Genomic DNA, 60,948 nt, shown 5'->3' with positions numbered 1-60,948 from the left:
TGACAGCAGAGTGTGTCCTCAGCTCTCTGATGCTGGGATAAGGGCAGAGGAGGTGAGCATGGTAACAAGCAGGTCAGAAGAGACTCTCACCTGTTGCCTGTCTGGGAACCATTTACCTCCACCTGAGAACAGGGTTCCCCGAGCAGCCACAGCCATGGCCTAAGCATCCCCACTGACCCACAGCCCCAGGGCATTAGCTGAGGTAGCCCCTGGAGTCTTAGGCAGAGATACCGCAGGTGACTGTGGGTGATTCAGGAATGAAGTAAATGCCAACTGTCCCACCATGAGACATTGTGGCTGGTTGTTATGTAGCAGGAGCTGACAGATACACTTCCCAACACACCTCAAACTTCTGTTGCATCTGAGGGTGACTGTCTTGTTATATTAACGATGCATTTCCTTTTCTGCGGTCTGTTCACATGTATAGCCTGTTTATCTAGTCCGTCCAGTCCTAAATATCCATCACCCTCCAGCTCCTTCCCAGGGGCGGGGTCTCCCCACCTCAGCTGCTCCTACTATGGCAGCCTCTGGCTTCCAGGACATTCCCATTAAAAGTAATTTCAAAACATCACCACACCCTGAAATTCCTTCCAGACGGGCTATGCACATGGGAAAACCAAAAAGCATGCGCGCACTTGTTAGGTAACCACGCAGAATATTGAGAGAAAATGATGTAGAGGGTCTGTCCTCCTGGAGCAAGGCAGAGAGCCCAGTACTTTATAGGGAAATTAAAAACCTGTTTTGGTAAAAGACATGATAACCAGAGCAAATGTCAGGAACCTATTTGAAGTTACTATCGACCAACAGAAAAGCTCCTACGAGTCAAACCAGCAAGGGCAGTGTGGGAGCAGGCTGTGGTGGGTGTGCTTGTCTGTGTGTGGATGCACATATGCGTGTTTGTGTGCAAATGCAAAGAACGTTCCGGGAAGGTCCCCAAGGGGTGAACTCAGGAAAGAAGGTGAGCTGGGATGCAGTGTGGAGTGTGGGGACCAGAAAGGGGCCAGTGCCCAGCGGCCTCAGAGGCTCACCTGGGGCCTGCCTGCACAGGGCAGCGCAGCGGGTGGGGAGGGGTCCTGCAGGCCGAATGGGGTGGGACTGGGTTCCTTTCAAGCGGCATTCAGAAGAACTGCAAGTGGGTTTTTAAAGCCACTCTGCAACGGCACATCCGAGGCTCCCCGAGTCGCCGTGGCTCCCTCAGAACCCCTTCATCTGCTCCTGTTTGCTTCTCTGAGGCAGTGGTATTAGTAGATGCTCACAACCGTTCCTTTTGTCAGCCCTCCTGGAGATGTAGGCGCTTTCATCTGCTGGTGCACCAGCCTCTGCCCCTAACTACCCCCAGCCCGCTGGTCCTGATTCTCTGTGTCTCTGGGGGTCACCCCTTGGCTGCCTTTGCCATTTCCTCCCATGTTGAGGGGCTGGGAGGTGAGGCATGAGGTGTCTCTCCAGGTGGTGGGGGCTGTGAGGGTGAGGTCAGCTTAGAAACACAGGGCCTCCCCCTCCTTTCCCACAGCCTTGGCTCAGCTGACCCCACTGCATGGTGGGCACCCAGCAGGGGCTCAGGTGGCACCTAACCCTCAAGCCCGAGTGGCTGCCATTGAGCTGTGGGACTGAGGGGACAGCAGTGCAGAGGCTGAGGGAGCTTGTGAGCAGCGGTGGACATGCGGCCGTCACAGAGGCTTGTTGTGAGGAAGCATCAGGGAGAGGACAAAGGTGTAGTCGCTGGTGAAGTTATGGTAGTGAGGGGGTGTTCCTGAGGGGACTCTGGGGAAGAAAGTGGCTGAGGGACATTAGTAAGGGGAACTTAGTGATGAGATGTCGGGGCCTTTATTGCGGGGATGTTGGAGACGTGACTTTGGGAAGAGAGGTTAGTGAGAATGTTCATGTGGGGTGTCCCTGAGGGCACATGGTGAAGTGTGTGAGGGCTGTTAGTGTAGGGATCTGCTGAGGACACCTTAGTGAGGGACATTGGTGATGGGTGGTTTGTGAGGGATGAATGTGAGAGGGTGTTACTGAGGAGACATTAGCGGGAGGTGTTCTTGTGGGGATGTTGGTGAAAGGATGTTGGTTTGTAGACTTAAGTGAAGGATGCTCCTGAGAGACACTGTGAGGAGGTGTTGGTGGGGAGGCTTGGCTGAGGGGACATCAGTGTGTGGATGTGGGTGACGCGATATGAGACAGAGCCAGATGTTAGTGTGGGGTCACTGGTGAGGAAACCCTTGAAGGAACGTCTGTGAGGGATGGAACTGGAAGCATATTCAGTTCAGTTCAGTTCAGTTGCTCAGTTGTGTCTGATTCTTTGTGATCCCCATGGACTGCAGCACACCAAGCTTCCCTGTCCATCACCAATTCCCGGAGCTTGCTCAAACTCATGCCCATTGAGTTGGTGATGCCATCCAACCATCTCATCCTCTGTCCTCCCTTTCTCCTCCTGCCTTCAGTCTTTGCCAGCATCAGGGTCTTTTCTAATGAGTCAGTTCTTTGCATCAGGTAGCCAAAGTATTGGAGCTTCAGCTTCAGCATCAGTCCTTCCAATGAATATTCAGGACTGATTTCCTTTAGGATGGACTGGTTGGATCTCCTTGCAGTCCAAGGGACTCTCAAGAATCTTCCAACACCACAGTTCAAAAACATCAATTCTTTGGCACTCAGAATTCTTTATGGTTCAACTCTCACATTCATACATAACTACTGGAAAAACTGTAGCTTTGACTAGATAAAACTTTGTCGGCAATGTGATATCTCTGCTTTTTAATATGCTGTCTAGGTTGGTTGTAGCTTTTCTTCCAAGGAGCAAGTGTCTTTTAATTTCATGGCTGCAATCACCATCTGCAGTGATTTTGGAGCCCCCCAAAAAGAAAGCCTGTCATGTTTCCATTGTTTCCCCATCTATTTGCCATGAAGTGATGGGACCGGATGCCATGATCTTTGTTTTTTGAATGTTGAGTTTCAAGCCAGGTTTTTCACTCTCCTCTTTCACTTTCCTCAAGAGGCTCTTCAGTTCCTCCTAGCTTTCTACCATAAGGGTGGTGCCATCTGCTTATCTGAGGTTGCTGATATTTTCCCTGGCAATCTTCATTCCAGCTTGTGCTTCATCCAGTCTGGCATTTTGCATGATGTACACTGCATAGAAGCTAAATAAGCAGGGTGACAATATACAGCTTTGATGTTACTCCTTTCCCAATTTGGAACTAGTCTGTTGTTCCATGTCCAGTTCTAACTGTTGCTTCTTGACCTGAATACAGATTTCTCAGGAGGCACACAAGATGGTCTGGTATTCCCATCTCTTGAAGAATTTTCCACAGTTTGTTGTGATTCACACAAAGGCTTTGGCGTAGTCAATAAAGAAGAAGTAGATGTTTTTCTTTTTGAGAAATTCTCTTGCTTTTTCTATGATCCAACAGATGTTGGCAATTTGATCTCTGGTTCCTCTGCCTTTCTAAATCCAACTTGAATATCTGGAAATTCTCGGTTCATGTAATGTTGAAGCCTAGCTTGGAGAATTTTGAGCATTACTTTGCTAGCGTTTGAGATGAGTGCAATTGTGCAGTAGTTTGAACATTCTTTGGCCTTATCTTTCTTTGGGATTGGGATGAAAACTGACCTTTTCCAGTCCTGTGGCCACTGCTGAATTTTCCAAGTTTGTTGGCATATTGAGTGCAGCACTTTCACAGCATCATCTTTTAGGATTTGAAATAGTGCAACTGAAATTCCATCTCCTCCACTAGCTTTGTTTGTAGTGATGCTTCTTCCTAAGGCCCATTTGACTTCACATTCCAGGATATCTGGCTCTAAGTGAGTGATCACACCATAGTGGTTATTGGGGTCATTAAGATCCTTTTTGTATAGTTCTTCTATGTATTCTTGGCACCTCTTCTTAGTATCTTCTGGTTTTGATAGGTCCACACTGTTTCTGTTCTTTATTGTGCCCATCTTTGCATGAAATGTTCCCTTGGTATCTCTAATTTTCTTGAAGCGATCTCTAGTCTTTCCCGTTCTGTTGTTTTCCTCTATTTCTTTGCATTGATCACTGAGGAAGGCTTTCTTATCTCTCCTTGCTATTCTTTGGAACTCTGCACTCAGATGGATTTATTTTTCCTTTTCTCCTTTGCCTTTCTTTTCTCTTGTTTTCTCAGCTATTTGTAAGGCCTTCTCAGACAACCTTTTTGCCTTTTTGCTTTTTTTTCTTGGTGATGGTTTTGATCATGGCCTCCTGTACAGTGTTCCAAACCTTCATCCATAGTTCTTCAGGCACTTGTCTGTCAGATCTAATCCCTTGCATCTATTTCGCACTTCTACTGTATAATCATAAGGGATTTGATTTAGGGCATACCTGAATGGTCTAGTGGTTTTCCCTACTTTCTTCAACTTAAGCCTGAATTTTGCAATAAGGAGTTCATGATCTGAGCCACAGTCAGCTCCCAGTCTTGTTTTTGCTGACTGTATAGAGCTTCCCCATCTTTAGATGCAAAGAATACAGTCAATCTGATTTCAGTATTGACCATCTGGTGATGTCCATGTGTAAAGTTGTCTCTTGTGTTGTTGGAAGAGGGTGTTTGCTATGACCAGTGTGTTCTCTTGGCAAAACTCTTTTAGCTTTTGCCCTGCTTCATTTTGTACTCCAAGGCCAAATTTGCCTGTTACTCCAGGTGTCTCTTGAAGTGTATTAGTGAGATGACATTAGTGAGAAATGGTGGTGAGGGAATGTTACTGAGGGGACGTTTTTGAGGGAACACTAGGAACTGTTAGTATGGGAAACTACTGAGGGGATGTTACTGAGGGGACATTACTGAGGAGACATTAGTGAGGGGTTGTTACTGAGGGGACGTTAGTGAGGGGACATTACTGAGGGGGCATTACTGAGAGGATGTTAGTGAGGGGTTATTACTGAGGGGACATTAGTGAGGGGACATTACTGAGGGGGCATTACTGAGAGGATGTTAGTGAGGGGTTATTACTGAGGGGACGTTAGTGAGGGGTTGTTACTTGAGGGGACATTACTGAGGGGATATTAGTGAGTGGACATTCATGTGGGACATTGGTGTGGGGACGTTAGAATGGTGACATTGGTGAGGGTCCTTGGTGAGGGGATGTTTGTGCTGGGCTGTTGCTGAGGGGTACTGGTGGGGGGCCTTAGTGTGGGGTTATTCACGAGGGATGTCTGTGTGGGGACACCAGTGAGGCGATGTGCCTTCTAGAGACAGGAGAGTGGCTGGTCAGGCCCCTCATGGACACTTCGAGGGTCTAGACTCTCTGGGTCGACTGTCCTTCCTGTGGGAAGTGGAGTTGACAGGTGTGACATCCACTCAGGCTGAGGGTCCTCCTCGAACACTGTGTTTTGGTCCTGGAATAAGGACGCCATTTCTAGGTAGGTGGACCCATGCCTTTGTGCAGACTTTTGTCGCCTGGGAGTCACTGGGCTCCCATGAGGACCTGGAGTCCCAGCTCGTGGACAGTTCATGCTGGTGATGCCTGCCTGGAGGTTGGAGGGGTAGCTGGCGCCCCTCTGTCCTGTGGGTCCTGTGGCCACTCTGCAGGCTTCCTTTTGTGACCTTTGCCCCAAGTGAGCCCATTTGGGTTCATCTTTGCTGGGTCTCCTTCACTCATGTCCACTGCTTTCAAGGGAGAGGATCCACACTGAGTAGGGTTGGGTGGGGGTGAGCAGGCAGAGCGGGAAGGCCCTGCAAACCCGGCCTTGCTAGAGGTCTGAGGGTGTCCCGTGTGTATGGAGTAAAGGGCCTTGTAGGAAACCATCATTTCAGCACATGTATGTGGCAGAGAGTGAGTCTGGGGGTCCCCCAAGGGCTGAGAGCTGGGCACGTGGGGGCTCAGAGAACAGCCCTGAGAGGGAGCTGTGCCCTTGGCCTCTGGGGAGGTTGGGGCCCTCAGGGGAGAACCTGGAGGATGCCAGTGTGGTGAGCACACTGCAGCTCTCTAGGGTGGCCTGTGCCCTGGAAGGAACCTGGCCCCCCACTCACCAGCATCACAGAGAGAGAGAGAGTGAGAGAGAGAGAGAGAGAGAGTCCTTCCCTCTGCAGAGGGGACCTGTGCAGGCCCAGTGGGCAGAACTCTGGAGACCTGCCTGGAGGGAGGGACCCCTGCCATCCCCTCCCCTCCACCCTGCCATGACCCCTGGAAGTTCACAGGCACCAGCACTGCACTCTGAGACCTGGGGCGCTCTTCTCTGTCCCCTGCTGGCATTTTGTCGAGTTCTCTAGGGGGAGAGAGGGGCGAAGGAAGGGAAGATACTTGGTGGGATATCCTGCCCTCTAGCTGCAGGCTGCACAGGCAGATGAGGAGAGGCGGAGTGAGTCAGTCTCACTCCCCCTCCCCATGTCCTGAGCCGAACTGTGTCTCCCTTCCCCAAACTCCCACGTCCAAGTCCTAGCCCCCACCTCAGAATTTGACCTTATTTGGAAGTAGAGTCATGGCATCTGTGATTAGCTGAGATGAGGTCATCCTGGATGGAATGGGCTCTAATCCAACATGACTGTGTCCGTGTGCGAAAGGGAATCGTGGACACAGACGAGCCAGGAGAACATGCGTGAAGGTCTAAGGGATGCTGCAGGTGGAGGGGCGACAGGAGCTGGAGGACCTGGAAGGATCCCTCCCAAGAGCCTTGGGGGGATGGTGGCCCTGCAGACACCTGGACACCTGGTCAACCGCTGGCCTCCAGACTGTGTTTAAGACCCCATGTTGGAGACCTTTGCTAGGCTAGGCCCTGCAGATGATAAACAGCCCAGGTTTAAGAGGGCACTTCCCAGAGGGTGAACTTAAAATACCTGGGTATCTGAACACAAAGTCACCGAGGCTGCCAGAAAAAACCCGCCTCTGTCTCATTTCTCCTATCTGTATCTATCGTCTATCACTCTGTTAAAATCATTAATATACCCATCAATCAATCAACCTACCTACCCATCATGTTTTTCTATCACTTATCTATCTACCCTCTATCTCTATCACCTCTTCATCATCTCTCCACCATCTATCTCTATCCACAAATATCGTCGTGCAAACACCAACAAGTGTCCCTAAAGCACTCTGGCCCTGGTCCGGGGACAGAGTGAGATTTCATCAACCAAGTACGTTGTTTTCAGCCCAGAGTCAACTAGAGAGGTGAATTCCATGGCTGAGGCCATCCTGTCCCTTGGGAGTGCGGTGTCTGGAAGGACTTGAACGTTGGGAGTTCGAGGAAGAGACACACTTCAGCCCAGAACATGGAAGGACATGGGGCCAGGCCCAGCAACATCTCGGTGCACAGAACAATCCAGGGGCCCCAGTGATATGATCAGTCCTGGGGGTTATGTGAATCCCTATTGGTACAGTCACTTGGAAGCTGGGGAGCAAGAGGGGTCAAAGCCTTTATTGGACTGGGGTGTGTGCACACAGGGAGGTATGGGGCCTGCTATCACAGCTCAGTCTGATGGGGAAGGTGACCCCTAGAGACCCAAAAGCGGCAGGGGGTCTGCTGGGGCTGGCAGAGAGCCTTTGCGGGGGAGGGGTTGGGGGGAAGGATGAGTCTGTGAATGAGGCTGGGCTGAGGGAGGTCCACTGGAGAAGTGCACCCCAGGAAGCCTCTGGGGTCCTGGGAGGGCATAGAGGGTGGGGCCAGGGCAGATGATGAAGAGGGGAGGAGGGCTGGGGTGCCCAAAGCTATGGGATTCCCAGCAGGAGCTGGGTGGGCCAGGGTCCTTCACTCCTGACTTTATACCCATACGTGGAGACTCAGTCCTCAGCGGCTGGACCTCTCAGTGGGGTCAGAGTAGCACCATGGACAAGAGGACAGAGCCCGTGGGGCAGGAGTCATGGGGCTGGGGCCCGGGGCCTGGTGGGGGTGCGGGCTGGGGGAGGGGGGCGCTAGCAGATCCAGCGGATGAACCTGTCGAAGAAGCCGGGCTGGGCCAGGCTGTCATAGTCTTTCTCGCGGAAGACGGCGGCCGGGTCGCCCAGGCTGATCTTGGAGAGCACATCCGTGTCCACGTCGCTACCCACGGCCACCACGGTGGGCACCACGTTCTGCTTGCGCATGGAGTGTACCGCCTCGTCCAGGCTGTCGTTGCCTGTGACTCCGTCGGTGAGGAACACGAAGGACAGCTCCGCGTGGCGGCGTGCCCCAGCCCGAGCGCCTTGCACCACCTGGTTGATGGCCTGCACGATGCCCGCGCCCACGTGAGAGAAGGAGTTGAGGTAGCGCGCGCTCGCCAGCGCCTCCTGAATGACGGTCAGGTTGGAGGTCAGCGGAAAGGCCACTTGCTGCTCACGCGGGCCCCCGAACTGCAGCAATGCCACACGCGCGTTGAGCGGGTCGTCGTCCCTGCGTGCCAGGGTCAGCCGTCGGGACACCTCCTCCACGAAGCGCCGCACCTTGTGGAAGTTCTGCTCGCCCAGCCGCTCAGAGCCGTCCAGCAAGAAGACGATGTCCACCGGCCGCTGTGTGCACTGGGCCACGTACAGCTCTAGGATCGAGAAGGGGTGGTGCGCGGGCGACCCACGTGAGGCCCGGCGGCCGGGCCCTGGAGCGCCTGCCGGGCCACGCCCCGCGCTCGCCTCTTTAGGCTCACCCCGCCCACAGGAGCACTGAGACCCAAGGCCGCTCCGTTGGGAACTCCCCAACCTGACAGCGCCCAGGACGTTGGTGCAGACTCCCATCCCGTCTCCCTGAGACCGACACCGTCTCTTTTGGTTGTGCTGCCACCAGGCAATGTCCCCAACCCTGAGACTGAGGGGCCCCTTTTCACTCTACCAGCACCATCTCTGCCCAGCAGCCTCCAGGCCCTCATGGGAGGGGTCCATAAAGCCCCCTTTTTTGACCCAAGAATTGGATACACCCCTGAAGGATCACAGTCCATGGGGAATGAGGCTTTGACTGTGTAAAAAGAGCTCAAGAAGATCCTCAGACTCAATGACCCGCCTCTGGCCAGATCTTTCCAGCCTTGGGAACGTTAGAGAGAGGAGCCCCTCAACTAGACGAGGCTTTGATAGGCCAGTGGGCACAGGTGTGGCCAGGACACCCTTGCCCTCATCTGGGCAGTCACCAGCCTGGACATGCTGGACAGTGTGCAGGCAAGATTGCTGCCAGGTTGAGGCTTGACCTAGGGGGCATGCCACTACACAGGCTGAAAACCCGCTGCACACACAGGAGGGACCACAGGCTCAGTCCCTGTCCATAGGCCGGGAATGTGCAGCCAAGCCCCTCCCCTAAGCCACTGCTGAGATCGCAACTCTAACTGCCATGGGGGCTCAGCATGGACCAGGCTGGTCCTCCCCAATTGGGTCTAGCTCCTCAGCCCTTGATCACCTCTCCTGACCTGGGCAGGAAAGGACTCTGGTCATAGCCCAGGTGTGCTGACCCATGCCTGGGCACACCGGGGCGTCTGACCCTTGGCAGCAACCATGAGGGGGGCAAGGTCCTCTTTGGGTCCTGTAGGCACCAGGTGACCCCCGCCCTCCTGTGCCACATGGGTCACCCTCAAAGTCCAGCGAGCAACCAATTCACCCCAGCAAGCCGCTGACCACAGCACACACTCAGGTACCTTGCTTTTCAGCTTTTATAGAATGTCTGAGATGAGCTCACAGCACCTGAAGGACATGCTTGGGTGTGTCCTTGGAGTGCTGCTCCCCGAAGAGGAGCGAGGGTTTCAGTAGATTTTTTTTTTCTTTTTTTTTAAGGAGCTTATTAATGATGCAGCTTATCTTGGTGGTGGTGCAGATGAAGAGCAGCTTCGAACTGGACTGAAAGTGCCCAGCAAGCTCCCTCTGTGTCCCTGGCAGGCAGAGTCTGAGATGTAGGGACTGGTGGTGTGGGCAGGGGGTTTCCTCCGTGTCTCAGCCAGGGGACAAGAGCCCAGGGGCCCTGGGCAGAGGCCAGCGGTGGAGCCGGGGGCTGGGTCGTCTGTGAGGCTCTGCTGGTCTCTCTTTCTGGCCAGATAATGGCCCCCGAGAGGTCCTAATCCTGGATTCTGTGACCGTGACCTTATATGGCAAAAAAGGACTTTGCAGATGGAATTCAATGAACAATTCCCTTGAAATGGCGGGGGGTGGGTTGGGGTGGGGGGGACTATCCTGGGTTATCTAGCCCTAAGTGCGACCGTAAGAGTCCTTGTAGGAGGAGGCGGAGGGGAAGGGGAGAAGTCTCATGACCACAGAGGCAGAGAGGGGAACTGGAGAGGCAGGAAGGACCCTCTCTTAGAGGCCGAGGGGGTGTGTGGCCCAGGACAGCTTGACTTTGGACTTCTGGCCTCCAGACTGAGAGAACAGCTTCTTGCTGTCTCAAGCCTGGCAGTGTAAGGCAGGCAGCCCCCAGGAGCTCATGCAGCCAGGTGGGGCTGCACCCTGTGGCTTTAGCACAGCGCCAGCGCGGTCTCGGGGTCCCCCACGATGTCCCTGTGCACCAGTTTAAAGGTGTCAATGAACAGGTCCATCCAGTCCTGCCGCTCGTTTCCTGTGGCGAACTTGGCCCGCTCCGCGGTGTAGACCAGCACAGCCACCAGCTTGGAGTAGGCAGCTGGGTCCTGCGTGAGCTCCGTGGCGTTTAGCAACTGTTGGATCAGGGGGATGGTCCTGGGGAAGGAGACATCCGGGCCCTCTTCCGTGCGGAGGAAGGTGACCGGGGGCTCGCCGCCAGGCCACGGTCCATCTGCGGGGGATTCCAGAGAGGCCTTTCAGGGATGCGGTGGGTATGAGCACGCCTCCGGCCGCTTCTCTCCTCGGAGACGAGGAGGGGCCAAAGGCTCAGCCAGGGGTTAGATGAGGAGCCAGGGAGGCTGCAGCTCCCCCTCTGTTGGCCCTGAGGGCCAAGGCCAAGTAAGTGGGGCTTTAGGGAGCCCCGAGGAGATGGAGCAAGAGCTTGAGAACCACGAGACTCAGCACCGATGGCTTCTGAAATGGACCTGGCCTGGTGGCTGCTGACAACTCAGGGCCTGCCCTGGGATGGCCTCAGCACCACCAGAATTTCCTGCCTATTTCAGCCCCACCGGGTGCTAGGCAGGTGACCCCTGGAGCCCCTCTGGAGCAATTTCCTTAGACAAATCTGCCCCACCCTTTAGATGTAAATCTCTAGGCCCAGAGCCAGAGCTCAGTCCCCTATTCCTCCAAGGACTGAGGAATAATTGCTTGGTGAGCCTCTCGCTCTCTACCCACCCTGTCCCTGGGGAGGTCAGGGCCTACTCTCTGGGCCCAATGGGCCCAAAGCCTCCTGTCCTTGGGGGGCCTCGGTATGTCCAATTAGCTCGTCCAGGTGGCCCGGCCCATGGCCTCACCCCTGCTCTGTGCCCTTCCTTCGGGCCTCAGCCTTCCAGAGCCCTGGCCTTGGTGTGGGGAGCAAGGCTCAGGCCTCCTGGCTCTCCTCCCTCCTACAGCAGCTGTCGTGGAGGAAAACCTGCCTTTGCTGCCTTTGACTGGTGTCCAGTGTTGTTTCTCTTTGATGGCGGCTTCGTGGTTCCACCCCAGCTGAGTTGCCACCCAGGTCAGTCCAAGCCCAGAAGGGGCTGAGTCTCTGGGTGGACAGGGCCACTTGGCCCAGAAGGTCCAGGCTGCACTAGCGTGGGCAGCATCCCCCTGCACCTTGTCTGCTCAGCCCTCAGCATGCTGGATGGAGTCCACTCGTGTCAAGGAGCACATTCTGTAGTTACATCTGCTCTCTTCCTCTCTGGGCACAGTATCTAATTTACTTGGAAATTTCAAATCATTTTAAAGGAAATGAGGGACTTCCCTGGTGGTGGCTAAGATGCCACAGTCCCAATGAAAGGGGCCCAGATTCACTCCCTGGTCAGGGAACTAGATCACACATGCACAATGAAGAGTTCAAATGCTGTAACAAAGACCTAGCATGCCACAACCAAGACCCAATGCAGCCAAATAAATATTAAAAAAAAAAAAGAGGACAAGGTGGAAATTAAAAAAAAAAAGGAGAATGAGGTTGTGAGTTTAGTAAAAAGAAGAGTTAGGAGAAGGGAGAAGGGGTCTCTCAGGGGTCTGTTCCCTTTCACTGTCAGGTCCTGGAGGCTCAGGAGAAGTGAGATCACCAAGACGGAGACCAGTATCCCTCTAATATCAAAACCAAAGACAACACAAGAAAGGTCACACAGCTCTGTTCATCTCTCATGAGCACAGATGCAAAGATCTTCAACAAAACACTAGCAACTGAATCCAACAGTGTATATCTATGTGTGTTCAGTTGTTCAGTCATGTCCAACTCTTTTCTTTGGATTGTAGCCTGCCAGGCTCCTCTGTCTATGGGATTTTTTTCAGGTAAGAATACTGGAGTGGGTTGCCATGCCCTCCTCCAGGGGATCTTCCCAACCCAGGGGTTAAACCTGTGTCTCCTGTATTCGAAGTGGATTCTTTACTCGCTGAGCCACCAGGGAAGCCCAACAGTGTGTGTATATATATATACACACGTATATATATTACACATCATGACAAAGTGGGATTTATGTCAGGTCTGTAAGGCTGGGTCAACATTCAAAATGCAAAGACTGTAACCCATGATGTTGACAAGCTAAAGAAAAAACACCACCCAATCATATCATAGGTGCAGAAAAAGCATCTGACAAAATCCCACACATGTTCATGACAGACTCTTAGTAACTAGGAACAGGGGAACCAGCCTCCGCTTGTGAGAAGCAGCTACAGAGACCCTGCCCGTGGTGAGACTCGAAACTTCCCCAGCAAGATGACCACTGGGCCCTGGCACCAGGGCTGGGCTCAGGTTTCTGCTCTCAAGAGGCCACCTGACCACAGGGCTCCTACCCTGGGAGGACTTGGGCATCCTGAGGGCGGCAGGGGCACAGACCATGGGTTGTGTGGGTCTCTGTGGGGACACCAGCCCCTTTAGCCCCAGAAGAGATGGGGTTTGGCGCTACTGGGTCAGCCTCTGGGGGTTGGGTGGCTCTGGGCACCACACACCACTCTCTCCAGCTGACTCTGGGGCCCTCAGGCCCAGGCTGTCTTTGAGATGCCCCCACTGCTCGCCATCAGCCATGGCGTGGTCACTGGTACAACCTCAGGAGCACTTCCTTGGAAGTTCTCTGTCAGAATAAGAGCAGGGACCCTTGTCCCCAAGTCAACGCACTCCTTCCCCTCAGGCTGCCTTGGAGCCTTTGAACCTACCCAGGGGTCCATCTGACACCTGGAAGGAGCCTGCCCCAGCGCCAACTTCATGGCAGACATGGATGTGGACGCAGGCCCCATGTTCCCATCAACACTGGACCCGCCAGCAGCCCAGCCCAATCTGGCCCCTGCCTGCTGTGGCAGCCCCTACCTCCCAGAGTCAGCCCTGGAGGCCCCAATTCTAGGACAGGCCCAGCACCCACAACTCAGCACAAGGATCCAGCTGGCTCTACGACCTGGCTGGCGAGGGCAGGGCAAGCCGTGGGGGCTCAGCTCCTGGTGTCCCTGGGCACCTCCGTGGCCCAGTCACTGCAGTATAGACCTGTAGGCAGCAGCTCGATGTCCAGCGGGGCTGGACGATGCCATCCTGGCCCCATCCCCCGCCTGAGGGACCCCCTGGAGCAGCCTCTGTGGGTCCCCAGCCTCTCACACTAGTGCAAACACGTCGGGCGGGGAGCATGGCCCCCTAAACGTCTGCTTCTGGACGGAAGATCAGACCGGCGATGCCGGGCAGCAGCAGCATGGGGCTGTCAGGGGAGAGGCCCCTCTGCCTCGCCCAGCTGCCCCTGGGCTGTGGATGTGTTCACCTCCTGGAGGGTTTAAGACCAGCCATTTCATGTATGGGGCTTCAGCCCCAGGCAGCCCTGGGGTTTCTGTCCTTCTGGGCACCTGTGGGTTTGAGACCAGTAGCTGGAGAGCCCAGCACAGTGCCCAGTGGGCAGCTCCCCTTCCCCACATGCATGAGGTGGAGGGTGGCTGAGCACCCCCAGCCCCCTCCTTGGAAGTGCTGGGATCCTGGAGGCTGGGCTACCACAGGTCTGGAACCTGAGGCTTCTCCTGGGGGTGGCCGCATCAGCATTTCTTGAGGTCCCTGAACAGCCCTCCCTACGGCCCTGGCTGCTGACTTGTCTGGGGGTCAGCGGCGCTCACGTTACCTGTTTGGCAGGGAAGATCTGGGCACACGATCTGGGGATCTAGGAGAGAGGAAAAGAAGCAGGGGTCCTGGTGACTCCTTCAGGTCCTACAGGGCCAGGAGCCCCTCCTCTCTCCCCGCCTCCTCTCTTCTCCCCTCCCCCTCTCCTTCTCTCTGCCCGCCTGGCCCCTCCTTCCCCGTGCAGCCCCACCTCTCCCTCCCCTCTCCCCGCACCCCCCGCCCCCGCCACCCCGGACTCACCCGGGCACAGCACGTCCTCCATGTCATCGATGAACTTCTCGGCCACCAGGTCGGAGAAGAGCGTCATGTTGCGCACCTGCTGCGGCTTGTCGCAGGCAATGGAATACAGGTTCTCGCTCTCGTGCTTCTCGTGGAACATGTCCCCGATGCCGATGGCCGTCACCGTTACTTCGTGGTTACACAGCGCCCGCAGGTTGAGGTCGTCGTCCCGGGGGTCGTGGCGGCCGTCTGTAATGACCACCGCGAACACGCGGGTCTTCTGGCGCCGGCTCTCCTTGATAAGCTTATTATAGGCGAACTTGAGGGCCGAGGGTGTCCAGGTGCCGCCAGCGATCCACTCAAGGTTCTTGACGGCCTCCTTGAAGCTGGACAGCGAGTCGATGCGCTCGTCGTCCAGCTGGATAGCTTCGAAGGTGCCCTCGTGGCTGTACTGCACGACGCCCACGCGGGTCCCTGCAGCGGGCGCGGGCGTGAGGTCAGCCTTGGCGGAGCTAGGTCCCCTCCAAGACCCCTCCCATGGGCTTCCATCTTGATCCCAGGCACCCTGTGCGCCGGCCCCTCTGCTCAAGACTGCGGCCTGGAGCTCCCGGGCCCCACCCCACTGCGGTGCAGCTGACCCGTCTCCGACTTGGGGTCCTTGGCGATGGCCCCTAGCCTGTTGACCACGTTGATGACGAAGTTCTTCTCCAGGGTGAAGTTGGTGTAGCCGATGCTCTCGGAGCTGTCGATGACGAACACCACGTCCAAGGCGCCACAGCGCTTCTCACAGTCTGCCGGGAGCCAGGAGAGCGGTGGGGTGGGGTCAGCGGGAACCGCGCAGGAGGGCGGGGCTGGGCTAACCGAGGGGCGGGAGGGTCGCTGCGCTGACCCCCGGCCCATGGAGACACGCTTAGACGCCAGGGGCGTGCACCCAAGTGCACCATGGGAAACAGTGAACACAACCCGGAGGGCAGGACTAGGGCAGGTGACCTTGACCCCTGGACAGGAGCCCCAAGGGACACAAGTGCTCTGGTGTAGCCGCCTGGGGGCCGAGACTCACCACAGCACCCGCAGGTCTCCCGTACGTAGGTCATGACGTCGCATTCCTGGAACACAGCCGGGTGAGCCCGGCAGAGCGTGAACCATGGGGAGGGACCGGAAGTGCTTCCTGGGAGCCTACCGACCCTGTCCACCTCCTGCCCTGAGCTCCCTTTCTTAGGATTTTAAGATGAAGGAGGACCCCGAGTCCAACCCTAGCTGATACCTACCGTGAGGCCGGGGTCTCCCGGGGGGCCAGGCTCTCCCTGGAGGAGGAAGGGTGACAGTGAGAGGTGACACTCCTCATGGCCGAGGCTGCGAGGGCTGCGTTCCGCATGTGGTCACATAGTTTGGGTGCCTGTCGGTCAGGCTGACCCAGGGGCTGGGCCTCAGGGCCAAAGGCATGGCGACTGACCTACCTCGGGTCCTGGGGCTCCTCTCTGCCCTCGTGGGCCAGGCTCACCAGGGGGACCAGGATCTGCCTGAGAAGGAAAAGGGCAAGTGGGCTCTGGCAATGCCCTGGGTGGTCCCCGCACACGGCTCTGCCCTGGGCGCAGAGGTACTCACAGGCTCTCCCTTCTGGCCTTTCCTCCCAGGTTCTCCTTTGAAGCCAAAGTCACCTCTGCCCCCCTGTGACACAGAACACCCTTGTTAATAGTGCAGAGAGCTCTGTGGCCCAGCACTGCTCCCCTGCCCCAGCCTCAGCAGACTGCCAGCTTTTTCAGGAGGAACCTGGACTCAGCAGTGCTGGCAGAGATGCAACCCCACACAGATTCAGGGCACGGCCAGCTCCCACCCCCAGAGCTCAGAGGAGGCCAGACGCACAGACGGCCCCATGCACCACAGTACGTACCTCGGGGCCAGGGGGGCCCGGCTCGCCCTTCTCTCCCTGGGAGGCAAGCACAGGGGTCACTCAGCAAGGGCCGAGGGCTGGCAGGCCCTGCAGCCCCATCCCAACCCTCATGGTGAGCCACGCAGGCTGTGGAAGAAGGTCTGAGGTTCCAGGAGGCCTGCCTCTTCTCTTGCTGGCGCTCCGGGCCCTTATCCCCTCATCCTGGGCCCAGCAGGAACTAGCAAGAACCTTCCCTGGTCATGGCCCTCCCCCGGTACCTGTCCCACATCAGGTGCCAGGACTTACAGGTGCTCCTCGGGGTCCGGGATAGCTGAATCCAGGCCTGCCAGGGTCTCCCTGGGGGACACAGGAGGCCAGTCAGGGCAGGTCCAGTGGGAAAATGTGGAGACTGAGCCAGCTAGACTGGCTTGGGGCTGGTGGGGAGGGGCCTCATGGGCAGGGCCTGCTTTGGGAGGACATACTACCCCCAAGGGTGAGAAAATGGGGGAGGTGGCGGGGGGGTTGCTGCTCAGCCCCTGATGTCCTCCCACACCAATCTTCTAGGTAGATTCCTAGAAGACTTGGTTAGGCTCCCGCCCCATCCTGGAGGGTGGGGAGGGGGCATACCTTGGGGCCAGGCTGTCCTGAGTCTCCGCGGGGACCAGCATCACCAGGGTCTCCCCGAGATCCCTGAGAACAGAAAGGAGGCAGGGAGTCGGCACAGAGGGGGACTGACCTCATCCTGCTCTGACCCCCAGGTGACACTGCTGCCCCATGGGCAGGGCATCCTGAACATCTCTACTCTCCACGAGCCACGTCCAGCTCCCAGGCCCCACACCGCCTCCCATCTGGTAAAGCTGGACCCCCCAGGGCAGGATGAGGGTGTGAGATGCCCCCTGTCCACTGCCCCAGTTTGTGGGGACAGTGTCCTTCCTGCCCAAGGACAGAAGGACCCAAATGGACTGCAGGGTGGGAAGGGGGACGAAGAGGTCAAAGGGCAGCGAGGGGCCTGGGTCCTAGAGCCAGGGGCCCTCCTCGGGGTTCTGCTACTGACCTGTTTCCCAGGCTCTCCGACAGTCCCCTGGGGACCTCTGGGTCCAGGCAAACCACGATCTCCCTGGAAGGAAGAGGGACGAGGCACTTCAGAGACTCACTGTGGACGTGAGCAAGATGGGGCTGTGCTGCCCTCCGAGAGGCCCTCAGCCCTGACCACAGGGGCCCTCAGGCTGAGTCTGAAGGGTGGCGGGCAGGGGTTCCTGGTGCAGCCCCTCCAGCAGGAGGACATGTGGCCTCTGTGACCACCCAGCCATGACCACTTGCCTTGGCTCCTTTGTTGCCAACCTCTCCAGCCAGGCCCCGGGGCCCCTCAGGACCAGGGTCCCCCTGTGAGAAGAAAGGCCAGGTTAGTTTGGTTTGCATGCGAGAGAGGTAGGAGAGGGGTCATTAACTCCCCGGAGGAGGAGGCCGCACACTGTGGAGGGTGACGCTGAAACAGCAGGCCTGTCCACTCAGCCTCGTGCAGCCTGGGCAGGAGCCACCGCTCATGTCCAAAGGAGAAAGCCCTCCTTGGAGCCCTTCACTCACATTTCACAGGGAGCTGGCCGCCCTCGGCTTTCATCCCAAGACCTCCTGCGCCAGCTATAGGAACACGTGTGCTGGGGAGGGGAGGGGAGGCTGGGGATGGAGCAGTGTGCAGCCTGCACAACTGTGCATGGCGTGCGTGGAACTGGCCCTGCCCAGGCCCCTCAGCAGAGAGTGCCTCCTGCTCTCCCAGACCCTGCAGGAAGCACCCCTTGACGGTCAAGCCCTGGGGGTCACCTTCATTCTCTGAGGTGGACTGTGGAGGGGATGTTGGTCATCCCTTGTTACGGGGGCCCCGTTGGCCCCTCAACCCAGTGAGACCCCAGTGCAGACACAGACATGGCTGACAATGCCCCAGGCTCCCCTAACACAGGCACTCACCTTCTCACCCTTGGGGCCGTCACTGCCTGGGCTGCCCTTGGTTCCAGGGTCTCCCCTGCGCCCCTGCAGAAAACAGGCTTGTGAATGACGCGAGCTGGGGGTTCAGGTGACATGACTGACACCAGCTTGGACCAGCTCTCTGCGTGGTCACTCAGGTCCCTCCTGGGTTAGGCCAGGCCTCAAGCTGCGACCTCTCTGAGGGTTAGCCTGGAGATCGGCCCCGTGTGTCTCTGGGTCTAGGTTTAGCCCTCAGGGGTGTCCTGCTGGGGGGTGAGATGGGGACACAGGGCCACTTCACAGGCACCAAGTGTCTGGCAGGGGCATGGTTGGGCCCTGCAGGCCACTCTTTGGTGGCCCTGCTTGGTGTCTGCGGCACAGGGACAAGGGGCACATTTAGAGACGCCAGAGGATGTTGGGCTCAGAGATGCCTGGAGCAGGGAGTGTGCTGGGGTGGTTCAGCAGGAGGGAGGGGCCAGGGGGATGGGCACCCCAGGGCTGGGCGGGTGTGAACTCACAGGCTCGCCTTTGGGTCCTCGGGGCCCAGGCCCGCCCTTGGCTCCTTTCAGGCCAGGACTTCCTGGGGCTCCATTGTTGCCTTGATAGCCCTGTGGGGAGGAGATGGCTCAATTAGTGATGGCCTGGCCACATGTGTCAGTGGCCAGGGGCAGGGCCCAGCCCCAAGTGGACTCACGCCCGCTGCCTCCAGAGGGACCACATTTGCCTCAGGTGCAGTATACCCTGGTCACCCAGCAGCAGGGCCAGAGAGGTGGGGTGAGGGGGCGCTCAGGGTCCAGGCTGGCCTGCACGGCCACCTCCCTCCCTCCCTCCCTCACCACTCCTTCCCCCGATGGGGGTAGCACGGGTCTCAGCGCAGGGCCCCCGGGAACACTTGCCTTGCTTCCTTTTGCCCCATTCTCCCCTGGGGGGCCTCTGCGTCCTGGGCGGCCGGGGTCCCCCTGGAAGTGTTTGGAGAAATCAAGAAATTAGCCTCTTGTTCCTTAGACCCAGGAGCAGGACAGGACCCCGGTGGGGCTGGGGGCTTGCGATTCTTCTCCTGTGTCCATGGAGCAAGCCCTGCCCTCATGTGGGCACCCCATGACCCCCATGTGTGGGCACCCCATGACCCCCATGTGTGGGCACCCCACGACCCCCATGTGTGGGCACCTCATGGCCCCCATTGTAGGCACCACATGACCCCCATGTGTGGGCACCCCATGGCCCCCGGCCTGGTTTGCAGGGATAGTGCCTCTTGTTGGGCATCTAGACCGGGTGCTGTGGGCAGGGAGAAGGCCCTGGGAGGGTGGTGGCCCCATCTGCTCTGGCTGGCCCACACCGTGGCCAGGCCGTCTACCTTTGAGCCTTGGTCTCCTCGCTCCCCAGGGCTGCCGGCTTCCCCCACGTAGCCATCAGGGCCCTGAGAGAAGGGAGAGGGTTGTGTTGGGCTCCTGTCCAAGGCCATGCTTGAATTTTCCCTGTGAGCGCAGGGCCAGCTGACCAGGGGGAGGGTGACCAGCACCCCATCTCTGGACTGGATGCTGGGACCCCTTGGGCCTGGGTGGGCCAATCAGACAAGCTGCCAACGTGGGGGGATGCGCCTTTGGGACTGTAGAGAGGCTCCCCTCCATCTGACTCAGGAGCCCTGAGGTCACTTGTCACGTTGTGACCCCAACCCTGGCTGAACCCTGGCAGGGGTCCAGGACAGGTGCTTGGGGAGGAGCCCCGCTATGGCCCCTGCCACCTGGCTTCCCGCTACAGCTGGTGGACTGACCAGGCTGCACTCACCCGATCCCCGGGGTCTCCCTTGCAGCCAGGAGGTCCAATGCGCCCCAGCTTGCCCTGAAGGAGAAGAGGGGAGCAGAAAACACGTCAGGGCCGGATTTGGGGACACGAGCCCTGATGTCAGGGGTCAGAGGCGCCAGGTCTGGGCACACTGGGCACCCCTTGTGGGACATCTGTGTGAATGGCTGTCAGGGTGGCACTTCCACGGAGGTGGGAGGGCATCCCTGGGGTGTGGCCGGGAGCGTGGGGGTCTGTGGTGTCTCCTCCATGTGTGTGCATGTGTGCATGCATGCATAGTCTCCTGTGACACGTGTGTGTGTGTACCTGTGCAGGTCTGTGAACCCCCAACCAGGCCAGACAAGAGGTCTGCAGGCCAGGCTGGGAGGCTCCTGCCTGGCCAGTACCTGCTTTTCTGCAGCAAATGTCCACTCCCCTCATGCAGGTCCCTGTTTGTCCTGTGTCCATTGAGGAGGCATGACCAGGGGCTGCCCAAGCCATAGGTGTGGGCAGTGGGCGGATGGGCCCAGAAGCCCACCCCCTGAAGGACCTGAGAGTCTGAAAGGGATCATGCTCATTTCATGGGCACTGCTGCCCCGCCCAGGGATGGTGTACTCACCTTCTGCCCATCTGTCCCGTTCTTGCCCGCCAGGCCGGGGGCACCCTGGAGGAGAGAGGGGAGGGACCCCGTTAGCTCCCTGGTACTTCCTTCTGAGCAGTGGGAAGGTGGGCACCCTGCCCTCGCCTGCTGCTCTGCTTACCTTCCGCCCATCAGCTCCAAACTCGCCCTGTGCAGAAGGAAGAGGCCAGTTAGTGCTGATCTCCCGCATCACAGATACCACTGCCTCCGGGCCGAGTCTGCCTCAGACCAAACACGAGGCCAGAGAGGCCCTGGAGGTCACGACTGGCATGACGTGGAGTCTCATGTCCCAGGAAGGACCCTGGGCTCACTGAAGGATGCAGCTGAGGGAGTCGGGCTGGGTGAGGTCAGATGCCCAGAGTGGAATCTCACCTTCTCGCCTTTGAAACCAGGAACACCCTGAGGTCAGAAGGAAAGAAAAGAAGCATTACCACAGGCGGTCGGGGTGCTGGGACCCACCCACCAGGTCCAGGAAAGAGAAGGGGGTGTGACAGCAGGCTCTGGTGGACAGGTGCCACCAGGGACGACGCGACGCTTCCATGGGGCAGGGGCGGGGATGATGGGCTGCGCCGGGCACAGCCTGACCCCGTGGCTCGCCCCTCCTGGAGGCAGGAAGCCCTTGGCTTGTCCCCATGTCTCCGCCCCCCAGACAGAGTCAGCAGCAACTTACCTTGGGTCCAGGGAATCCAATGGGGCCTTCGATGCCTGGATCTCCCTGTGGAGGAACAGAGGGTGGTGGATGCAACCCCAGCCTTGGGGACAGGGGCCTCTGGACGGGCCGGGGTGGGGAAGGCACTTACCTGTCGCCCCTTCTGTCCAGGCTCTCCAGGCTCGCCCATGTTGCCCTTGGCGCCCTGAAAGCAGATGACAGAGGAAGGAATAAGGGAGGCATTGGGCCAGGGGAGCTCCTAGGAGGTGGTAAGACTGTGGTCCTGGGGTTGGGTGGCCAGGTGACGATTACAGCGCCACCTCGGGACCCCTAGAGTCCTGGATCCTGTCAGAGCAGGCCTATCTGAGCTGTTCCCTTGAGCTCTGACTGCCAGCTCTCTGAGAAGCCGCCCCTGTGGTGGGGCTGGAGCGGCCCTGGGGTGGAGGTGCCCACACAGATCTACAGGACTCCAATTCTGCACCTGGCTGCTCCTGCCCGTATCTCATGCCGCGATGCCAGCTCCTCTGGATCCTGTGGGGGCAGCTAAATAACACCTCAAGACAGGCCGGCTCCTCACAATTCAAGGTTTAACTGTACAATGTGGGGCTGTATTAAGCAAATGCATCTACTTATTAAGATGCTTCCAGTTTCAGGGCAGAGATGGGCAGAAGTGAGAGGTGGTCAGAGGAGGGAGGAGTAAGGAGCAGAAGGTCTTCGGGATCCAGGAAGAGCGAGACCAACAGACAGGAACTAGTGGGTGGGCAGAGGCTTCTGAACAGCTGTGCCCGGTTTTGGGGTTCCTTCTGCCCCCACACTAACCACAGTGATCCCCGCAGCAGCTTCCAGAGACACCCCCTCCCCACCAAGGACCAGAGTCACAGCCCTGCCATGGGTGGCCAAAGCTGCCTCTGGTGGTAAATTCACCCCTGGATCTGGGACTGGAGTCACCAGGGAGGCAGCGGGAACATGTGACCAGCGGCCTGGCAGACAAGCACCTAGATACCTCACCCCGGAATTTAGAAAGAAGCAGCTTTCTGACATGAACCACTGGCGTTTCTTATACTCGGGTAGTAATTTTGGAAGAATTTCATTTTATACACCTCTGCTGTTAAGAAAATGCAGGGCCAACCTGACCTCTTAAAAACCACTTATTTAATAAATGACAAGCATGGGTGCCCTGTATGAATTTTCATCATGTTACTAACAGTAATGTAGCTCATGCTTCTTTACATACATGGGCATGCTTGCTTACTTTAGAGGAGTATTTTATGGGCAAATCTTAATTTATAAGTATTCCTACTTTTCTGAAAATGCCATAGGAAAGGAAGTTGATAAAAACTGAATTTTAGATCCTCCAGGGTGTGAAGTGGTGAGTCCATCCAAAGTGCAGTGACCCTAAGATATGGAGCTGGGGAGAGGTCAGGGGCTTTCCTGTGACATCGATCCCACCAGTGGTCTGGGCATCTTACCTTCTGTCCACGGTAGCCCTTGGGGCCAGGGGGCCCAGGGATCTCCAGACAGCTGACTTTGTAGCACTGAAATCAGAAGCAAGGGGCAGTGTGTGAGGCCAGGGTCACAAGTACCAGGAGGGAGGGAGGGAGGGAGGGTGGGGCGTAGCCTGGGCCCCCTGGACGCTGGGCCATCCTGAGAACAGGGCTGTGTGATGGAACAGACTTGAGAGGTGTCCAGGAGGCCTTTGTGCTCACCAGGGACAGGTCTGGGGGTCCACATGAGTGCTCTAGTCAAGTTTGGGAAACCAAGGCTGGGTTAAGCAATGACTGGCAATAGGAAGGATTAAGTTGCTGCTGGCCAGTCTCCACTGTTGTTGCATGTTACATCTCCTGTGTTTTGAGCAGCTGTCCTGGGAAAGGGCAGGCTTGTAGGAGCCAGGGCTGTGAGATGGTGCTGGGGAAGCACAGGGACGAGGGTCCCACACTGGGCACACAGCTGGCCACCTGCCTTCTCCTCCTGGCCTGATTTAGGTGGATAGAGCCTGTCAGCCCAGGGGCGACCTTCAACCTCCAGCCTCATCCACAGGGATTGCAGGTGACCCTGATGCTGATCTCCTGGGCTTAAACAGCATGGTTTTGGCCAAGAGCCCCTCAATCAGGCTCCAGTCTCAGGCTCCACAGGGAGCAGAGGGGTCATGCTCCCTCATCCCTCTCATTGTCCTAGCTCCTGGGAGTGGAGTGTGGGAAGGAGAAGTGGTCATCTCTTCTGAGTCAGAGGCCCTGGCAGCCACGGGCCTGGGATGGAGACACTCTCACCTCTCCATAGGCTTCATGTTTCTGCGGAAAAGACACAGAGAGAAACCCTGGTGAGTGGGGAACTGGAGGTGGCACCAGCTCCTCATCTGGGCGGGGACCCAGGACATCAGGGCAGACATCAGACCCCTCCCCACCCCCGGCCCACACCCTTCAGTCACTTCACAGCAGGTTGACAGACCTGGAGCGTGTACTGCCTCCAGCTGCCCTGCCCCAGCCCGCCACTCACCATGACCTTGATGATGCGGTTGATGGTGTCCTGGTCGATCTCAGTGGAGTCCGGCCGCATGGTCGCATAGTTGTTCCGGTAGAGCTCGTGCGGTGTGTTGGCGATGTCCCGCAGGCCCTGCTCGTTCAGCTTCAGGTTGGGCGGCACCGCGAACAGCCGGATGCCCTCCTCGCGGGCCCTCTCTGCCTGCAGCTTGATGCCCCCGCAAGGGCTGCCGGTCACGTGACCGTCGGTGATGACCACCGCGAAGTTGACCACACCCTTGCCCACGTGCCGCCGGACCTCCTGGGTCATGTTGGCCAGCATGCAATCGGTGAAGGTGCCCCGACGGAAGGAGCTGATGCTCTGCAGGCTCTTGGTGAAGGAGGCCCGGTCGCTGCCTGGCGGGCTGAACACCTCTACCAGATCGGAGAAGTGCAGGCCACCGTAGCGCCAGCTCAGGGCCACCTGGTCCAGGTAGAGCTCATCCTGCAGCTGGCTGATGAACTGCAGCACGAACTGCTGCATGTGGTAGAGCAGGCTGTCAGTGGGGGACTGCATGGTGATGCTCTCCGATGTGTCCAGCACGAAGTACACGTGGATCGGGCAGTCGGCCTTCTCTGGGGATGCACAGGCGTCACCTCGGGGCCTGAGCCGGTGGTCCTGGGGTCTGCCTACTAGGTCTTCCCGCAGCCGGCCCCGCCCTCGGTCCAGCCCCGCCCCTCCACCTAGGCCCCGCCCATCACCCTAGGCCCCGCCCCGTCCCTGCCCCACTCGGCCCCGCCCCACCACACCCACACCAGTCGTACCTGGGCAGCTATTCCTGTCCGAGGTGCCGGGGCTGATGACCTCCTGCTGCTGAGCATGGACGGCCCCCAGGAGCCCCCAGAGCAGGAGGGCGGAGCAGGGGCTGCGGAGCATCTTGGCAGCACCCTTGTGCCTCGACATCCTGCAAAAGGGGAGAGTGGCGCTGCAGACCGTGCCCCACCCTCACGTGACCGGCCCCCAGCCCCCTCCCCAGGTGATGCCGGGGAGACACACGGAGGTCAGGAAGCACCTCAGCTCAGGGTGCGCCTTGTTCCCTTCCCTGGGTGGGGACCACAATAACTGAGTGGGAGCAGAGACTGCAGGCCTTGGGTCCACTCTGAGTGGGACCTTCACGGTTCCCCCCTGCCCTGCGCAGCCTGGGTGCAGAGATTAAAGCAAGCTCCATGGGAGCATCAGGAAGTCCAGGAGGGTTTCCTGCAGGAGGTGATGGCTGTGCCCAGAGAGAGAGAAGTGCCCAGAGGAAGGGAACTCCCCGCCCAGAGGAATCTAGTTTACAGAGGACACTCGATTGTGTTGACTGAGAAGGTGGAGTGAGGCGGAGGCCAGGGGTTCTGAAGAACCCGGAAGCCTCCAACCACTGGTGATGGCTATCGCTGGACCTTAGGGGGCTGGTGAGGGCTGAGCGTGGGATGTAGGCAAAGCTTTGTCTTCCACTACCCCTCACCCTGAGGCCCATGGAGGAGGGACCCTAGGGAGGGCGCCAGGAGGCCCACCATGTCCTGTGTGCTACAGAAGGAGGGGACCAACGGGAGATTCACCCAGATCAGCAGTGTTCTCCATGTGCACAGGCATCACACGCCACACATCATACACACACCACACACATTATACACATCACACACACATACACACACCACACACACAGATATCACACCCACACACATCATATACTCACACATCATACACACACCACACATCATACACACATCATACCACACACCACCCACATTATACACATCACATACACACATACACACACCATACATACATTATACACATCACACAAACACCACACACACCTCATACACATACCACACACACATTATACACACACCATACATATCACACACACACACTTCACACCACACACACAGACATCACATACACATCATACACTCACACATCATACCACACACCACACACATTATACACACCACATGGCACACATATATTATACATATCACACAGACATCACACACACAGACATCACACACACATCACACACATACCACAGATTATACATACCACAAATACACCACACAGACATCTCACACACACATCACATACATATCACACACACATACACATCACACAAACACTCCACATCACACACACCACATACATAGACATCTCACACACACATTATACACATACCACACACACATTATACACCTCACACACACACTCTACACCACACACATCACATACATGGACATCTCACACACACATATCATACACACGCCACACACACATTATACATATCACATACACACTCCACACCACTCACACCACACACATTCCACAAACACACACGTCATATACCACACATCATCCACACACCACACACACACAGTATACATACCACACACACACTCCATACCCCCCATGCATCACACACATACATCATACCACACACATCATACACACACCACACACACATTATACGTATCACAACACACTCCACACCACATATACCACACACACCACACACTCACACATCATACACCACACACACCATGCATTAACACACATAATTAAAAAGAGGCCCACATAATAAAGTGTACTGTTGGAAAATATTATTCTCAAATGCAATGAAAACTTCTAAAAGTATCTACCCAGTGGAAAAACACAAAAGCAACAACAAAATACAGAAATACCCAAAGGGAAAAATCACTTTGCCCTATGGATACTCCAAGGTATCCCCCTTGGAGTCCTCTCAGCCCCAAATTATCACTGACCACTGTGGCCGACAGAATAACTTGGAGTGTGTTGTGTGCCTTCCACACGTGGGACATAAAAGGCATGGTGGCTTCTGCCTGGTCCTCTCTTAAACTGCTTGCTAAGGAGGAGGCCGTCTGTCATGGCATGAAGACGTGCCAACAGCCTTTGCAGCAGCTCATGAGGGGAGGTGATGAGGCCTCCAGCTGACAGTGGTGAGTGAGCCATCTTGGAGGCAGAGCCTCCATCCCAGCCAAGACTTCAGATGACCATGGCAGAGCCAATATCCTGCCTGCACCTTGCAAGGGACCCTGAGCTGGAAGCACCCAGCAAAGCCTCCCTTGAATTCCTAACCTGAATAAATTACGAGATAGTAAATGCTCAGGTGGCGCTAGTGGTAAAGAACCTACCTGCCAAAGCAGGAGACATAAGAGATGTACGTTAGATTCCTGGGTCGGAAAGATTCCCCTGGAGGAGAGCATGGCAACCCACTCCAGTATTCTTGCCTGGAGAAGCCCATGGACAGAGGAGCCTGCCGGACTACAGTCCATAGGGTTACAAAGAGTCAGACATGACTGAAGTGACTTAGCACATTGTTTTAAATCACTGTTTTTGAATACTTTATTATACAGCAATAAATCACTAATAGAGGCATCAAACTCTTCTTCTACAACATTGTAGACTGAAGATGAGACAATAATTCAGAATTTTGACAGGAAAATAGAATGACCCAAGGATGTCTACCCAGCTACCTTATCTTTCATATACAAGAATAAACATCTCAGAAAACTAAAAATAGAATTCCCATATGATCCAGAAATCCCAATTCTGGGCATATATCCAGACAAAACTCTAATTAAAAAAGATGCATGCACCCATATGTCCATAGCAGCACTCCTTACAATAGCCAGGACATGGAAACAAGCTACACGTCCACTGACGGAGGAGTGGATAAAGAAGAGGCAGTGCATATTTAATACACACAATGGAATGCTGCTGCTAAGTCGCTTCAGTCATATCCGACTCTGTGCGACCCCATAGATGGCAGCCCACCAGGCTCCTCCGTCCCTGGGATTCCCCAGGCAAGAACACTGGAGTGGGTTGCCATTTCCTTCTCCAATGAATGAAAGTGAAAAGTGAAAGTGAAGTCGCTCAGTCATATCTGACCCTCAGCGACCCCATGGACTGCAGCCCACCAGGCTCCTCCATCCATGAGATTTTCCAGGCAAGAGTACTGGAGTTGGGTGCCACTGCCTTCTCCACAATGCTACTCAGCCAAAAAAAGAACAAAATAACGTCATTTGCAGCAACATGAATGTAACTAGAGATAACCAAACTAAGTGAAGTTAAGTCAGACAAAGATAAATACCATATGACATAAGTGATATGATATGAAATCTAAAATATGGCATAAATGAACTTATCTACCAAACAGAAACAGTCTCACAGACATAGAGAACAGACATGTGGTTGCCAAGGGGGAGAGAGGATGGGCAGGGAGTTTGGGGTAAGTATGTGCAAACTAACATTTAGAAAGGATAAAAACCCAAGGACCTGCTATATAGCATAAGGAAGTAAATTAGATATCCTCAGATAAGTCATAATGGAAAAGAAAGCATATACATGTATATCTGAATCATTTTGCTGTACAGCAGAAATTAACACAATACTGTGAATCAACTATACTTCAATTAAAAACAAATAAAGAGTAAAAAATGGATAAGCACCTCAGATGTAAATGGGCTCAGATCTATGCCACCTCCACACCATTCCTAAAAAATATTCTGCAAGGAGTTTCTGCAAACAATAGAGAGGTATTGTGGATTTGGTTCCAGACCACCATAATAGAGCAAATATAATAAAGGGAGTTTAGGGAGTTTTTTGGTTTTCTAGTGCATAGAAAAGTTATGTTCACACTATAAGGTAGTCTATTGTGTGCAATGGTGTATGCCTTAAAAACAATATACATAGCTTAATTAAAAATATTTTATCAATAAAAAATGCTAATCATCATCTGAGCCTTCAGAGAGTTGTATTAGTAATATTAAAGACTGCTGATCACAGATCACCATAACAAGGTAATAACGAAAAAGTCTGAAATATTTCAAGAACTCCCCAAATGTGACAGAGACACAAAGTGAGCAAATAGAGCTGAATAAATGGCTCTGATAAACTTGCTCAATGCAGGGTTACCACAAGCTGCTGATCTGTAAAAACCAAAATATCTGCAAGGTGCAATAATGTGAAGTACATTAAAATAAGGTATGTATGGAACAGCTCTATTAAAGCCACCAAACATCCATTTATGATTAAAAAAAATCAGACAAGGCAAAACCCCATAAGAGATTTAGGAGTTGGATTAACACCATAAAGGATATAAATTTCAAATCAAGAAAAGTTATGACAAACCTAAACAATGTATTAAAAAGTAGAGACATCACTTTGCTGATAAAGGTCCATCTAGTCAAAGATATGGTTTCTCTAGTAGTCATGTACAGATGTGAGAATTGGACCATAAAGAAGGCTGAATGCCAAAGAATTGATGCTTTTGAATTGTGGTGCTAGAAAAGATTCTTGACAGTCCCTGGGACTGCAAAGAGACCAAACCAGTCAATCCTAAAGAAAATCAACCCTGAATATTCATTGGAAGGACTGATGCTGAAGGTCCAATACTTTGGCCACCTGACGCAGAGAGATGACTCAATGGAAAAGACCCTGATGCTGGGAAAGACTGAAGGCAGGAGGAGAAGGGGACAACAGAGGATGAGATGGTTGGATGGCATCACCCACTCAATAGCCATGAATTTGAGCAAACTTCAAGAGACAGTGAAGGGCAGGGAAGCCTGGGGTGCTACATTCCAGTGGGTCACGAAGAGTCAGACCCAAGTTAGCAACTGAACAACAACAATCAAATTTTACACAAAACTGACATAGATGTTTTTGTCTCCATGGGTCACAGACTCCTTTAAGAATGTGGACAATTTTACTCGACACAAATACACAGATTACTCGTGTACAAAAATCATATTCCTTATTACTTCAGTGGACCTATCTATGGAACTGACTCTGGATTTAAAACTCCTGCACTTGAAGAATGACCATTAGAGTACAAAAATTAAAAAAGACAAAGAGTGTTGATCTCATTCTATTACTCACCGTTGTATCGGAAGCCAATGCAATAAGACAGTAAAGAGAAACAAGTATAAATCTTGTAAAGGATGAGATGGGAACTCCTTATTAAAGATGGTACTATCTACCTAGAAAACTCAATAAGATAAACAGAACAAAGTTTAGGGGAGAGAGAAAGTGGTTTCAATGAGGCAGTTATAAGAAAAATACACAAAAATCTACAGGTTTTCTTCTATCAGGAACGACCAACTAGAAAAGGTAATGGAAAAAATACTATTTACACTAGCAAGAAAACCAAAATAAATCCAAGGAATAAACTGAACAAGAACTTAAGGATGTGCATGACTTATGGAAAAAACTCAAAAAATTTCCAAAGAACACAGTTGGAGAGAAAAACCTTGTTTTTAGATGAGAGACACAATACTTAAGAATATCAGTTATTTCAGAATATCACTTATTTCTAACCAAATCTATAATTGAATGTAATTTTGACTAAAATTTCCAATAAATTTTATTTTTTGCCATTATTTGTTGACAAAATAAATCCTAGGTTCATCTGAAGGAATAAATAAGAGTAGGTGAGAAAAATAAAAAATGAAGGTTGATAAAATTTATGCTATCAAGTGCAATAATGGAATACAATCACAGTAATGAAGTATTTATTGTTTTGGAGCTGGAAATGGCCAGAAGACCACACAGCAAGTGGCATAAAACCATATGAGAACTGAAAAGATGAGATGGCTGTTTTCAGAGCAGTGAAAGAAGGCTGGGAAAAGGGCTCACAATATGACTAAAAGTAATCCTACCTCATGCAGGGCACCCAAATAAAATCCAGGAGGAGAAAATAACTGTGTGTAGAGCATGGACTGAAAAGTCTTTGAAGAAAACAGAAAAGATGAAGCAGCATGAAATGCCCATGATTACTCTGCACCAGATGGTACACTGCAGATTTTTAACCTTCACAACAGCCCTTGGATATTAGTACCAATATAACCTCCATTTCACAGATGAGGAAACTGAGACCAAGACAGGTAACTTGACCAAGGTGCTCAGCTAGTAGCTGAGCTCCAGATCCAGGCAGCATGGTTTTGAGTCCATAGTTGTGATAACTGGGCTCTCACATATCACCTTTATTACAACAAAGCAACATGGGCAGAGTGGAAACAGACCAAGAGCCAGGCAACCATCTTCCCAATGCTTGATCAAGATTTAACATTTTTAAGGCTTAAACATTTTGAGAGCCTGCTATTGTGTATATATTTATAATTATAATATGTTGTTTTCTGTTGTCTTAAACTTTTTATTAATATATAATATCCTTCTTTGCCTCTTATAACTCTTTTTGATTTAAAGTTCACTTTACCTGCTGTTGGTATAGCTGCCCCTGCTCTCTTTCGGTTCCTATTCGCATGGAATAGCATTTTCCATCCTTTCACTTTCAACCCATTTGTGTCTTTGGATCTAAAGTGAATCTTTTGTAGACAGTATTTAGCTGGATGGTGTTTTTTAAAGTCCATTCATCCAGTATCTGTCTTTTGCTTGGACAGTATAATCCATTTACAATTCAAATAACTATTGATAAGGAGAGAATTACTTCTGTAGTTTTGCGATTTGTTATCTATATACCTTATAGTTTTTTGTTCCTCATTTTCTGCATTACTGTCTTCCTTTCTGTGTAGCTGATTGTTGTAGTAAAACATTTACATCCCTTCCTCACGTCTTCTTGTGTTTTTCGGTACTTTCTTTATGGTTACTATGGGATTAACTTAACATTATAAAATTATAACAATATAATTGGAATTTATGCCAGTTTAACTTTGTGCTGCCTGCCCAGTCATGTCCGACTCTTTGTGACCCCATAGTCTGGTAGCCCCCCAGGATGCTCCATCCATGGAATTTTCCAGGCAAGAATATTGGAGTGGGTTGCCATTTCCTACTCCAGGGGATCTTTCCCACCTAGGGACAGAACTTATGTCTCTTGTGTCTCCTGCATTATCAGGCAGATTCTTTACCACTGTGCCACCTGGGAAGCCAGTTTAAGTTAAACAACATACACACAAAATGCTCCAAAAACCAAGCAAATATTATTTTTAATGCATTGGTCCCTTAAATTATGAGGAAAACAAAATGTGGAGTTACTAAATAAAGTTACAATAATACCAGTTTCAAGAAGAACAGAGCTGGAGACTATACCACAAAGATACAGTAATCAAAAAAAATATAGTACTGGCACAAAAACAGACATATAGATCAACAGGAAAGAACAGAGAGCCCAGTGCATAAACCCATGCACTTACAGTCATTAATCTATGACAAAGGAGGCAAGAATATACAATGAAGAAAAGACAGTCTCTTCAATAATTGGTGCTGGGAAAACTGGGCAGCTAAATGTGAAAGAGGAAATTAGAACATTCTGTAACACTGTATATAAAAATAAACTCAAAATGGATTGAAGATCTAAATGTAGACTGGATATCATAAAATTCCCAAAGGAAACCAGGGCAAAACACTCTGACATAAATCACAGCACTATTTTTTTCCCCTCTGTCTCCAAAAACAAAGGAAATAAAACAAGAATTAAATAAATGAAATCTAATTACATGTAAAAGCTTTTGCACAGCAGAGGAAACCACTGACAAAATGAAAAGACAATCTGCTGAATGAGAAAAGATATTTGCAAATGATACAACCAGTAATGAGTTGTGTGTGTGTGTGTTAGTTACTCAGTTGTGTCCAACTCTTTGTGACCCCATGAACTGTAGCCTGCCAGGATCCTCTGTCCATGGGATTTCCCAGGCAAGAATACTGGAGTGGGTTGCTCTTTCCTTCTCCAAATAAGGGGTTACTATCCAACAGAGATCCAACCAGTCCATTCTGAAGGAGATCAGCCCTGGGATTTCTTTGGAAGGAATGATGCTAAAGCTGAAACTCCAGTACTTTGGCCACCTCATGCGAAGAGTTGACTCATTGGAGAAGGCTCTGATGCTGGGAGGGATTGGCGGCAGGAGGAGAAGGGGACGACAGAGCATGAGATGGCTGGATGGCATCACTGACTTGATGGACGTGAGTCTGAGTGAACTCCGGGAGTTGGTGATGGACAGGGAGGCCTGGCGTGCTGCAGTTCATGGGGTCGCAAAGAGTCGGACACGACTGAGTGACTGAACTGAACTGAACTGATCCAACATATATAAACAGCTTGTACAATTCAACATCAAAAACACAAACAACCCAATTGAAAAATGGGCAGGAAAACTGAATAGATATTTTTTCAAAGAGGAAAGGCAGATGGCCAACAGGTACAGGAAAAAATTCTCAATACTGCTAATCATCAGGGAGTTGCTAATCAAAATCACAATAAGATATCACCTCACACATGTCAGAATGGTTATCATCAGAGAGAATACAAAAAACAACTGTTGATGAGATGTGAAGAAAAGGAAACCCTCATGCACTTTTGAAAGGAATTGGTGGATTCCACTGTATAATCAGTTGGTGCACCCACTGTGGAAAACAGTATGGAGGCTTCTCAAAAGAACTAAAGACAGATCTACCACATGACCCAGAAATTCCACTCCTGGGTATACATTAGATTAATTACTGTTTTTTTAAAACATGTATTAGTCTCTCAAATCATGTAGAAAATAAGTGAGTTATATGCCATTGTTATAATATTATTGTTATAATAACAGCTTTATAAAATTGCTCATGTATTTACCTTTACTGAGATCTTTATATCTTCATATGACTTCAAGTTACTGTCTACTGTCCTTTCATTTCACCTGCAGGACTCTCTTGAGCATTTCTTATAGGGTAGATCTAGTAATGAACTCCTTCAGCTTTTGTTTATCTGGCAATTTTTAAAGTTTGCCCTCAATTTTGGGGGACAGTTTTGCTGGATATAGAATTTTTGGGTGACAGATTCTTTTCTTTTAGCATTTTGAATATATTAACCCACTGCCTCTAGTTTCCAGAGTTTCTGATGAGACATCTGGTAATGTTATTGAAGTTCCTTTGGATCTGATGAGCCACTTCTTTCTTGCTGATATAACATTTTTCTCTTTGTTTTTGTCTTTTGACAGTTTGATTATAATGTGTAATGTGTGAGTCTCTTTAAGTTCATCTTATTTGTCTTGATGTTTATATTCATGTCATTCATCAAATTTGGGAAGTTTCTTCAAATGTTTCATCTGCCCTTTTCTCTCTCTTCTCCTTCTGTGACTCCCAAAACTGTATGCAGGTCCTTTAGGTTCTATTCACTTTTCTTTAATCTTTTTTTTCTTTATGCTCCTCAGACTCATAATTTCCATTGTCTTATCTTCAACGTCACTGATCTTTTTTTTTGCTCAAATTGGCATTTGAAGCCCTCTAATAAATAAAATCATTGTGCTCTTCTGCTCTGTTAGATCTTTTTTGATTCTACCAGGTTTTCTATTTATTGATATTTCTATTTTATTAACACATTATTTTTTACTTTCTTCAGATCTTCTTTAGCTCCTTGAGCATCTTTAAGATAGTTGTGTTAAAGTCTTTGTCTAGTAGATCCACCATGATGTCTTTCTCAGGGATGGTTTACATTTTTTCCATTGAATGGGCCATATTTTCCTGTTCATTTACTTGCCTTTTGATTCTTGTTAAAAACTACACATTTGAGTCTAATATGGTAACTCTGGAAATCAGATTCTTCTCCTTCCCTAAGGTTTGCTATTTTTGATTGTTAAGTCACTTCAGTTGTGTCCGACTCTTTGTGACCCCATGGACTGTAGCTTGCCAGGCTTCTCTGCCCATGGAATTCTCCAGGCAAGAATACTGGAGTGGGTTGACATCTCCTTCTCCAAAGGATCTTCTTGACTCAGGGATCAAACCTGCATCTCTTATGTCTCCTGCATTGGCAGGCAGGTTCTTGACCACTTGGGACTTGGGAAGTCCCGAAGAGTAAAGGTAAGGTCTTCTTATATCCTTCCTGAGCCTGTACTTTCCCCTAGATATGTGTAGTGCCAGTTTAATTTCCCCTGTATATGCAATTGCTTTCCAATGTTATAGTCTTCAATGTCTGACTTCCAAAATGAGAAAAAGAGAAAAATAAAAGGGTGGGGGAGGTGGCAGTCTTTTAACTCCCCTGGAAGTCAACTCAACCAGAGAGGGTAAGGCTTGCAATGATAGGGAAAAGTGTAACAACAAAGGAAGCCTCAAAAGATTTAAAAAGAAAATATCATGAAAAGTATCTTCTCTGATTACAATGGGATGACTTTAAAAGTCAACAACAGAAGGAAAACTAGAAAATTCACAAAATTGTGGGATTAAACAACTCACTCTTAAACAACCAAAAGATTAAAGAATAATCACTAGGGAAATCAGAAAATACTCACAGACTGATAAAAATGAAAACAAGACATACTAAATACATGAAACACAGTAAAAGCAGTATGAAGGAGAGAATTTACAGCTATAAGTGTTTACATAAAACAAGAAAGATCGCAAATCAATAATCTAACTTTACAATTTAAGGAACTAGAAAAAAGAAACAAACTAAACATACATCTAGCAGAAGGAGTGACATAATAAACATTAGAGCAGAGATAAATGAAATGGATAATAGACAAACAAAAGAAAAAAATCAATGAAACCAAAAGTCGATTCTTCAAAAAGTTCAATAACACTGACAAACCTTTAGCTAGATGGACTAAGAAAAAAAGAGAGAATACTCAAATCACTAAAATCATAAATGAAAGTGGGAAATTACTACTTATTCTATAGAAATAAGAAGAATTATAAGAAAGTACTATAATCAGTTGCACATCAAGAAATTAGATAACCGATGAAATGGACAAATTCCTAGAAACACAAAACCTATACAGAGAAAATCATGAAGAAAAATCTGAGTATTATTAGTAAGGAGTTTGAATCAGTAATTGAAGATCTGACAAAGAAAAGCCCTGGACCTGATGGCTTGACTGCAACCATGAAATTACAAGGCGCTTACTCCTTGGAAGGAACGTTATGACCAACCTAGACAGCATATTCAAAAGCAGAGACATTACTTTGCCAACAAAGTTCCGTCTAGTCAAGGATATGGCTTTTTCAGTGGTCATGTATGGATGTGAGAGTTGGACTGTGAAGAAAGCTGAGCGCCGAAGAATTGATGCTTTTGAACTGTGGTGTTGGAGAAGGCTCTTGAGAGTCCCTTGGACTGCAAGGAGATCCAACCACTCCACTCTGAAGGAGATCAGTCCTGGGTGTTCATTGGAAGGACTGATGCTAAAGCTGAAACTCCAATACTTTGGCCACCTCATGCAAAGAGTTGACTCACTGGAAAAGGCTCTGATGCTGGGAGGGACTGGGGGCAGGAGGAGAAGGGGACGACAGAGGATGAGATGGCTGGATGCCATCACCAACTTGAACATGAGTTTGGGTAAACTCTGGGAGTTGATGTTGGACAGGGAGGCCTGGCATGCTGCAATTCACGGGGTCGCAAAGAGTTGGACACGACTGAGTGACTGAATTGAACTGAACTGATGAAGCATTTAAAGTGGAATTAATATCAATCTCAAACTTATCCAAAAAAAAAAATTGAGGAAGAGGGAATACCTCCAAACTCATTCTATGAAGTCAGCATTACAGATGGCATCATTGACTCATAGAATATGAATTTGAGCAAACTCTGGGAGACAGTGAAGGACAAGGAAGCCTGGTGTGCTGCAGTCCAAGGGGTCACAAAGAGTTGGACACAACTTGGCAACTGAACAATATTACCCCTGATAGCAAAACCAGATAGACACTACAAGAAAAGAAAACTACAGCCTAAAATCCTCAACAAAATATTAGGAAACAGAATTCAACAGGGACTTCCCCGGTGGTTCAACAGGATAGAAAAGGGTTAGACATCATAATCAAGTGGGATTTATTCCTGGAATGCAAAGATGGTTCAACATATGAAAATCAATTAATGTAACACACCACATTAACAGAATGAAGGAAAAACCCACATGAGCATCTCAATTGATGCAGAAAAATCTTTTGATCAAATTCAATATCCTTTCATGATTCAAAAACTCAACAAAGTAGGACTAGATGGAAACTATCTCAGCACAATAAAAGCCATTTATGAAAATCCCACAGCAAATATCAAACTCAATCGTGAGAAACTAGAAGTTTTTTAAGGTCAGGAACAAAACAAGATGCCCATTTTTACTACTTCTCTTCAACATAGTATTGGAAGTCCTAGCCAGAACAATTAGGCAAGAAAGAGAAATAAAAGATAGACCTAAAATTATCTCTGTTCATAGATGATATGATCTTCCATGTACAAAATCCTGAAGAGTCCACAGAAAGAAACTGTTACATAGATGAATTAATCTAAATAGCAGGATACAAAGTCAATACATAAAAATCATTTGCATTTCTATACACCAACAATGAACAACACAAAAGGTAAATTAAGAAAACAATTCTATTTGCATTAACTGCACTGTTGCTTTGTGATCTGGCCCAACCCCAGCGAGTACTCAGGGTAGGGGCTGGCCTCCAGGTCCTGTTCAGTGAGCAGAATCCCATGAGCCCCGCTTCTCTGCAGATGTGCCCCACACCAGGGTCCCCCGGCTCTGCACAAATGTTTGAAAGGAGTCACAAGAGGGACCAATCCAGCGGAACATGGGGTGGGGTTTAAAATAAAAGAATCAAACTATTTGGGTTTTTCTTAAAATAATCATGAGAGTCAAGTTTTCCAGGTATCATAAAGCATTCATGGCAGCAAACTCAGTCTCCCTCCACTCTGTACCTGGAGACCCTGTCCTACAGATGAGAGGAGGGCAGGCTTGGCCCACACCCTCTGCTGAGGCCTGGGAAGACCCCTGAGTCCTGCTTCTTCTCCCAGGCACTGGCCCATTCCAGGGAGCTCGACTGACCCGGGGGACTTCAGGCAGATCCACTGCACCACAGAGCCACTTGTGCTGGCTGGCGACGCAGAGTCCACTGGCTGTGGATGTGTCCTGCCCGAGCAGGTGACCTAGTGGCCGGAGCCTGGTCTCCTATATGTTGCCTTGCCTGTGGCTTCCACCTTGGGCGGGCCCAACAACTGCCCCCAACCCGCTGTGGTCTTCACAGCCCTGCCCCCAGGTCAGTTTCATCAGCCCAGGGTGGCAGCTCTGCAGTGGCCAGAGTATTTCAGAGGTCCATTTAGACCCACGTCTGGCCAAATGGACACATCTCTGCCCCTTGCGTCTGGCCCCTCCAGTCACCTATGCCCCAGGGGCCTAGGCCCTCTCCCCAACCCACCTCCTGCCACCAAGTGACAAGAGGAGGCAGACCACTTCCCTCCTTCCAAGGAGCCCCAAATTCCCATCAGGCCTCCTGGCCCTGGTGAGGCATACAGAGGCAGGCAGGGAATAAACTGTGCTGTAAGAGGGCCTCCAAGCCAGAGCTCCTTTACTAGAAACTAAACCCAGGGAAATGTGTGGACCTCAAGCCTCCTTTTGGGGTGTCAATCTGCAAGTGAAGAGTCTTTCCTTGGGGACAGCTGGGCGGCCTAGCGGTGTGGGAGCTGTCAGCTTCCTCCCTAGGTGCATGGGAGGATGTTTGGGGGCCCTGGGCAGGATGGCAGGCACACAGGGGTGGCATCCTGCTGTTGTCGGTCGTCCTTACTGGTATCAGCAGGTATTCCCAGCGGCAGACCTCCCCCCACCACCCCAGTAGGTGCTAGGCCCTCTCCCCGGCTCTGCTGGGGAGGATCCCGAGGATCCGGGGCGGGTGTGGGGCCGGCCCAGACGGGGAGCCGCCCAGCATAGTCAGCACCCGCTCCCCCCTCGCCACCCCCCCACCCCCGCGCGCTCCCCTCAGTCTCCCTCAGTAGACTCTCTGGTGGGGGGCAGAAGCTCAGTGGACACCTCCAGCCTCAGAGGACTCGGGCAGGCTGGGCTCCTGCTGGCTCCTGCGTAGGTGGGGTGTGACTGTGACCCCCTTCCCCTGCTCTCCATCGGAATGTCAGGGACCCCTCCTCCCATGAGGCCCACTGCAGGGAAGCTGGCCCCTGGGAGCTCATTCTAGGGACGAGTCTTTCTGGGGAGGAGGGACAACCGCTCCCTCTCAGCTGAGCCAAGGAGGGGGGCCAGCACCCTTAGACACTTCGTGCCCAGTTTCGTGTTGGGGGGGGTCATCCCACGGGAGTGAGTTCGGCTCCTCAAACTCTGGAGATGTCCCCAGGCACGAGACACAGGACCGAACCTCCCAGGAACGGCCAGGGGTCTGGCTGCAGATGGGGGACCGGGCACGGATGGCAGGCGCCAGGAGCCCCCGCACGGCGCCCCGAAAGGGGACCCAGCTCTACCCAGGAGAGAAGGGGGCAGCCGGAAGGGTCCCCGCGCGAGGCGCCCCAGGAGCGGACCCGGGGGCTCCAGGCGAGGCCGGCGGTGCAAGTGGGAGCACCGCGGCGGGGGCGGACCCCACCGGGCGAGACCCAACTCCCCGCGTCCCCGCGCCGCGCGGCAATGCGCTGCCAGTGGCCTTACCTGACCGTGCTTCGGACGCCCTCGTCGGACTCGTCCGGAGCGAAGAGGCTCCGGGTCCTGACCGCGCAAGACGGCGCCGAGTGGGCAGAGGGAGGGGCGGCGGGAAGGGCCGCCGCCAGACCCCGCCCCCGCCCCGCCCCGTCCCGTCCCCCGCCCGGCGCCCCGCGCCACTGCTCCGCGCCTCCGCCCCTCCGCGGCGCGACGGCGGCCACCGGGCGGCGCTGCGGCCACGTGGATGGCGGCAGGGCGGGGCTGGGAGGCGACCCAAGGGGACAGGGGTGCGGATGGGGGGCGGGAAGGGACCCAGGGGGCAGGGGTGCGGAAGAGAGGCCCCTCTGAGGTCCCTGCTAAGTCAGGACCCCTCCCTGTTCTTGGATGCTGCTCTAGCTGGACACCTGCCCACCTCCCTGCTTGCTGCACACTCCCCCATTTCCTGGCCACCTGGAGTGTCTACTACCGGGCCTGGGGCACCTTACTCACCACTCACTCAGCCCTCGGCGGAGTGGCCCTGGGAGGCTGCAGAGTCCTCCTGCCAGGCGTCCCCTTCCCGAGTCCCCCTTGCTCAGAACCGGCGGGCTGCGGTCGGTCTCGTTCTTTGCTCAGGGACACGCAGCTCTGTGACCCATGGATCACAATGTGTGTCTTGCACTGGGGTCCCCGCCACTCAAAGGTGAAGGGCCGGCCTGGAGGGGCAAGGGTGGCCAGGATAGCGGGAGCCTCAGGCTCTCTGGGTGGAGAGGAGGGTCTAGGGGACTGGCAGACTGTTACCCTGTGAGAACCCCAGAGCTACTCTTGGGACTGGGCCCTGGGGTCTCTGTGATGTCCCTGCCTGAGCAGAGTGAGAAGAGGTCCCAGGTAGGGCTGTGGTGGGGGTTGCCACTCCCTAGGACCAATGCTCCTTCTGGAGAAGGGATGCAGACAGGATTGAGGGTGAGGTCCCTGGCTCAGGGACAGGGCACCTCACCAGCACCCTTGAAGCGGGCCAGGCAGTGGAAGGTGTCTGCTTGGCCATTCTGGTCTGTGACTGTCAGGCCCTGGCCGAGTGACGCTGAGACGCTGAACCTGGGTGGGAACGTGCAGGCCTGGTCAGAAGGAAAGAGGCCAAGTGTCAGAGGAGTGGCGAGGGAGCCTGCAGGTGCTGACTGTAGTCCTGGGCTGGATCTGTGGGTCCTTGCCCCAGAAGGGTTTCCCAGGTGACGCTAGTGGTGAAAGAACTCGTCTGCTAATGCAGGAGATGCAAGAGACACAGGCCGATCCCTGGGTCGGGAGAAGGAAGTGGCAACCCATTCCAGTATTCTTGCCTGGAGAATTCCTCAGACAGTGGAGCCTGGTGGGCCACAGTCCACAGAGTCACAAAGAGTTGGACACGACTGAAGCAACTTAGCGCGCGTACACTACCCAGAAGCCAGGACAGAAGATTAGAGAAGCAGGAAAGCTGGACTCGGAGGCACCGTCTTGGAAGCAGGATTTAATCTCCCAGCAGCCTTCAGGTCACAGGACAGACTCAATTCTGGGATGACTCACAGAGGCCTGGAGAAAGTGCTGGCCCATGGTGAGCAGGAGGGAAGCGCTGAAGCCTGCTTGGTAGAAGGTGGAGGGAGGAACAGACAGGCCCCAGGCTGTGCCAGGTGCAACACCCTTGTCTTGGGTTAGTGAAGCTGTTGGTCAATGATCACGTTCTTTTCCATGCCAGTTACCAAAAGAGGCTCAGAAACAGTTTGCAGTCATGTGGGGGCACAACACTGCTCATTTATGGTTTGGCCTCAGGGTGGTGCCAACTCTCCCCTCTGTCCTAATGCTGGACATCCCCCCGGGACAGGACAGGCCCCTCACACTGAGGTCATCTCACACTGGTCAGGATGGGCCAGGAGGCTAGTGGGCAGGGGGCCTTAAGACATGTGTGCCCTGGAGGTGGGAGAGGAGCCCTGTGAAGTACAGGGAGCTGCCCTTCATGCCAGTTGTAGGGGCTGGTGGCCAGGGCATGCCCAGATGTTCCCAAAGTGAAGGACCAGTTGCTGTGCCTTGTGTCCCCTCCCAAGGAAGAAGCACGGGCCTGGCAGGCCCCTTGGGTTCTGGAGGCAGCACCTTCCACTCTTAGGCGCATCATTCAACCCCGTGTGTTGGGTAACTCAGACGGAGGGCAGTTTTGAGGGCATCAGTTCAGTTCAATCGCTCAGTCATGTCTGACTCTTTGCGACCCGATGAACCGCAGCATGCCAGGCCTCCCTGTCCATCACCAACTCCCGGAGTCCACTCAAACTCACGTCCATCAAGTCAGTGATGCCATCCAGCCACCTCATCCTCTGTTGTCCCCTTCTCCTCCTGCCCCCAATTCCTCCCAGCATCAGGGTCTTTTCCAGTGAGTCAGCTCTTCGTATGAGGTGGCCAAAGTACTGGAGTTTCAGCTTCAGCATCAGTCCTTCCAATGAACACCCAGGACTAATCTCCTTTAGGACGGACTGGTTGGATCTCCTTGCAGTCCAAGGGACTCTCAAGAGTCTTTCAACACCACACTTCAAAAGCATCAATTCTTCGGTGCTCAGCTTTCTTTATAGTCTAACTCTCGCATCCATGCATGACTACTGGAAAAAGCATAGCCTTGACTAGACGGACCTTTGTTGGCAAAGAAATGTCTCTGCTTTTTAATATGCTGTCTAGTATGGTTATAACTTTCCTTCCAAGGAGTAAGCGTCTTTTAATTTCATGGCTGCAGTCACCATCTGCAGTGATTTTGGAGCCCCCCAAAATAAAGTCTGACACTGTTTCCACTGTTTCCCCATCTATTTCCCATGAAATGATGGGACCGGATGCCATGATCTTTGTTTTCTGAATGTTGAGCTTTAAGCCAACTTTTTCACTCTCCTCTTTCACTTTCATCAAGAGGCTCTTCAGTTCTTCTTCACTTTCTGCCATAAGGGTGATGTCATCTGCATATCTGAGCTTATTGATATTTCTCCTGGTAATCTTGATTCCAGCTTATGCTTCATCCAGCCTGGCATTTCGCATGATATACTCTGCATATAAGTTAAATAAGCAGGTTGACAATATACAGCCTTGACTTACTTCTTTTCTTATTTGGAACCAGTCTGTTGTTCCATATCCAGTTCTAACCTGCATACGGGTTTCTCAAGAGGCAGGTCAGGTGGTCTGGTATTCCCATCTCTTTAAAAATTTTCCACAGTTTATTGTGATCCATACAGTCAGAGGCTTTGGCATGTCAATAAGGCAGAAATTGAGGGTGTCAGGGAGCAGGAATGTCTGTGCAGCAGGCCTGGGCTATTGGCCCTGCACTTGGACCTGCGGTGTTGGGGGTGTCAGTGGGCAGGCGCCCCTTGGGCTGTGGGCAGGCCCTGGGCTCTGGAGCGAGGTTGTGTGTCTGTGGACGATACTCACCTTTAGAGAAATGCTTCCTGACTCCCGAGCATGGGGAGCAGCCCGGCCTTGCAGCTCTCTGCCCTGGGGGGCCCATCGTCAGGGGTGCTGGGTACTTGCAGCCTCCTGGGACACCATGTCCCCCGCTTCCTCCATGGAGGGAGCCATCAGCTCAAGGCCAGCTGTGCTTGCTGCTCTGTTTGCCTGTCCAGGCAGTCATGACATTGTCAGTCACTCAGCAGCTTCCTACTTCTCGAGGGGGAGCTCCCCGCTGGGCACTACCTCTGTGCAGCTTCTGACACCCGCTGTCCATGCCCTCCTGCCAAGGAAACAGGTCTGAGAGTGGACATAACCTTCCTGGAAATAGAACCTCAGCCTTGGAGGTGAGGGTGGTCTGAGCCCTCCACCTGCAGGGCCGTGCCCGGCTTCAGCACGGAGAATGGCTGCTGAATCATTGAATCCCTGAACCTTGGAAGTGCAGGCATTGCAGGGCCTGGCGATTCCGTGGAGATTCACGGGACTGAGACCCTCAGGGTTGCCCGCTGCGTCCAGCCCACCTTGGCTGTGGGGGTGGGGGGATCTGCGAGGTGTGGGACAGATCTCAGACCGCAGCAGTGAAACCAGACACTCCCTGGAAGGACCTCCTGCTGTGGCTTTATTCAGCCTCTGTGATCCTTGAGCCCAAGGAGCCTCCCCTTGTCAGAGCCGGGATGTGGGAAGCGGCTGTCCTGATGTCCTAGAATTGCAGCTGGACAATGTCTGCTCCCCACTCGTCAGTTCCATATGCAGGCTGACAGTGGGTGGGGGTGGGGGTTGCTCCCCCCGGGGAGCTCTGGTCATGCTGCCCCCTTGCTCCTGCACCACTGTTCCCTCAGGATTCTGAGGTGCAGAAGGGTATGTGGGCACTCAGGTCGGCCCTTGGCCCTGGGCAGCTGTCTGCACTGGGATGGCCGCCTGGTCCGGGCAGCATCCATGAGGGACCTGGCTCGGTCAGAGGCTGGGGGCTCTCGGCCCCGAGAGTTTCCAGGAGGAAGCCAGGTGCCGGGGCCGCTCTAATCTGCGGGGAAGGGTGTGGAGACAAGCAGCACAAAGGGTGTGGACAGCCTAGTCGCAGGCCTCAGCAGCGCAGACACTCCGAGGACTGGGACCAGTGACTCCAGGAGATGCGTGTGTGCTCGCAGTGGGGGAAGGAGCGGTGCTTGGCTGTGGGCCCTGCTGGCCATTTCCTCCTCTGCCCACACGTTCTCAGGCCCAGCGAGGCCTTAAGTGGTTCCGTATGGATAAGCCCTCTGTGGCTTTCTCATGTTCAGGGCCTCTTGTGGGACCATTCTGGGTGGCGGGCGGGGCTCTCACAGCCTCAGAAATGCGTTCAGAAGATGAGTGAGGACTCACATTTTCCTTTGCTTGCTCTCAGGGCTGACAGAGTTAACTCCTGCTCTCCAGGGAGACACGCAGAAACAAGACCTGCCATTAGCAGCGATGCCGAGAGTCAGTGTGTCAGTTCGGATCCCAAGTCAGCGGGAGAGCCTCAGCTTTCATGGTTTTAAGCCAAAGCCACTCACTGGTCTGGACCATCTTAGTGGGGCTGGGCAATGGGGCACTTGTATTCATGACAACCCACGGGCCCTGTGACAGCTCAGCATGGACTACTGTCCACCTTTCTGGGGGGAGCCAGAACAACGGTGAGCCCTGGTGAGGGGCCTGCGTGGGGCCAGGGCACGGGGTGGCAGGAATGTCAGGGGACTTGCTGGTGGTTGAGTGGAAAGGCACTGTGAGTGCCCAGTGGACTCGACCCAGCCACGTGATGCTCCTGAGGGGTCTTTACTTCTCCTGCATGTCTGGTCATGTCTTAGGAAGTGAAGCTAGACTGACGATAGCATCTTGAGCACTCCCTTCACACATCTGACTAATGGATCCTGTGTTGTGAGAGCCTCAAAGTCAAGAGACTAGTGCTCACAGGGAGGGTAGGTGGGGGAAGAAAGTTCTAGGTCTTGAACATCTAATCTCCCCAGCAGCAGTGGTTTTTCCCTTCCGCCACCTCTGGGTACTTGCAAACTACATGGAATTAGTTTACAAAATGCCTCAAAATATTCATGCCTCCTCCTGACCAGCCGTACTGTCCTGAACTGAAAGGGCCCAGAATGTCATGCAGCTCAACTTCTGCTGGTTCGGGAAGGCCACTCTGGGATGCCAGGGCTGGCCTGGACGGTTGGGGTGTGGAATGGCCAGGCAGCCACACCACAGGGCTTCTCACTGTGAGTCTGCCTCAGGGGCCAGGTCACCAGATCCCCAAAGTCTGAGCAAAACTGTCCCATGCACATCTTCCAGGAAAGAGGACCCAGAAGTTTCATGGTATTCTCAAAGGAATAAACAATTCCAAAGGCATCACAGATTTTCAAAGAACTGGGACACAAAAAATTATACAAAAACCATGTGAAACAAAGTTTAGTCTTTTTACAATGACTTCGGAGGTCCAGAGGGGTGATACCACCACCGTGACCACCATCAATCCCCACCATCATTCCTGCCATGACTACCAGCCAACGCCTTCACTACCACCATCACCACCAGCCCCGTCACCACCGTGACCTTCACTACCACCATCACCCCCACCACCAGTACCACCACCTTTGGATCCAGGATGGGATCACTTAGAAGTCCTGTGGAGTTGTCTGGTGGCCAGGGTCTTGACTTTCCATGCTGCGGCCTCTCTAGAAACTCAGACCTGTTGATGTGATGGCAGGGTTGCAACAGAATGAGAGCAGAAGCTGCAGAGATTCTTGAGACCTGGGCTCAGAAATCACACTGCATCAGTTCAGTTCAGTTCAGTCGCTCAGTCGTGTCTGACTTTTTTAGACCCCATGAACCGCAGCATACCAGGCCTCCCTGTCCATCACCAACTCCCGGAGTCCACCCAAAGCCATGTCCATTGAGTCGGTGATGCCATCCAACCATCTCATCCTCTGTCATCCCCTTCTCCTCCTGCCCTTCAATCTTTCCCAGCATCAGGGTCTTTTCAAATGAGTCAGCTCTTCACATCAGGTTGCCAAAGTATTTGTGTTTCAGCTTCAATATCAGTCCTTCCAATGAACACCTAGGACTGATCTCCTTTAGGATGGACTGGTTGGGTCTCCTAGCAGTCCAAGGGACTCTTAAGAGTCTTCTCCAACACCACAGTTCAAAAGCACTGTATCACATTGCCACATTTTTTTTGGTCAAAGCAAGACGCAGGACTACTATGACTCAAGAATGGAGGTGTGGGAAGAGGTGCAAATGTTCTGTGACTGTGGTTAGTCTATGTTCCCACCACAACTGAGGCCCTCTCCCATGCTGCCTCCATCCCATTTGGCCCCGTCATGCTCTCTCCCCAGGCAAGTGCTGACCATTTCAGGAGCTTGTATCTTAGAAAGTTACAGCCTCTGTTCTCAAAGGCCTTGCCTTGTGAGTGAAGATGAAAGACACTCATGATGGGTGTACTCATGTTGGAGTGCTAACCACGTGTTCCTCACTCACACTCAGACTGGATGGAGAGAGAGGGCAGGGGGCCTGAGGGGCTCGGACTTTTCTACTGTGAGGCCTCCATCCCTCCATGATGCACATGAAATGTGTGATGGGATTGTACCCATGTGCAGGAGTGTCCTTATCAGTTGGGTTTAATTTCCATGGCCTTTTCAATTAAAAAATTTTGACTAATGTTTGACACTGAATATTTATAACATTATTTATTTATTTTGGAGCAGATAATACCTGTTCATTGTGCAAAATTCAAAAGGTGCAACAGGAAATAGAATAGCAAACAGACCTTCCTCACAGCCCACCCTGCAAGGCCTGACTTTGCAGGGACACTGCAGACACTGCCCATTGCCATTCTCTTGATATTTAGTTTAGCGTACGTCTGGTGGTAATACATCTTTTCAGTTCTCACTTGTCTCTGCAATGTTTTATTTAGCCTTCAGTTTTGAAGGCTGTTTCCTGGGCAGAATTCCATCTCAGCTAGATGACAGAGAAGACAAGCATCGACTTCAGGCTTCCAGACTTGGGGGAAGTCTGTCTTTCTGTGGTTCCTTTGAAGATACTGTGCCTTTCTTCTCTGATTGCTTCTACGATGTTCTGTCTTGGGTTTATAGCTGTTTTCCTATGATATACCTAGGAGTGCTATTCTTTGCATTTATCCTGGTTGGCATATGTAGATTCTTTGTTTGAACTCGTAGTATATACCTTTTATCAGTTTTAGAAAATTCTTGGCTGTTATCTCTTCACATACTGCCTCTGCCCTATTCTGTCTTTTTTTCCTCCATCTGAGCCTTAAGTTTCACGTATGTTAGGTATTTTCATCATTTGCATTTATCTCTTATGCTCTTTTCTGTATTTTCCATTTCTCATTTGTCCTTCAGTCTTGACCACTTCCTATTGATCATTTTCAACTTTCCAATGATTTTATCTTCTCTTCCACTGTGTATAATCATTGTTAATTCCATCCATTGAGTTCTTACTATTAGTTATTATTTTTTTAATTTTTGGAATTTCCATTTTATCTTCAATTTCTAGATTATAGTTCTCTTATTCAGTTGACTATCTTACCTTCCACTTTATGGGAAAAAATAATATCTCAACATTAATAATATGAGATACTAATCACATTTAAAGTTAAGGTACAATAACTCTGAAACCAGAGCCACTTGTGGGCCTGTTTTTTCTTTCCCCATATAGTCCTGTCTCTTGACTAACCTGGTGATTTTTTATTAAATGCTGGACATTATTTGTGAAAGATTGTAGAGGTTTTTCTTAATATGATCTTTCTTTTTATAGGATTTAATTTTATTTTAGTGGGAAGTTAGTTTAGGGACAGATTACCTTTTTCTAATTGGGAATTGATGTAATTCAAATCTAGATTTATGCCTTTGTGAAGAATGGTATATTATCACCACTTCTTTCATACTTTTAGAACATAACTGTCTAAGTGACCCAGTTGAGTGTGTGGCATATTTACCAAGGCTTCTGTTCTTTTGAAGGTCCAGAATTCTAGGAGAGATAATAGCAAAGATTATGCATAGCTTAAACAAAAAACAGATTTATCGAGGTGCATTTTACATAACAAAATTCATCCTATTCAGGTGTGCAATTCAATGATTTTTCAATAAATTTGCCAAGTGGTGTAATAATCAACACAAATCAGTTTTAGAACTTTTTCATCACTCCAGCAAGAGCCCTCAGGCTCATTTACAGTCAACCTTTTCCCACCTCAGCCCCAGGAAACCGCTAGTCTACTCATCTGTATGGATTTGCCTTTTCTGAGTGTTTCATATAAAAGGAATCATATAGGGACTTCTCTGGTGGTCCAATGATTTAGACTCTGTGCTCCCAATTCAGTGGGAACAGGTTTGATCCCTGGTCAGGGAGCTAGATCCCATATGCTTCGCAGCGCAAACAAACAATGGAGTCATATAATACGTGGACACTTGTGTCTGGCTTCTTTCATTTGGCACAATGCTTTTTGAGGTTCGTTCATGTCACAGCATGTTTCGGTAGTTTATTCTTACCAAAGTACAGTACTTTTTCTTGAATAAGCTCTTCAGATTGTTGTAATCCTTTGGTTAATCTCCAGAGCTCAGAAAAAGTTAATTTAGCTACTTTTGTCAGTTACTTCATTGCTTGTAAGAAGGTGTGAATTCAGAGGTGCTCACTCCATCATTTCTGAAGTCCTGCCTTATAATCTACTTTTGTATATAGACCGTGTGCCTTGCTAAATTCACTCATTAGTTCTTGCAGCTTTTTTATTTTTGGTAGATTTCATAGAATTTTCAAAGTACATAGTCAGGTCATCTGTGAATAGACAGTCTTAATTCTTCCCAATCTAGATTACTTTTATTTCCCTTTCTCACCTTTGTGCACTAGTGATACCTCCCGTCCAATGTCCCATAGCAGCAGTGAGAGGGCACACTCTTACTGTGTTCCCAAGTTTAGAGACAGCCTTCTGTTTTCATATTAAATATGATATTAGCTAAGGAGTAATTTTGGTTACGGCAGAAAGTGAAGAAGAACTAAAAAGCCTCTTGATGAAAGTGAAAGAGGAGAGTGAAAAAGTTGGCTTAAAGCTCAACATTCAGAAAACTAAGATCATGGCATCCGGTCCCATCGCTTCATGGCAAATAGATGGGGAAACAGTGGAAACAGTAGCTGACTATTTTTCTGGGCTCTGAAATCACTGCAGATGGTGATTGCAGCCATGAAAATTATAAGATGCTTACTCCTTGGAAGAAAAGTTATGACCAACCTAGACAGCATATTAAAAAGCAGAGACATTACTTTGTCAACAAAGGCCCATCTAGTCAAGGCTATGGTTTTTCCATAGTGGTGTACGGATGTGAGAGTTGGACTATAAAGAAAGCTGAGCGCCGAAGAATTGATGCTTTTGAACTGTGGTGTTGGAGAAGACTCTTGAGAGTCCCTTGGACTGCAAGGAGATCCAACCAGTCCATTCTAAAGGAAATCAGTCCTGAATAATCGTTGGAAGGACTGATGCTGAAGCTGAAACGCAAATACTTTGGCCACCTGATGCAAAGAGCTGACTCATTTGAAAATACCCTGATGCTGGGAAAGATTGAGGGCAGGAGGAGAAGGGGATGACAAAGGATGAGATGGTTGGATGGCATCACCGACTCAATGGACATGGGTTTGGGTGGACTCTGGGAGTTGATGATGGACAGGGAGGCCTGGCGTGCTGCAGTTCATGGGATCACAAATAGTTGGATATGACTGAGCTGAACTGAATTTTGGTTATTGTTGACGATGTTCTGTATTAGGTTGAGAAAAGTGAAAGTGTTAGTCACTCACTCATGTCTGACTCTTAGGGCCACCCTAGACTGTAATCTGCCAAGCTCCTCTGTCCATGGAATTCTCCAGGCAACCATACTGGAGTGGGTAGCCATTTCTTCTCCAGGGGATCTTCCTGACCTAGGGGTTGAACCAGATCTCTGGCATTGCAGGCGGATTCCTTGCAATTTGAGCCTTCAGTTCCCAGTTTTCTTAGAGTGTTTTCATAAACACATATCATATTTTGCCAAATATATTTTCTGTGTTTATTGAAGAGATCAAATATGTGCATCACTGTTATTCTGTTATATTGTCTGATTTTTAAAAAATCTTAACTCAAAATTGCATTTTGGGTTTAATTCCACTTTGTCATGGTTTTGGAAGTTGGTAGGTTCAGTTTCTAAGGCTCTATATTCATTAGAGATGTTGCTCTGTGCTTTCCTTTTAATACCTTTGTCTGGTTTTGGTATCAGGATAATGCTGGCCTCATAAAGTGAGTTGTGAAGTGTTCCCTTTCCTCTGTATTTTAGAAGAGTTTATATGGGATTGATGCCCCTTCTTTCTTAAATGGTTGATAGAATTCTTCAGTGAATCCCTCTCAGATAGAGAATTCAATTTCCTTAATAAATATAAGACTATTTCTTCTTGAGTTAGTTTAGAAAAATTTGTGTCTGTCAATGAATTAGTTTCATATAAGTTGTCTAAATTAAATGGCATAATGATGGTCATTGTTATTTTCTTTTCTTCTTTCTTTCTTTTTTTTTTTTGAAACTGAAGTACAGAGAGAAGAACTCTCTACATTATTGCTTAAGAACCAGGGATAAAACAAATCTGAAACCTGCAAGCCCAGGGTCTTCTAAATGTGATTCTTATTGTGTTGACAGCTTGGTGGAACTCTGCCGTTGCTTCTCTAGTCTCTCATCATCACGTTTCCTTATTGTTCCTTATTGTCCGTCTAGTGTCTTTTGGATCTATAGTGGTGTCTTCTCTTTCATTCTGATGTTGATAATTTGTGATGTCCCTCTTTTTAAAAATCAGTATAGGTAGAGTTTTATCAAATGTATTGATCTTTTCAAGCAATCAGCTTTTTGTCTTGGTGATTTATCTTTCAATTGTCTGTTTTCCACTTCGGGGATGGTGTGTCTGAGCCTGACTGCCCTGTGTAGCTGGGCCTGTCTCTCTTCCTGAGATGATGAGCAGTCCTGTGCTGGCCCATCTGTCTGGGAGATCACTGCCTCTGGCTGGTCTGTGATGACAGTGGTCAGGATGCTGGGGCCAAGGCACACAAGTGGCCAGTCACAATGGGCATGACTGCAGAGTCCCAGCTGTGCCTTGTGATGCTGACCAGGCCTTGGGGTACCCTGAGCTGTGGCTTCTCCTCTGTCTTGGGGCTCTTCCTAGCACTCTTGGCAGGGAGCCATCTCACACATGTAAGGGATTCTGCAGCGTACCAGGGTCAGGACAGTGCTGGTCTGTGGCTTGGCCCCTCAGGTGTCTTCCCCAGGTCACCACTGGGTGCACATGTGTGCTGGTTGGCACAGTCATGGGAAAACAGTCCAGCGGAACCCAGGAAACACATCTGAGTGTCCCATATGAAAAGGAGGAGAGAAACTAAGAGTGCTTCTAGCAACACCCAGCATCTGTCCTGATGAGCCCTGTTCTCACATTATTAGAAATGGCACTCACACTGGCAGCGAGCCTGGGAGGGTTCCTCCCATGAGTTCCCCGTTCTCCCGCTGGCGTGGTAACGGCTTCCTGCCTAGGCTCACTCTACTCCTCCTGTTGTTCCTCCACTGCATCTGCTGTGGGGTCAGCACTTACCTGGATGGCAGTCCCCCTCCATGGTGTCCGCTCACTCCCCGCTCCCTGCCCAGCTGTGTCCTGGTGCCCCTGGGCTTGCGGGAGTGTGCAGAAGCAGATGCTGTGGTTAGAGGGGAGAGGACACCACAGGGCTTGGGAGGGGACCTGGGTCCTCCCCAGGGCTGGAGTGTGAGGTCTGGGGCCACAACTGGCCTGGGGAGATAGACCCAGAGCCTGGACCCTGAGTCAGTCAGGCCACTGCTGCTCAGATGTCTACTACCAACACGGAGGCTCAGGAGGCAGAAGGGCCCCCTGGGCACAGAGCGCAGCCTGAGAATTGTAAATGGAGCGTCCCCTGCCTGGAGAGAACCTCAGGGTCCACCTGGAGGGACACCCACTTCACAGCCCCCCGAGTCCTCCATGGAGTCAGGACTCAGGGACTCATGCCCACCCCCACGTGTGCTGCCACTCTGAGAAATTAGGAAGGCTGGTGGTGTAACAGCACCAACCGGGAGCCCTGCAGGGTTTCCTGGGGATGAGCGTTCTCCTGGTCCTTGCAGACCCCTCCCCCAATGTGAGTCCACTCTGGAGGCCTTCTGGCCCCTCCCTTGTCCATGGCTGACTCTCAGGAGGAGACATCAGCCACAGAGAAGGGTCCCTGCCCTTTGATGGAACCCTTTTCTGGCAGGAAGAAAATTCTCAATTGTCTGACAAATCAAGCCCTAAACAGAACCAGCTTGTCTGAGGATTAACAGCCTTAAGACACAGAACGAAGAAGCCGAGTTGTGAATTCCTGCAGACCTACATTGCGGGTGGGCGGCTCTGTGGGCGGCGACTGGGATGGATTTGCAAGTTGGAAGGGACTTCAAGAGAGTCCTGGTTCCAGGGCTCAGGGTGATTGCGGGTGTGGGCTTTTCTGAAATGCCACATGAGCCCTATCAAGTTTCCCTCAGACCAGGGCCTCACGGGCTGGGAAAGGCTCAGGCTGCAGCTGCCACCGACCTCCCCTTGCAGGGCCCCAGGGGATGGTCAGCCCCATCGATCAGGCCTTTCCTCATTATGTGGATGAGGTTGAGAAAGACCAGCGCTGTGTCCCTACAGCCCCTCCCTCCACTCGGTTATTCCATACACTTAGTCCTCCACGCGTGCATGGACACAGCCGAAAAGGTGGGAGGGGTGCTGGAGACACTGTTTCTCTGGCAGGAGTGGACAACCCTCTTGCAGAGGGCTAATCCTCACCCACCTGGGAACTTGGTGGGGAAGCAGCTGACCAGCCTTGGGCGCCTTTCCAAACTTGCGGAAGCGGCTGAGGGTCTGAAGGGTCTGGTCGGGCTGGAGGCCCTGCTAGGGCATTCCTCCAGCTACAGCTGCCATATCCCACCTGGCCTACAGGACTGCATAGGCCTGGCCTACAGGACTGGTCTGAGCCAGGCCTGTGTCAAAGCCCCACCTTGGCCAGCTCTTCCTGGAGCCCACTATCAGCTCTGAGCCCCCTTATCTGGTTACCCCACCACCCTGCCCTGTGCCTGGGCCCTGCTAGTCTGCCTCTCTCTTGGGCTGTTTGGTGTCCCGGCTCCCCTATTCTAAGTAGTCTTCCTGGAGGAAGTGCTTGGTCTTGCCAGATCCCAGGTCCTACTGATCTCTCTCTCCCCGCTGGTCTGAATGGCTGCCTGGGTGACATGAGGGCCCAAAGAAATAGCCTCCACTGCCCACCCAACTCTACCATCAAGGCTGGGCCCACAGGAAGGGTCTTGGAGAAGTTGTCTGGCCCAAGAACAAAGTCCTCTGGGTCAGCAGTCAGAAGGGAGGGTGGGGCCTTGGAGGGCCCAGGTACCTGAGGGATGCAGTGGTGGGTCCTAAGGGAGTGGTAGGGGCCTGGGTCACTCCCTCCAGGAGGATGGGCCGCAGCCTGGCCTTGCCTTCCAGCTTTAGGACTGACCTTGGCCTCCTAGGGTCCCTGCCATGGTGGCCAAGCCATCAGCATAGTGGTCGAGCTGTGGCTGATGCAAGCAAGTGGTTGCCAGGGTGGGGGTCAGGCTTGTGTATGTGGAAAGCTGTTTCTGACATGAAGCCCCTGAGGTCCCCATCTTCATGCTCTCCTGTCCCACCCACTCAGCCTGGCCCTGGAGGCTGCCCTCCTGCACATGGGCACTTGCACTGCCCAAGGTAGATGCTCATGGTCACCCTCTGGGTAGCGTGGCTGTGGCATGATGGAGGGACCAATCCCCCTGGGCCTCAGACTCTGGTCACTCCATGGTGGGCAGACCTCTGCCCACACATGGCACTAATGAGGAGCCAGGATCCTGCAGCCCCACTTGTCTGTTGTGTAGCTTGAGGCCAACTGCTAGGCCCCACGTTGCCTCAGTCTCCCCACCTGTGAAACAGGAGGACACATCCTGCGAGGTGGTCAGTGAGACGGAGCAGGCACCCTGGCCGTCAGTTGAGGTTCTCCTGTTTCCACGTGAAGGGCTCCACTCGAGAACAAGGAAATGGCTACGAAGGTGAAAGGACATCACCGGACCACATACCACCAGTGAGAAATTCCACCAACCTCAGCAGTCAGTCCTGGATGCTGGTCGGGTTAGATCAGCCTGCCCCAGACATCAGGGTGCACCTACCTGCCCAGCCCTCTTGGGCGGGGCCCCTGTCCACTCTGGACCCCGTTCCAGATGTGGTGCTGGTGGCCGGCAGTGGCCGTCTCCATGGCTGTCCTAGACGCCAGGGCTCACACATGTCTCTTGCCGGCTTGGGCGTCCTGCCACCTGGGGCTGGAAGGCGTGTGCAGCTCCAAGCCAGCTGCCATTGGTCCAGGCGCCCTGGGCAGGGCAAGTGCCAGAGACAGGGTGACTGGCCAGCCCGCCGGCTCCCCCGCAGCAGAGTCCCAGAGACAGGGCTCCCTCCCCTTACTCCCCGCTCTGTGCCCATATCTCAGTCCCTAGGGCTGGGGGCCAGGGTCTCCTGTGGGGCTTGGGTGGGGACGTCGCCCTGTTGGGGAGACGCAGCCACAGCCTTTCCCTGGGCCAGCCAGCTTGGCCACAGTGGCTCCAGTAACGACGCACTTTCCAGAACCCGGGCAGCTGAGCTTCGTTAGTCACTCTAAGAAAATGTTCCGAAGATGGTCGGATCCAGGTGAGTGTGTCACAGCAAATTTATCAGGAAGGAATTTGGGCTGTTTGTGAGTTACTGTGGAAACAGTGAAACGCTCATGTTTTGTGCAGAACAGGCCCCCATGTGTCTGGATGAACTGAAGACAAAATCACTGGGCCTTTGGGTCTCCTCCCCCATCCTGCCGTCCCTGATATCGCTTTACATGTCTGAGGTGTGGTGGCTGCACTGGCTCATTCCCACCCCCTTGACCCCACCCTTATTCCCCATCTCCGGGACCCTGACCTTGCTGCCCAGGAGATCTGCCCGTCCTGGTGCCCAGCTCAGAGTCCAGCTCTGTCCCTTGGCACAGGATTCTGCGATGACCCCTCAGCCAGGCCTGAGCATCAGGGCAGGTTTGCAGTATAACTGAGGTTGCCAGTCAGCTGACCTTAGGATGGGTAGACCATCTGGGGGGCCTGACCTGACCAGTGGTCCTTCCGGAGCTGAGTTTTCTCTGGATGGAGGCAGGCAAGGGAACCCTGGGAGGGGCTGGACCTGAGGGAGCTCTCTGAAGCAGAGATGGAGGGACTTGTGGCAGGAGCTCAGGGTGGCTCCAGCTGACAGTGGCCTGAAGACCTAGTCCTGCAGCCGCAGGAAACTGGATTCAGCCGAGGACCTGGATGACCCTGGAAGGGGGTCCTCAGAGCCCCACCTGATTCCACCCCAGCTCATCTGTCCTTGCCGCTGGCATGTGAGGACCAGCAGGGCTCCTGCAGTTCTCACCCATGGATGACGGACTATGGGTGGGTATGTTCAAGCCGCAGTTTGTAGAAAATGAATACGCGTCCTGGGGCCCCGTCTGCCAAGTCCTTGCAAAGCTGGCAGACTCTTGGCACCTGCCCTGAATGTTTAACTGCTTTTCTGATCCCACTGGACTCAAGTGGCGAACCCCACTAGACCACTGGCAGATCCCACTGGTCCACGTGGTGCCCGCTGAATATGCTCCCAGTGTCCAGGGAGAAGCTTATGTTTCTTCCAAAGAAGACACACAGGCTCAGGTGCATAAAGGGTGCTCAGCACAGCTCATCATCGGAAAAATGGATGTCAAAACCACAGTGAGGTATCACCTCACACTCATCAGAATGGCCATCATCAAAAAGACAAGTAACAAGAAGTGCTGGTGAGGATGGGGAGAGAAGAGACCCTTCCTACATTGTTGATGGGAATGTAAATTGGTGCAGCCTCTATGGAGAACTGTATGGAGATTCCTCAAGAAACTAAAAATAGAACTACCACGTGATACAGCAATTCCACTTCTGGGTATTTATGCAAAGGAAAAGAAAACGTTACCACACAAAGACATATGTACCCCCATGTTCATTCTAACCTTATTCACAATAGCCAGGACATAGAAGCAACCTAAGTACCCACTGATGGGTGAATAGAAGTGAAGAAGATGCCGTGTATGCATGCAACAGAATGAAGAAGATTGGTATATGCGGGCAACAGAATATTACTCCGTCATAAACAGGAATGAAATCTTGCCATTTGTGACAATGCTGATGGACCTAGAGGGCATTTTGCTGAGATAAGTTAGATGGAGAAAACCAAATGCTATGTGATTTCACTTACATGCGTAATCTAAAATAACCAAACCAAAAATCCAAGCTAAGAACCTGAACTATGGATATAGAAAATAGGTTGGTGGTTGCCTCAGGTAGGTGGTAGGGGTGGGCAAAATAAATGAAGGGGTCAAAAGACACACACTTCCAGTTATAAAATGAATACGTCATGGGCATATCATATACTTAATAAAAAGATGTTGTATATGTGAAAGTAGCTAAGAGAGTGGATCTTGAAAAGTTCTCATCACAAGAAAAAATTTATGAGTGTGTGTAGTAATGGAGGTACACTGGGCTTACTGTGCTGATCATTCTTCAATGTATACAGTTATTGGGTCATTACATTATACTTCTGAAACTATTATTAATTATGTCAATTACACCTTAGGTAAAAAAAAAAAAAAGAAGCTCATGGCTATTCCCCACTCACATAGTAGTGGGTTCTAGAGCTGGGAAGTCAGAGGTCAGGTGAGTGTGGCCAGGGCAGTTCATCTGGACCATCCTCCAGGGAACAAGAGCAGGTAACACAAGGGTGGGGTACAGAAGGAGTTCAGGCTGAGGGGCAGGTCTGGGAGCAAGTGGCATGTATCCTGGTAGTCCCCTTGGTGCATGTACCACGTGGTGCACACACCCCTGATGTGCACACATACCCCATGTGCACACATCATCATGGTGCACACACCCCATGTGCACAGATATCCCATGTACACACACCCTCATGGTGCATATACACCCCCATAGTGTACGTACCATGGTGTACCCCAAGGTACACACATCCCCCATGTCCACACACACTCTATGTGGACACACCCTCACAGTGCATGCATACCCCATGGGCACACAGCCCCATGGTGCACACACCCCCATGGTGCACACAACCTTATGGTGCACACACACCCATGGTATACATACACCCCATGTACCCACACACCCTATGGTACACACCCTCCATGGTGTACACACCCTCATGGTGCACACACCCGATGTACTCACAAACCCCATGGTACACACAACCAACGTGCACACCTCCCTGTCGTGTACCTACCCCACGGTGCACTCACTCCTCCATGGTACACATAACTCCTATGGTGCACATCCACAGAGCAGGGCTGATTTGCTGTGAGAATGAAGGCTGTTTTCCAGCAGGGTATGAGAGAGGGTCATGGGCTGGTAGGAGGGACTGGGTGTCCCTCTCATCCCATGGCAGATCTGTGTTTTTCCAAAGCAGAGCCCCTGGAGAGGCTGGGGCAGTGCCTTGGGAGTCCTGAGCAGTCACTTCAGTGAGCTGGGATTCCATGTCCCTGCAGGGGTGAGGAGCTGGTAGAATGTGCTGTGTGTGTGTGTGTATGTAGGTGTATGTGCCTGTCTGAACTATATATGTATGTGTAGTACACACATGTAAGTGCTCATGTATGTGTGTATCCATATTAAATGGGCAGTGTATGTTTGTGTGCATGCTTATTTGCATATGTGTCTGTGCATGCCTGTGTGCATGCTTATGTATACAGACATATGTGGATGTGTACACGTCTCTGTGTAGGTGTATATGTATATGCCCCTGTGTACATGTATGTAAATGTGTCTGTGTGCATGCATATATGTGCATCTGTGTGCACACATGCAAGGAAATGCATGTACATGCATGTGTGTGTATGCGTTTGTGTACATGCATGGAAGGGAATGCATGTATATGCATGTATATGCATGCACACATGTAAGGGAATGTGTGCATGCATGCATTGTGTGCATGCATGTATGTAAGGGCATATGTGTGTATGCCTATAAGTGTATGTGTATGTGCACACGTAAGGGAATGTGTAAGTGTGTCTCTGTATATGGATATGTTTGTGTGCACACATGAAAAGGAATGTGTGTGCATGTATGCATGTGTACATATGTAACGAGGTGTTCTTGGGAGGGATGAGGAATTTGGTGATCTCTCTCCCAGGGTTGGGGTGGACGTGCATGGGAGCAGAGCCTACTAGAATATCCCGGCTGGATGACATCAGCTGTGTGGCCTACACATGTCAGCCAGACAGAGGTGGGGGCTCACAGGAAGTGAACCCTGGTTAAAAGGCCTGTGTGAGCTGGTGGGGGAGGGTGGCGCCAGCTCCCTCTGAGTCACACATGGGTCTGTTTCTAATTATGGTCCTGCCGGCACAGAGCCTGCCATGTGTGGGGGCTGGTGTCTGGGAGCAGCTCCTCATAGCCTCCCAGACCCTCAGACCCACAGGGGCCGGTGCTCCCATCCACCATGGGTCAGCAAGAGGGCCAGGCCCTGGGAGGCTGGTGACCAAACAGGGTCCCATTCTGCAGTGGCTGCATTAGCGCTCCTGACCCACATCCGGGACACCTGGCTGGGTCCTTGGTTTGGCCGATGAGTTGGCAGTGGGGTGGGCCAGGTCCCTCTTGAAAGCATGGGGCTGCGGCTCCAGGGGCTGCCTCCCCAGCTGGTCCCGCCCAGCTGTGTCCTGGTCCTCTGGGTGCCTGTGTGCTTTGCAGCTATGTGTAGTGGGGCCAGGACCATGAGTTTCATTTCCTTACAGCTCAGCCTAGCTCAGCGTCCACCTGGCCTCTGCGTCCCTGGGCCCCTGGCTATTACATCTCTGTCACAGAAAATCTTCTGACCCTCTCCACGGAACCCCAGGAGGCCCTCAGGGCAGAGGCATGGGCAGTGGGCAGACAGCAGGGCCTATGCTCATAGGAGCCAGGGACGTGCCCTGCCCAGCCCCCAGGCCTCAGCGGTCACCTCTTTTCCTCTAGTGGAGCCCCTTGGGACCACAGATGCCTATTCTGCTCTGACTCTGTGCTGGGTGCAGACCCAAGAGGATACAGCTCAGATGGTCTTGCTGCTGGGTCTGTACACCTGCCCAGCCAGGGGCTCTCGTCAATTCTCCTGCCAAAGTCACCTGTGCCAGGCTTGATCTGGGAGCAAGATCTTTCCAGAATCTTCTGACCAACCTGAGGTCCCTCTAGCCTGCTCAGGGACTAAGATTTTGAAATATGAAAGAGGCCCGTTTTCCCTCCTTCTGTATTAGTTGGAGTCAGAAGGGCTGGAGGTGCATCCGATGGGGAGCCAGCAGAACAGAGAAACCACCCAAGACTGTTGACCATGAACCCCTGTGGGCCAGGTGGGGTGGTCTGTGGTGGCTGACAGGGCTGAGCCATGGAAAGGAAGCTACAGGATGCACAACCTGGTCCCGGAGAGTCTGGAAAGATGCTGAGGTCTTGGCCATCCCTGGCTCTGCATCTCCAGCTGTGGGACCCATCAAGAGGCTCAGTCAGTGTTCTCCAGAGAAACCGTATATAGCCTTACATCTATAGGGTACTCACAGATCTATAGCTGTATAGGATATATGTGTCTCCTGTAGATACTTGTATAAGGACCTATTTATATACAGATACACAGGAGAAGGGGCTTCCCATGTAGCTCTAGTGGTATAAAGAATTTGCCTGCCAATGCAGGAGACTAAGAGACATAGGTTCAATCCTTGGGTTGGGAGGCTCCCCTGGAGGAGGACATGACAACCCATTCCAATATTCTTGCCTGGAAAATCCCATGGACAGAGGAGCCTGGTGGGCTACAGTCAATATAGGGTCACAAAGAGCCAGACACAACTGAAGCAACTTAGCACGCACACATATATAAGAAGGAATTTGTTACAGGAGTTGGCTCAAGTGATTACCTAGGCTGAGAAGCCCCATAAGCTGCCCTCTGCAAGCTGGAGGCCTACTACAGCTGGTGGTGTACTCAGTCTAAGCCCAAGGCCTGAGGACTGGGAAACCAATGCTGCAAGTCCTGGTCCAAAAGCCCCAGAACCAGGAGATTCTAGGGTGGGAGAGGGTAGTTCTGAGGGTGAGAGAAAGTGGATGTCTACTCAACTAGAGAGGGTGAATTACACCTTGAGCATGGACGTGTTGCCACACTTTTTTTATTTGCTGTGAATCGAGTTCCTTGATCAGAAGCGATGCTGTGTGGAGTACATGATGGAAAGGCATTATGCAAGTCCACGGTGGTAGTTTTGGCAGAAGCATTATAGCAAATCTGAATCCATGGTGTCTCTTCCTGTAAGGACAAAATGCTGCCCCTTCTATGATCAAGTGGCCCAATGTAATCAACCTGCTCCCAGGGGTGGCTGCCTGCTCACCCTGGAAGTGGTGCCACGTTGGGTCTCTGTGTTGGTTTCCACTGCTGGCAGGCTGGACGCTCAGCAGTAACAGTGGTCAGGTCAGCCTGGATGGGGGGGTGGGGCATGCATCCCTTCATTCCTGTCACCACGTTGCCTTGCTCAACAGCCCATTGGGCAATGACAGGGCTGGCTGGGAAAGAGGCCTCATGGTACCCACAGGATGGGTCATCTTCCCACTTAACTATTAAAATCCCTCTCTACTGATGTCACCATTTGGGGAGCATTCTACAAGACATAATGTCTTCACACTGTCACCCAATTTAGAAGGGTCTTTCCATTTTCCTCTTCCCAAATTTCTTTGTCACCAGTTTTCCAATCATGGTCTTTCTGAGTCCCTGACCGCCCAGCCAAACCATGGGCTGCAGCTGTAAGTCAGTGCATAGCCACATAGCCGGCCACTTCTTCCAAGCAAAGTGCACAACCAGGTGCATTGCCCAAAGTCCTGCCCCCTGGGGGGTTTCCCTTGATCAGGTGTTCCAGGGATGTCCCAGGGAGGGGCTGGGGTTCTGGAGTCATCCACTGTGGGCACTGCCTGCATCACCTATGGAACCATCTGTAAACCAGGCTCGAGTCTGTCTTCTCCCACCATTGATCCTGGGAGTTAAGTTCCACATGAGGCTGCAGGTGCATGCTGTGGGGAGGAGGCAGAGGAGCAGGAATGGAGCCAGGGCTCTGGGCTGCTTCTCCTTGAGACTTCCCTGCGCCCTCAGGCCTGTTCAGCCCCTTGCACAGGCTGAGCTTCCACGGGACCATGGAGTGCTGCTCTGCATCCCCAGCTTTGTGGCTGGTGAATCAGATGACACCTACTTCATGATGGGTGGCACAGGTCTCACAGCAACTCGGTGACCCACAGCTATATTCATTTCAGCTAAGGCCCTGTAGCAGGCCAAGAGCTGTTTCCCAGAAAGAGAACAGTTGTCTGCATGGAATGGTGGGTTCTTACTCCCAAAATCCTAGAGGCCTGCCCTGTGATTACTTGCACTGTCGACCAAAGTTCCAAACACCGACACTTCAGGTGTTGTTAGAGCTGCTGGAACCAT

At 52.0% G+C, this 60,948-nt stretch overlaps 1 protein-coding gene across 2 annotated transcripts; it reads right to left on the bottom strand.

The window, feature by feature from the left end:
• COL6A2 (collagen type VI alpha 2 chain) lies at window positions 7,340-39,143 on the bottom strand. 2 transcript variants are annotated; one of them, XM_018052331.1, is made up of 28 exons: window positions 39,025-39,143; window positions 24,439-24,578; window positions 23,651-24,249; window positions 23,425-23,445; window positions 22,627-22,692; window positions 21,309-21,362; window positions 21,179-21,223; window positions 20,881-20,907; window positions 20,630-20,656; window positions 20,488-20,532; window positions 19,875-19,928; window positions 19,444-19,506; window positions 18,986-19,048; window positions 18,608-18,697; window positions 18,093-18,155; window positions 17,451-17,513; window positions 17,185-17,247; window positions 16,758-16,820; window positions 16,437-16,487; window positions 16,152-16,187; window positions 15,866-15,928; window positions 15,718-15,780; window positions 15,529-15,564; window positions 15,321-15,366; window positions 14,899-15,051; window positions 14,282-14,734; window positions 14,043-14,081; window positions 7,340-8,453 (listed from the first exon to the last, which is right to left on the bottom strand). In XM_018052331.1, the coding sequence occupies exons 2-28, from the start codon at window positions 24,575-24,577 to the stop codon at window positions 7,855-7,857; spliced, it is 3,084 nt and encodes a 1,027-aa protein (XP_017907820.1). In that variant the 5' UTR covers window position 24,578; window positions 39,025-39,143; the 3' UTR covers window positions 7,340-7,854. The 2 variants fall into 2 exon arrangements, with proteins under 2 accessions (XP_017907820.1, XP_017907828.1); XM_018052339.1 differs by lacking the exon at window positions 7,340-8,453 and adding an exon at window positions 9,528-10,633.

Source organism: Capra hircus, chromosome 1 (assembly GCF_001704415.2).
Source record: "Capra hircus breed San Clemente chromosome 1, ASM170441v1, whole genome shotgun sequence".
NCBI lineage: Eukaryota > Metazoa > Chordata > Mammalia > Artiodactyla > Bovidae > Capra > Capra hircus.
The sequence above is the reverse complement of the archived record's forward strand: the minus strand, read 5'-3'. Positions and strand labels throughout refer to the sequence as shown.

Excerpts from the sequence above, each read along its gene's own strand:
- COL6A2 (XM_018052331.1), bottom strand. The coding sequence starts at position 24,577 with ATGTCGAGGCACAAGGGTGCTGCCAAGATGCTCCGCAGCCCCTGCTCC. Across the intron at positions 19,049-19,443 it reads GAGGAGACCAAGGCTCAAAG|GGGGACCCCGGCCGCCCAGG; the intron begins GTAGACGGCCTG and ends AAACACTTCCAG. Across the intron at positions 15,367-15,528 it reads CGGGAGACCCCGGCCTCACG|GAATGCGACGTCATGACCTA; the intron begins GTAGGTATCAGC and ends GCTGTGTTCCAG.